Source organism: Peromyscus maniculatus, chromosome X (assembly GCF_049852395.1).
Source record: "Peromyscus maniculatus bairdii isolate BWxNUB_F1_BW_parent chromosome X, HU_Pman_BW_mat_3.1, whole genome shotgun sequence".
NCBI classification, from domain to species: Eukaryota; Metazoa; Chordata; class Mammalia; order Rodentia; family Cricetidae; genus Peromyscus; species Peromyscus maniculatus.
In genome coordinates, this window is record NC_134875.1 from 134,415,440 (window position 1) to 134,485,182 (window position 69,743).

Here is a 69,743-nt window from a genome sequence, read left to right on the forward strand (position 1 = left end):
TTGACCCCACAGACCCTTGTTATGCTCTGTCTGCCTAAAGCCAGGCTTCAGGCTTTCACTGTACAGTTGGGGAAATGTCTTTTTGAGGAGGTGCATTTCAAGAGGAAGCAGGTACGGCAGCAACAAGAACCCCACCAGCGGTCAAGAAATGTCTGTCCAGGCAAATGTTAAGCCCAAAGTCCTGCACAATCTCACTTCAGTTCTTCCATTTCATACGCTGCTGCCACGCAGTCCCTTGCACGATTTAAGGGCATGCTGACTTGGCTCTGCCGCCCACCCTAGGCACAGCCTCACTTTCTGACCACTGTACCACCTACTCTTTGTGGTACTTTGCCTTCTGACCTTGAACTTGTTTCTCCACAGCCTTTAATACTAACACTCACTTCTCACTGGTGAGTGATACGTAAATTACTATTAGTAACATCCACCTCATTGAGTTTTGAATACAGGTAAATGCATTGATATATGAAGTCTGTCTAGCACATATACTTTGTATTTGTTGACTAGAAGATGAATAAACAAATGAAAGGAAAGATTCTCCTCACAACAGTAACAAGGGCCTCCTGTTTTATCTCCTTGCTTCCAGTATCTTTCTGTCTAAGCCCTCTGCACACTGGAGGCATCTTACCCTGTCAAAAGGGTGCACCAATACTGGCCTTCAGTGCTAATGGGTTGGTCATTCCACTCTAACGTAACTGACATGAGAGGCAGACTGTCAAATTCTTTCCCAGCAGAAAAATCCAGTAGTCATCTGGGCGGTGGTGGCACACGCCTTTAATCCCAGCACTCAGGAGGCAGAGGCAGGCAGATGTGAGTTCAAGCCCAGCCTGGTCTACAGAGGGAGTTCCAGGACTGCCAGGGCTACACAGAGAAACCTTGTCTTAAAAAACCAAAGAGAAAAGGAGAGAGAGGGGGAGAGAGAGAGAAGAAAAATCCAGTAGTACATGTAGAGCAGGAGAGACATACCCTAGCTGGCTTCCAAAGAAAAGTCCCTGTTATTTATAGCTTCTGAAAAGTGGGATATATTTTGAATGTATAATGCCAAGGCAACACATTATTTTAAAGTATACCAAATTGAAATTGCAAACTTGTCTAGAGAAGTTAACCGGGAATATAAATCAGAATCAGTGACAGAGTGATGGCTAGGATCAGAAGCTCAAGGTTTTCTCCAGCTACAGGGCAAGTTCAAGGCCAGCTTGGGCTACATGAGGCCAGCTCAAAAAAAAAAAAAAGTTAAGGCCCCATGAGACGGCTCCCTGGGTAAAAGTGCTTGCTGCCAGGCCTGATGACCTGAGTTTGATCCACAGTATCGACACGGTGGAAGGAGAGAACTGACTCCTGAAAGTTGGTCTCTGACTATCTCATGCATGCTGTGGCACATGCACACACACAATAAAGTGTAATACAACTGTTTAACTTTTCTACTGCACACAGGGCTACACACCTTTAATCTCAGCACTCAGGATGTAAGAGACAGGTATCCAGGCCAGTTTGGTCTACATGGAGAGTCTCAGGATAGCCAGGGCTGCACAGTGAGAACCTATCTTATTTTTTTTTCTCAAAAGAGCCTAAAATGCCAGGAGGTGGTGGCACCTGCCTTTAATCCCAACACTCGGGAGTCAGGGACTGGTGGATCTCTGAGTTCCAGGCCAGCCTGGTCTACAGAGTGAGTTCCAGGACTGCCAGGACTACTCAGATAAAGCCTGTTTCGAAAAACCAAGGAAGAAAAGTGCCTAAGATGAGTTTAACCATCTAACCCATATTTAATAGACACATAGTTTATTGTGATTGCAGTCTTGTGGGTCTCCTGTATGCTAGACATATGCTCTACCAATGAGGTAAACCCCAGACAGACAAGAGTTTTTAACAGGGCTAACCTCAACAAGTTGTAAGGACTAAATCAAATAAAGACAATGTAGGGCCAGCAATTTCAGAATGGAGCCTGAAGGGTCAGGACAGCCTGGGCTACATTAAAATGTCTCAAAAATGAAATAAAACCTGGGGAAAAAAACTTTTGGAGAAAAGTAGGACCTCCAGAAAGCATAATATGTCTACTTTTGGTAAATTACTTAATGAAGTATAGCAAGAGTTCAGAGTGTGTAAAACTCTTTATGTACAATTCCTTGAGTTATTGTTTTGTTTTCAAGACAGGATTTCTCTGTGTAGCCCTGGCTGGCCTTGACCTCGGAGTTGCCTGCCTCTGTCTCCCATTTGCTTGTATTAAAGACATGCCAGTTCCTTGAATTTAAGTGTAATTTATTTATTAAGAGATTCTGGGTCAGGTGGTGGTGACACATGCCTTTAATCCCAGCACTCAGGAGGCAGAAGCAGGCGGATCTCTGTGAGTTCGAGGCCAGCCTGGTCTACAGAACTAGTTCCAGGACACCTAGGACTACACAGAGAAACCCTGTATCGAAAAACAACGCCCCCCCCCAAAAAAAAAGAGAAAAAGAGAGAGATTTTGGAAGGTGGGCACGGGGAAGACGGTTCACATCTGTAAGCCCTTGGAAATCTGAGGTTAAAACAAAACACCCTGAAGTTCGAATTAAGCAGGTAAAATTAGCGGGATTCTGTAAAAACAAACAGAAAAACTAAATACAAAAATCTTTGAAGAATTTTTTTTGCCCCTTCAGGGGATTCATTTGAAGGGAAGTATTTGAAACCGATGACATCATCTGTCACCCGAGGCACGTGGCAATTCCGACCGGGTCCTGGAACGTTGATGTCACCACGCTGTGGCTTCCTCTCCGCCCTCTTTTCCTTCTTGAACCCGTCGTCAGTTTAACACGCCGGTTCATGAATCCGGAAGTAGACTGCCAAAACAACCGCGCCACGGGACCAGGACAGGCGGGACCAAAGCGGGCACTCGCACATAGGCAATAAAAAGCAAAATCCATGTCTTTGGGGGGCGGGGTTCCTGGCACCAGCACTCTAGGCGCATGCTCAGAGGCGACCTCCAGGCCAGGTGGGAGGGGCAGGGTCGCAGGGTATCCTGTGCGCCTGCGCAAGGTGGGGCCGCGGGCGCCTGCACTGTGTAGAGTGTTCGTTAGGGTAGGGGGCAACTGTCCGCTGTCACCAGGACAGCGCGGACAGTAGCGGCGGGATGGCAACAACCTCCCCGGCTTCGGACATGGCAGGCTCTGCAGCGCCCCCACCCGTCGGGGGTGCCCAGGCGGCAGCGGCGGCTGAGGAGGAGGAGCGAGAGGTGGTACGGGTCCGAGTCAAGGTGAGGCTGGCGGCTGGTGGGCCAGCCTGCCCGGGCACCCAGTGGACGAAAAGATGGTGGCTGTCATAGGATAGAGGGCAGGACCTGAAATTTGGAGCGTTACTTGGAGATGGGGCCGAGGTTTGAGAGCAGAATGATGGGAGAATGAAGACATGGGTCTTGGGGACATATACTTGGGTGTATAACGAAATAGAGGGGAAGGGGACTGATGGAGTGGAGGGATGGAGCCTGGGGGGTAGAGAGATAGGTTGTAGGGTTAGAGGAGGGGCCTCTGGAGTCCAGAGGAATGAGGGAGGTGCTGTTGCTGTCAGAAGGGGGAGTCCTAAAGTCAGTCAACATTTGGGAGAGTGAATGTCCCCACCCCTGAGCCCACGTGCTTGTGGGAGGGGGGACAAAAACAGTTAAATGATATGTTTTGGACACCAGTGAGCATCATGAGAAAATAATAGGAAAGGTTAGGATCATTACCCAAAGTCGTATGGGAAAATCCCCCAATGAGAATTGAAGTCACAGAGACCCGAATAAAGCGTCAGCTATGTGCATTTAAGGTGGGAGAAGAGTTCTAGGTAGAAGGAACAGCAAGAGTTCAAGGCTGGGAGGTGGAGATGAGCTTGGTATGTTTCTGTAGGTTCCCATAATGTTGGAGAAGGAAGACTGAGGGTAAAAGCGGTAGGACAATCGGAGAGAGAAGGGCAGGTGGGCATCCTGTGATGCATAGTCTGAGGAAGGAACTTGTTGCAATAATTCGAGCAAGCTCAGCCTGGAGTGGTGGCATTGGCAGTGATGAAGAGGTCAACAGATCACTTCAGTGTAGTAGCACTCTAAGGCAAAGATTTAGTGAGTGAGCCGGATGAAGTGGGAAGGATGTTCAGACCAAGGGTGATCAGCAGACACAAACGATTGCAGGAAGGATGTAGTCAAGGTAACTCCCAACAGTTTGGTACTACTAGAACATACAGTTCAAAATAAATCTGAGTGGAGAGAGGGCTAGCTTGGGACCCTCGGTTTGCTGTTGAAAAGATTTAAGCGTTGGAGTGTTACAGGTAGATTTGCTTGATTGATTGCAGTATGGGGGACCGATTTTATTGTGGTCAGACTGGACATGGTGATTCTGGCAACCATATTTAAGGGAATCTAGAGAGACTGGCCATCTGGACTATTGCAGTAGCCTTCGTTCCTGCTTGGCTGTTTTGCAGAGCAGACATACAGACTCTGTAAAATTCTAAGGACATCCATTCTTTCTTTGCCCAGAAGCTGCCTGTGCCTTCCCCTCACAGAGAACAAAAGCCCAGAGCATCCCATCTAAATCTTGGTCCTTGCCACCTCTTTGACCCTGCCTTCGACTGCTCTGTACCTCACCCACTCTTCCGAATGGGAATGGTGATGTGGCCCCTCGTGGCCTATCCCTTGTCTTCTTTCTCTAGAAATGTGAGAACTTCTTGTCACCTGAGTTCCGCTCTTTCGCTGTGGATCCTCAGATCACCTCACTGGACGTGTTACAGCACATCCTCATCCGAGCCTTTGACTTGAATGGGTGAGTGGGAGGATAAAGCAGGCCATTCATCTCAACAGCATCTGCCTGGCATTTGTGCTTTGGTTTTGTTGTTCATTTGTTTTTCTTCAAATAATTCAAATAATACAAATGAATATATGTATCTTGCTTGGAGTATTTGGGTAATGTCATAAGATAAACTAGCAGAAGTACTTTGGGCTACAGGGTGTATGTTTTTCAAACTTTCACCAAATGTTTCCAAAATGGCTCTCCAGACAAGTTTTACCAATACAGCCTCAACAGCAGCATAGAAAATGTTTTGCTGGATGTGGTGGTCCACACCCTTAGTCCTAGCACTCTGGAGGCAAAGACAGGCAGATCTCTGACAGTTCAAGGCCAGCCTACTCTACATGGTGAGTTCCAAGACAGCTAGGGATACACAAACCCTCTTTCAAAAAACAAAATAAAATAAAAGGTTTGTTTCACCAAGCATGGTGATGCATAACTGTGATCTCAGTACTCTGGAGACTGAGACAGGAGGTGCATGACTACCCTAGGCTACATAATGAAACTGTCTCAAAAGGAAGAAAGAAAATAATACAATTGTTCCGTCCTCACAAACAGTGCTTTCTATAAGACAGTGCAAAATTTGTCAGTCTGATAGCTGAGAGTTGATATCTCTTGGGGGCAGATGTTATGGTTATCTTGTGGTGGTACATTTTTCTGGAGGAATATATGACTGTGGTAACAAATTTTTTAAATTTATTTAATGTATATATTTTATGTGCATTGGGGTAAAGGTGTTAGATCCCCTGGAACTGGAGTTACAGACAGTTGTGAGCTGCCATGTGAGTGCTGGGAATTGAACCTAGGTCCTCTGGAAGAGCAGCCAATGCTTAACCACTGTGACATCTCTCCAGCCCTGTGGTAATAAATTTAAATAGTATGAAATTAAGCACTCAGGAGGCAGAGTCAGGCAGATCTCTGTGAGTTTGAAGCTAGCCTGATCTACAAATCAAGTTCCAGGACAGACAGGGCTGTTACACAGAGAAACCCTGTTTGGGGGGGGGGGAACAAGACAAAAGTATGAAGTTGATGGATTTTTAGGATGATCCTTGGTTTACAGTGATCATCACACAAAAGACTTCTTTCTATAGTTGCACAAGTGAAGAAGAAAGTCTTAGTTGCTATTGTACATTTGTGCATTAACATTCTGTTGTGAAAAATAACAAACGTACAGACTGCTCTTTTTTTTAATGTAGTAAGAAGGCTGCTTTCTTCCCACTTCTGTCCCTCAACTACACTGTTACCATCCCCAGAGGGACCAACATTTTACCAGTTTTCAGTGTGCCCTCCAGATATCAGCAGGTGTGTATCTGTTTCTGTGTTTGTGTAACCAAGTGGATATTCATGACCTAACCTCAGGCTACCCATAATCCTTAGCATAGTCCCCAGCAAATAGAAGGGAGTTGTTTTCGGTACCTTTCACATTTCCTTCCTTGTTTTGTAAACTGTTCCTGAAGCAGCTGGGGAACTGGGGATCCCAAGAGCTCCCTCATATCCTTTGTCCAGGAAGAAGAACTTTGGCATCAGCTACCTGGCGCGAGACCGGCTAGGACAGGAAGTTTTCCTCTCCCTCCTTTCTGACTGGGACCTCAGCACGGCTTTCGCCACTGCGTCCAAACCTTACCTGCAGTTGCGTGTAGACATTCGGCCCTCAGAGGACAGTGAGTACCCGGTGCCCGAGGGCTACTGCTTTGAGATCCAGCTTTCCCCATAGATGATAATGCAGCCCCTTACAGGACACTCCTGGTAAGCCACAGGCACTCGATTGTTTAAAAACTGTATCTGAAGATGTGGGTTCAATCATCAGTAATGCCCCCAAAAGTTTTTTTTATCATAATGGTAGTTAGATATTTTAAACTCAAGTTCAAGGCTAGCCTTAGCTATAAAAGCAACCCTGTCTCAAAACAAAACTACAAAATAATTCAAGTTTGGGGTTTTGAATTTTCAAATTAGGAATATTCAACCTATATTATCACATTGGCAATTAATTTGAAAACATAGCAGTATAGTAATGTTTTCAGGGCTGTTGAAGGAACATATCCATGCTCTGGGGGAAAACACATTTAAGTATGAAGGGGTAAAATTCACGGTGTTTCCAAATAATTTTATGAAAACATGTTCACATGCAGAAGGAGCAAGAGAAAGCAAATGTGACAGAAAAGCGTTCTGGATGACGGCTGCAGACACAGGGTGTTCAGTCTTTTACAATGCTAGACCTGAAAGCCAGGCTCCACTCGCTCGCTCGCTCGCTCGCTCGCTCACATGAGGCAAACTCTGTGTCCTGGAGCTACACATCAGCTCCAGTGCATTCTGGTAGTGTTTTGGTGGTGGTAGTGGGTTGGTTTTTGTCTCTTTTTGTTTCTGTGTTTTTACATGTAGGATGCTTTGCCTGCATGTGTGTCTGTGTACTACATGCATGCTTGGTACCTGAGGAGGACGCAAGAGAGCATAAGGTACCCTGAACTGAAATTACAGGTGCGTGCTGGGAACCAAACCCTGGTGCTCTAGAAAAGCAGCCCAGTTTCTTCTGCGCTCTCTCCAGCGCCACCCAGTGAATTCTGTTCTGAACATTATGAGTTTGAATTTGGCTTTGGTTTTGGCATTTTTTTGAAGCAGTTGTGGAAGCTAGCCCTGGTTGGCATCAAACTTACAGTGATCCTCCTGTCTATGTTTCCTAAGTGCTGCGATAGGCAGGACCCACCTATATTGTTGGTTTGTTTTGTTTTGTTACGAAGAATCGGCTGCCAGGCCGTATGTTTGCTAGGCGAGTGTTATACACTGAACTGCACTTTGCCCCTTTTTATTTTAAGATAGGTCTCACTAAGTTTCCTAGGCTGACCTAAAACATAACAGTCTTTCCCCCTCAGCCTTATGAATACCTGGGAATACAAGTGTGTGCCACCACACCCAGCAGTGTTCCACACTCAGCAAGTATTTTTTTGGGGGGGGGTTTTCGAGACAGGGTTTCTCTATGTAGCTTTGGAGCCTGTCCTGGATCTCACTCTGTAGACCAGGCTGGCCTGGAACTCACAGAGATCTGCCTGGCTCTGCCTCCCGAGTGCTAGAATTAAAGGCGTGCTTTGGTGTGTGTGTGTGTGTGTGTGTGTGTGTGTGTGTGTGTGTGTGTATGTGTGTATGCATGTGCACTTGCACATGTATGCCGTGATACATATGTGGAGATTAGAGAACAACTTGTCGTCAGTCAGTTCTCCACTATCATGTGAATCCTGGGGATCACACTCAGGTCATCAGGCTTAGCAGCAAGTATCTTTACCCACTGACCCATCTTGCCAACTCGGCAAGTTTTTTGTTTTGTTTTGTACTAAAATGTCATGGAGTCATATAGTTCTCAGCCTTAGAGAGCTATTGTACACATTTGGATGACTGAGGCATTTTATTGACATCATGGTCATCGTAAATAGCTAAATGGAATACCTGGGCCATTTAATGAATATAGTTAATTGTCAAGATAATCTACAGAGCTGAGATGATGCACACCTTTAATCCCAGCACTCAGGAGGCAGAGGCAGGCAGATCTCTGTGAGTTCGAGGCCAGCCTGGTCTACAGAGTGAATTCCAGGACAGCCAGGGATGTTACACAGAGAAACCCTGTTAATCCCAATGATTAAGAATAAGCCCACTGTCACAGTTTAAAACCAAATATGAAGCAAGCTTTAATTAAATACTGGCCAGGTGGATGGGCTCTGGCCAGGTCCATACCTAGGTTCCTGGGAAAATGGCCCAGAATCACAGTTTGCAGTGGCTTAAGAAGAAAAACCTCTAATTCGTTGCATTTCCTATCAGGTCCAAGTGTACATCCTGATGTATTTTCTGCCTGTGAACCTCCCGCCCACATGTGATCAGGCACAGCCAGTGCAGATAAGGCAAACAGACTTGTTTAGGGGAGTGAAAAACACGGGGCCTGTTATCTCCCATAAACAATAGCCTCCAGCATTTCGGGAGCTGTCTGTCCTTGGGCAAGGGGCTTGCAGATCAGAGGCATTTTTGTTTCATGGATCTCTTAGGGATAGTGATTAAAACTTAAAATGTAACTTTGGCTCTCACAACCCTGTCTCAAAAAGCCAAACAAAAAATTATTTTTTCAAGCTGGGTGGTGGTGGTGGTGCACGCCTTTAATCCCAGCACTTGAGTGGTAGAGGCAGGTGGATCTCCTGGTTCTAAGCCAGCCTGGTCTACAGAGCAAGTTCCAGGACAATAAGGGCTACACAGAGAAACTGTCTCGAAGGGAAAAAAAAAGTTTTCCATGGGCTGAAGAGATGGCTCAGCAGTTAAGAGTACTGGCTATTCTTCCATAGAACCTGGGTTCAGTTCTCAGGACTCACTTGGCAGTTCAGAAGGCTGTAACTCCAGTCCCAGGGGATCCTGACATTTATCTTCTGGTCTCCAAGGGTACTGAATGCATGTGGTGCACAGACATAAGTGCAGATAAGCCACTCAAAATAATTTTTAAAAAATTAACTCTTAGCCGGGCGTTGGTGGCGCACGCCTTTAATCTCAGCACTCAGGAGGCAGAGCCAGGCGGATCTCTGTGAGTTCGAGGCCAGCCTGGGCTACCAAGCGAGCTCCAGGAAAGGCGCAAAGCTACACAGAGAAACCCTGTCTCGAAAAACCAAAAAAAAAAAAAAAAAAATTAACTCTTGCCAGGCGGTGGTGGCGCGTGCCTTTAATCCCAGTACTCAGGAGACAGAGCCAGGCGATCTCTGAGTTCAAGGCCAGCCTGGTTTACAAAGTGAGTTCCAGGACAGGCACCAAAACAGCATAGAGAAATCCTGTCTCGAAAATCCAAAAAAAAAAAAAAAAATTAACTCTTGAGCTGGAGAGATAGTGAAGGGGTTAATAGTTCTTGCTACTCTTGCAGAGGACTCAGGTTCGATTCCCAGCACCCATATGGAGGCTAACTATAACTCCAGTTTCAGGGAATCATATCCCCTCTTCTGCATGTAAGCAAAACATAAAAAAAGAATAAAATAACTGTTCAGGAATGAACTCTCCAGTTATTGCTGAATCACTTCTTTTCTGTCCTCATTGTTTCCAGGTTCCTGTGTGTGTGCATGGTCTGTTTCTGGATTCTTGAGTTTCTTTCTCTGATCTCTTTATTTACAAACATTTTTAAAAGGACTAGCAAGCAAAGTTTATTGAGAAAGAAACGGCTCCCTGAAGCCACGAGAGGAATCAAAAATGAGTTGCCTTAAATTTGCATTGTATTTTATTTATTTTTTGTGTGTGTTTATATGTATGTATGTGTGCTCACAAACACACCACAGAGTACATGTGGAAGTCAGGACAACTTCCAGAAGTCAGTTCTCTCCTTCTATCATTGTGAGTCTTGGGGATTGAATTTAGGTAACCAACCTGCTGAGCCATCTTCCGTGAACGAGCACACACATGCACGCCATGGCATTCATGGTACATAGAGGACAACTTGTGGGACTCTGTCTTTCTACTATGTGGGTTCTGGGGATTGAAGCAGGTCCCCAGACTTGGTGACAAGCACCTTTGCCTCTTGACCCATCTCACTGGCTGTATGTTGGACTTTGTGTGTGTGTGTGTGTGTGTGTGTGTGTGTGTGTGTGTATTTCTTTTTGTTTCTTTGAGACAGGTTCTCACTGTGTAGCTCAGGCTGGCCTTAAACTAAGATCTTCCTGCCTCAGCTTCCAAGTGCTAAGGTTACAGGTATAGACCACCACCACATTCAGGTTATGATAGATTTTGTGTTTTCTTTCGTAAAAATGTTATTTTCTGGGTGTTGTTTTTTTTTTCAGTGCTGGGAATGGAACCCAGGGCCTTGTACATGGTAGACAAGCACTGTTCCACTGAGGCATCTTCCCAGCCCTAAACATTTTTCATGAAGATCTTATAAATGTACTCTTCTTGTATATGTTCATGTGTGTATTTGTGTAGATACGTGCATGCTCGTGTGCATGTGTTTGGAGGCCAGAGGTCAATGTTGCTTGTTTTCCTCAATCACTTCCCCACCTTACTTTTTCAGACAGGGTCTCTTAATAAACCTGGTGCTCACTGATAGGCTACGAGGCAAGCCAGCAAGCCCTGTGGATACTTCTGGTTTTGTTTGTCCAGTGTTGTGATTACCTAGCTCTGTTTGTGTGTGTGTGTGTGTGTGTGTGTGTGTGTGTGTGTGTGTGTGTGTGTGTGTGTGTGTGTGTGTGTACCAGGACACACACGGGAACGTCACAGGACAGTTTTTTAAGAGAAGGTCTCTCCTTCCACTTCATTGAGGCAGGGTCCCTTTCCTCTTGCTGTGCTGCATACCCCAGGCCAGCTGGCCCAGGACCTTCCAGGCAGTTCTCCTTTTTTCTACCATCCATCTAGTCCTAGGAGTGCTGGGATTACAGATGTGTACCACAGCATCTGGCTTTTTGAGGCTAAAACTCAGGTCATCCGACTGTACTGAGCCACCTCCCTAGCCTAGCCCTGGCTTATGCCAGTGGCAGAGATCCAAACTTGTCCAGCCCTCCACCAGTTAACTGAGCCATCTTCCCAGCCCCAGTCCTTATTTAACGGAATGAACTTGTCATGCCATTAAAGTGCCGAGGAGAGGACTAGGTGCAGTAGCACACGCCTCTCATTCAAGCTCGGGGGAGGCGGAGGCAGGAGGATCTCTGTGAGCTGGAAGCCAGCCTTGGTCTACATACCAGTTTATTTTGTTGTTGTTTTTTGAGACAAGGTTTCTCTGTGTAGCTTTGATGCCTTTCCTGGAACTCGCTCTGTAGACCAGGCTGGGATTAAAGGCGTGGGTCACCATTGCTGCCCAGTGTCTACATACTAGTTTTACACCAGCTGTGGCTACATAATGAGACTTTGTTTCAAAAAAAAAAAAAATCCGCCGGGGCGGTGTTGGCACACGCCTTTAATCCCAACACTTGGGAGGCAGAGCCAGGCAGATCTCTGTGAGTTCGAGGCCAGCCTGGTCTACAGAGCGAGATCCAGGAAAGGTGCCAAAACTACACAGAGAAACCCTGTCTCGGAAAACCATTTTTAAAAAATTAAATTTTAAAAGAGAAATGAATGGGATGCAGCAAAGAAACCCAAATAACTACTCTGTGGGTGAAAAGGGAAAGTTTTTCTTCCAGACTGCCAAGGCTGTCTGGGAAAAGCAGAGAGAAGCAACTGTGGTAGGGTGGAGGGTTCTCCGGGTTAAATGTGACTAAGGGAGCCTGGGAGCTGGGGTGTGGGCTTGGGAGTAGGGACTGGGGGGGCCTAGCGGAATAGGCACCACAGTCGTATGTTAATGGAGGAGCCTGAATGATTTCCTTTAGGCTGTAGGAGCTCTCTTCAAGCCCCTGAGGAACTGACTTGGAGGACCGACAAGAAACTGTTTAGTAAACACATTCACCTTATTAAAAATAAAAATGAGGCTCAGAAGGCTTAAGGTTTGCTACATCAGACCTTCCTGGGCCATAGATGAGTTCAAGGCCTGCCTGAGCAAGTAAAAAGTGGGGGTGGGGGTGGGGGTGTTGGGTTTAGGATGTAGCTTAATGGTTGAGCATTTGCCTAGCATTCGCTAGCCCCTGAATTCAATGCCTAGGACTAAATAATAATAAAAAGTGAGCATGAAGGCCATTGATATAGCTTAGTGGTAGAGTAGCCTAGCATGCTTGAGATCCTGGGTTTGATTCTCATTCTCAGTATCACATAAATGAAAATGTTTTTTAAAAATGCTAAAGTCAGCTGGGCAGTGGTGACATGTGCCTTTAATCCCAGCACTTGGGAGGCCAAAGCAGGTGGGTCTCTGTGAGTTCAAGGCCAGCCTGGTCTACAAAGTGAGTTCCAGGACAGCCTGGGATACACAGAGAAACCCTGTCAGGGGTGGAGGGAGGGACACACACACACACACACACACACACACACACACACACACACACACAAAAAAAAAAAAAAACGTGGGGAACAAAAGTTTCTAGCTAGCCAGGGTCACAGAAAAATATTTGGTTCTGTGACCCCGAGAAGGGGCCTTGAACATCCTTTTATAGAGAAGGACCAGTGCAGGGGGTACAGGATTTTGAGCCTCTGGGAGTATGGCGCCTCGAGTTGGGGTTTACGACCTAGGGAAAGAACAATTCCCAGGAGAGTGCAGTTCTTTAGATTTACGACCCCTTGGGGAGTGCATTCCAAGGGCTGGTGTTTACAACCTCTGATTACAGGGTGTTAATTCAAGATGTTTACCTAGGGTAGATTCCTTTAAATTTCTTTCTCCTTACCTGGGAGAAAGCAGGGCAAAGGGTCAAAGAGATTCCCAGTCCTACAACACTCAGAAATATATGTCTAGGTTATAAGCGTACAATGTTCATATTTCTGGGCTCTTCATTTACAAACAAATGTACAAATTTATTCATATGTAGGAACATGACAGTATATTCACATTTATATCCAACTGGTTTATGCTCTACGTGTTATACTATTAATTCTGTCCAGTATATGGACCTTGTAGTATAAATGTTAATGTCATTCTTGAGATTGTTTTCTTTTCTTTCTTATTTATTTTCTGTGTATGAGTTTTTGCCTGCGTGTATATATGTGCACCATGTGCATGTCCAGTGCCCAGGGAGGACAGCAGAAATTGGATCCTTTGGGACTGGAGTTATAGCTGGCTTTGAGCTGCCATGTGGGTGCTGGGAATTGAACTCAGATCCTCTGGGAGCATCGCTAGTGCTCAGAACAGCTGAGCCATCTCTCCAGCGCCCTGATCATTTTCATGGCCCTAAAAGTACCAAGCATGTTGTGAGCACGTGGGAGGCCGAGTCTCTCTGAGAAGCCCATTTTGGTCACCTCTACATCATGGTAGATTATCAAGCTAAGACCCCGAACCAGTTTGGACATTTGTGATAGCAATTTTGTCTGCATTATAATTACAGGGCTTCTTTGTGTAACAGTCCTGACTGTCCTGGAACTCACTCTGTAGACCAGGCTGGCCTCAAACTCACAGAGATCCGCCTGCCTCTGCCTCCCGAGTGCTGAGATTAAAGGCGTGCGCCACCACCGCCCGCATGTGTGTTTTTAATTTTTTTTTTGTGTGTGTGTGTATAGGATGGGGGTTTTGCTTGTGTATGTATATCTGTGTACCATGTACATGCCTGGTGTTCTTGGAGGCCAGAAAAGGACATCTGATCCCCTAGAACTGGAGTTACAGATGATTGTGAGCCACCATGTGGTCACTGGGAATAGAACCCAGGACCTCTGGAAGAAGAAGCAAGTGGACTTAACCCACTGAGCCATCTCTTTAGCCAAATATATGTATTTGAGATGGGGTCTCACTGTGTAGCCATAGCTGGCCTCAAACTCGGAGGTTCGCCAGCTTCTTCCTCCCAAGAGCTGGAATTTAAGGCATGCACTACCACACAGGGCTAACAGTATTATTTTTAATAGCAATGATTTTGGTTGGTTTTAATAAAAAAAAAAGCCTTTGCCATGTTCCTGCTGTTCTTTTTCTTAGCTAGTCTTAAACATGAATTTGTTTTTGTAAACCTTAAAATAATTTCACCCAGTTTCGGGGGGAAAACATTAGAATTCTGGTTGGTATTTCACTGGATGTATATATTAGTTTAAGGTTTGGCAAGTTTAACAACTTTATGATGAAGAATGTAGTATGTATCATATATATTACGTAATATCGCAAACAGGATCTGGGCCAGAAGCCCATAATGAAATGCTTGGATGTGTCTGTAGGAAATGTGTGCACGTTCACTCAGAGTTGGTTATGTAAAAGCTATTTATAGCCTCATGTTGGTCCATGTCAGGTTTTGCCACTAGACAGGTTTGTGCTTGCAGAAATCCTATGCTATTTCTAAACATGTTTTCAATTTTCCTATTGTGTATCAGTATATAATAGAATACTTCTCTTTTCCTGTTAACTGCTTTTGGCCTTCAATAGCTCTTATGTTCCCCTCCCCCTCCCTGCCTCCTTTCTCTCTCCCCTTCCCTGCCCCCTCTTTTGGTCTCATAGAGCCTAAGCTGCCTCCGAATCTCTGGTCCTCCTTTCTCTACCTACCCAGTACCAGGATTATAGGTATGTGCCACAACACTGGGCTGAGTGGTTCTCTTTGTGACATTCATGTTGTTGCTGTGGCTGTCATTTATGTTTGTCAGGTATACCTTAAAATTTCTTTAATTTTATTTATTTCTTTTTTTTTCAGAGCTGAGGACCGAACCCAAGCACTCTACCACTGAACTAAATCCCAAACCCCCAAGTTTCTTTAATTTTCACCACCACCACTACCTATCCTCTCAATTTTTGAGGCAGGTTCTCACTATATATCCTATGCCAGCTTTGGATTCGTTATGTAGCCCCTGCTGGCCTCAAACTTGTGATGGTCTTCCTAACTTCATCATGCCAAGTACTGGGATCACAAGCATGAGCCACTACACCCAGCTTCATTTTTATATGAATTTATTTATTTATTTGCTTTACATCCCGGCTGCAGTTTTCCCCCCTCCCTTCCTCTCAGTCCCTCCCCTCTGACCCCCTTCTGTTCCCACCCTCACCCCTCCACACACACCCCCATCTACTACTCCTCTGTTTCTGTTCAGAAAAGCGCAGGCCTCCCATGAGTATCAACAAAACATGGCATACCAAGTTGCAGTAAGACTAAATACCTCCTGTGTATTAAGGATGGACAAGGCAATCCAGTATGAGGAGTAGGGTCCCAAAAGCCTGTAAGAGTCAGAGACAGCCCCTGTTAGGAGTCCCACAAGAAGACAAAGCTACACAACTGTCACATATAGAAAGAGCTTAGGTTGGTCCCATGCAGGCTCCCTGGTTGTCGGTTCGGTCTCTGTGAGCCCAGGTTGTTTCTGTGGGTTTTCTTGTGATGTCCTTGACCCCTCTGGCTCCTACAATCCTTTATGCCCCTCTTCTGCAGGATTCCCTGAACTCTAATGTTTGGCTGTGGTTCTGCATCTGTTTCCATCCGTTGCTGGATGAAGTCTCTCTGATGGCAATTGGACCAGGCACTAATCTGATCACAGGAGATGCCCAGTTCAGGCTGTATCCGCTATTGCTAGGACTCTTAGCTCATCCTTGTAGGTTCATGGGAGATTCCCTTGCACCAGGTTTTTACCTGACCCTGAAATGCCCCCTCCTTCCCAGTAGTCTCTTTCAGTACTCTCCCCCTCCATCTGCCCTCACCTGATCACTCCTGTTCCCATCCCCACCTGCCCTAAGTCCACTCATGAAATCTCTTCTATCTCCTCTTCCCAGGGAGATCGGGGTGTCCCCCATGAACCCTTCTTGTTACCTAATCTCTCTGGGTCTATGGATTGTAGCATAGTTATCCTTTATTTTACAGCCAATATTCACTTATGAGTGAGTACATACCATGTTTGTCTTTCTGGGTCTGGGTTACCTCACTCAGGATGATTTTTCCTAGTTCCATCCATTTGCCTGCAAATTTATTGATATCATTATTTTTAACAGCTGAATAATACTCCATGGTGTAAATTACTACACTTTCTTTATCCATTTCTTGGTTGAGGGACATCTAGGTTGTTTCCAGGTTCTGGCTATTATGAATAATGCTGCTATGAACATAGTTGAGCATGTGTCCTTGTGGTATGATTGAGCATCCATTGGGTATATGCCCGAGAGTGGTGTAGCTGGGTCTTGAGGTAGATGATTCCCAGCTTTCTGAGAAACCATAACACTGATTTCCAAAATGGCTGTACAAGTTTGACTCCCACCAGCAATGGAGGAGTGTTCCCCTTGCTCCAAATCCTCTCCAGCATAAGGTGTCTTCAGTGTTTTTGATCTTAGCCATTCTGACAATAGTAAGATAGAATCTCAGGGTCATTTTGATTTGCATTTCCCTGATGGCTAAGGATGTTGAACATCTTAAGTGTTTCTGGGACATTTGAGATTCTTCTGTTGAGAATTCTCTGTTTAGCTCTGTAGCCCATTTTAAAAATTGGATTATTTGGTATTTTGATGTCTAGTTTCTTGAGTTCTTTTTTTTTTTTTTTTTTGGTTTTTCGAGACAGGGTTTCTTTGTGTAGCTTTGCGCCTTTCCTGGAACTCACTTGGTAGACCAGGCTGGCCTCGAACTCACAGAGATCCGCCTGCCTCTGCCTCCCAAGTGCTGGGATTAAAGGCGTGCGCCACCACCGCCCGGCTAAGTGTTTTTTTAAAATGAGATAGAGTCTCATATAGCCCAGGCACTGGTCTTGAACTCTCCCTCTTCCTACCTCAGCCTCCAGAGTAACTGAGATCACAGGCCTGTACTACCAGGCTCAATGGATATTATTTCTTAAGGTTAATCTCTTGCTTCAGTGCTTTGCAATAAATATTATTTAAATCATTAAAATAGTAAAGGCTTCCCTGCCATTTTTGTGAAACATCTCCCACGTAAGAACTATTCATGGCTGATTTTTTTTTTTTTTTTTTTTTTTTTTTTTTTTTACATTATTGGGATGATACAGGGAAGCGGGAATGACCTCGTTTCTGCCCTGCGGGCAGCTGGGCTTTAGAAAAGGAACCCAGCCCTGTGACCGGGGTTCACATCCCTGTTCTTACAGTGCTTCACTCTGTGTGCTCAGGCCCACTGCTGGAAGACTGGGATATAATTAGCCCCAAAGATGTCATTGGATCCGATGTGCTACTGGCTGAGAAGCGTTCCTCACTGACGACAGCTGCCTTGCCTTTTACACAATCCATCCTCTCTCAGGTGATTTCAGGAGACTGGGGGGCTCCAGCCGTGCTTGGAGGGAAGGGCCTATCTAGAACTCCCATTCCAGAGCTTGCTGATGGCCTCTGCCCTATCCTGCACAGGGAGCTGCAGCTGCTGCTGCTGCTGCTGCTGCTTTGTTGTTGTTGTTGTTCTGTTTTGTTTTTGTTTTTGTTTTATTTTATTTTCTTTTTGACCTGTAGCTCCTTTTCCTCCTTCCTTCCCAGGTGGGCCGTACATTGTCTAAGGTCCAACAGGTGCTGAGTTGGTCATATGGAGAAGATATCAAGCCTTTCAAACCACCTCTGAGTGATGCTGAGTTTCACACATACCTGAATCATGAAGGCCAGCTCTCCCGTCCTGAGGAGTTGCGGTTGCGGATCTATCATGGCGGTGTGGAGCCTTCGCTTAGAAAAGTGAGCCCCTCAGTCACTCACTGTACCCATCACTCTGTGGTCACTGGTAGCCCGTGAGATACATTCAGCGGAACACACTGTCATAGGTAGGGTAGAGAGATTCCAAGGAAGAAGATTCTATTTTAGGTAGTTCAGTGGCAGGAAGGCCGACTATCACAAGGAGGACAGAGGCCCCAAGAGACAGGGTGGGGGGTGACTAATCGACATGGGTATGAAGCGCAGCCTCATTTCCTATTTATTGTCTCTGGCCAGGTGGTGTGGCGGTACCTCCTGAACGTGTACCCAGATGGGCTGACAGGCCGTGAGCGGATGGACTACATGAAACGGAAGAGCCGAGAGTATGAGCAGCTCAAGAGCGAGTGGGCCCAGCGAGTGAACCCTGAGGACCTGGAATTCATCCGCAGCACAGTCCTCAAGGATGTGCTTCGTACAGACCGAGCCCATCCCTACTACGCGGGGCCCGAGGATGGCCCACACCTGCGGGCCCTACATGACCTGCTCACCACCTATGCCGTTACCCATCCACAGGTATCATACTGTCAGGGCATGAGTGACCTGGCGTCGCCCATCCTTGCTGTCATGGACCATGAGGGCCATGCCTTTGTGTGCTTTTGTGGCATCATGAAGCGCCTGGCTGCCAACTTCCATCCTGATGGTCGTGCCATGGCCACCAAGTTTGCCCACCTCAAGCTGCTGTTGAGACATGCCGACCCAGACTTCTACCAGTATCTGCAAGAAGCAGGCGCCGATGACCTCTTTTTCTGTTACCGCTGGCTGCTGCTGGAGCTTAAGCGCGAGTTTGCCTTTGATGATGCTCTCCGAATGCTAGAGGTCACCTGGAGTTCACTGCCCCCTGACCCTCCTGAACATGAAGTGGAGCTTGTTGGACCTCCCAGCCAGGTGGCAGACACTGGCTTTGGTGGCCACAGGGGACGGCCAGTACGTCAGAGGCACATGCTAAGGCCAGCTGGTGGAGGAGGCGGTGCCTTTGAAGATGCTGTTGTCCACTTGGCTACATCCAGCCAGGGACCCAGTGGTGGGGGACGTCTCCTGAGACAAGCCAGCCTGGATGGTCTCCAGCACCTCAGGGATAACCTGGGCCCCAGGAAGGACTTTTTGGTCCAACTAGCCCACCCAGCTACCCTCATCAGCTCTAAATCCCTCTCTGAGCCCTTGCTCAACTCCCCAGATCCACTCCTCTCCTCCTCGTCTCGGCCCGATTCCCCATCTTCCTCATCTCCTCCCTCCACCCAGGAGGCTTCTCCTTCTGGTGACGTAGCTGTAGGATCCCCCTTGATGCAAGATACGGGGTCTCCCCGAGAGCCAGGGAAGTCCCTACCACCGCCCCCTCCAATGAGCCTTCCCCCACCCCAGGAGTTTGGCCGAGGGAACCCATTCATGCTCTTCCTCTGCCTGGCTATCCTCCTGGAACACCGTGACCACATCATGCGCAATGGGCTGGATTACAATGAGCTAGCCATGCATTTTGACCGCCTGGTGCGGAAACACCATCTAGGGCGTGTCTTGCGCAGGGCCAAGGCCCTCTTTGCTGATTATCTGCAGTCGGAAGTGTGGGACTCTGAGGAGGGGGCTGAGGCCACAGCTCCATCTTGACCGTAACCCTTCCAGCTTTCCGACCCCAGTGGTACCCTATTCTTTGCATTGAGGGCCTACACACAAGACATTACTCCCTGCCTGCCATCCCTAGACATGTTGGAGCCTGGGGCCCTCTCTCCCTGGGTTTGAGTGTGTGTGACTCACTGGCGGCACTGCCCACAGAGGCGTGGCCTCTTTTCTGGTTTGGTTTTGTTTCTAAACTATTCTTTGCACACACAAAGGTCACCGTGGCATGTCTATTTCTTTACTTCCTGGATGTTGTAGAAGTTACTGTGGGCTCTCTAGTGGATGGGACTGAAATAACTCAGTTGGTTTAGGGTGGCGCCTGCTTTCTCTACAAGCCACAAGGAGAGTAGCTGTTGAAAAGCAGTTATTGGTGAACCCGGCCCAGGGACTGCTCTAGAAAAGGCTAAATCTGTTTGTTTGGTTGCTTGGTTGGTTTTTGGGGTATATCTGTCTACCTGGAATATAAAGGTCTATTTGATAGCTGTGAATGTTATTTCAGGACAGGTACAAAAAGATGAGGAAGAGAGCATTTCTAGCTCAAAAAAAGGCAAGATTTGTGCCAGATGTGGCGCACGCCTCTAATCCCAGCACTCAGAAAGCAGAGGCAGGAGAATCTCTGAGTTTGAGGCCAGCCTGGTCTACAGAGTGAGTTCCAAGTCAGCCAGGGATGTTATACAGAGAAACTCTGTCTCAAAAAAAAAAAAAATAGAAAAAGAAAAGAGCATTTAATCCCAGCACTCGGGAGGTAGAGCCAGGCAGATCTCTGTAAGTTCGGGACCAGCCTGGTCTACAGAGCAAGATCCAGAACAGGCACAAAGCTACACAGAGAAACCCTGTCTCAAAAAGAAAGAGAGAGAGAGAGAGAGAGAGAGAGAGAGAGAGAGAGAGAGAGAGAGATTGATTTACTACAAAAACTGGGAGTTTATGGCCTAAAGAGAGAAACATTTAGGCCACTCATCATTTCTAGGATCTAGACTCTTTGTGGACCTTCCAGTGCATGATGCTGGCAGCCCTGAGCAGGGGTCTAAGGTTTCTTGCTTTCCACATACTTCGGAACCAGCTTATGGGACTATGCCCTAAGCTAGGTTTCCAGCTGATGGACGCCTGTCTTAACCATTTCAGCATATTGCCACTAATATTGATAAGAAAAATCAAGCACCGATAAAACTTGAACCCTACAAGAATTTGCCTAAGTATTGCAAGATAATGATAAAAATGAGGTCCCTGGGGCTGAGTGGTGGCTCAGTGGTGAACAATATTCATTGTTCTTGCAGAGGACCTGCATTCAGTTCCCAGCACCAACATGGTGGCTCAGAACCATCCATGACTCCAGTTCCAGAGGATCCAACTCTCTTCTGACCTCTGTGGCCACTAAGCATGCACATGGCATACATATATGCATGCAAGAAAAACACTCATTCATATAAAATAAAATAAAACTAAAAAAAAAATCAGGTCCTTGATCAGGCTGCAGTGGTATGCACATAATTCCCAGCTACTTGGGAGATTAAAGGAGAATCACAAGTTCAAGTCTAGCCTGGGCTACGGAGGGAAAAATCTGTCTCTAAAAAAGGCAATCCCTCTTCCCTACTTAGCTAATCAGAATGTGGAGGAGCTTTCTCACAAGGAAACTGCCCTGTGCTAAGGATATGATAGATAGTAGATGAGCTAACTGGGGTCCCCGAGTCATGACCTAGCTGTGCAGGGTCTGACTAGATGTTATGCTGCCAGAGATGATGGGACATCAATCAAGGAAAGGATCTTTTTTTTTTTTTTTTTTTTTGGTTTTTTTTTTTTGGTTTTTCAAGACAGGGTTTCTCTGTGTAGCTTTGCGCCTTTCCTGGAACTCACTTTGGAGACCAGGCTGGCCTCGAACTCACAGAGATCCGCCTGGCTCTGCCTCCCGAGTGCTGGGATTAAAGGCGTGCGCCACCACTGCCCAGCTAGAAAAGATCTTATCTGTTCCCCCCCACACACACACACATTACCACGTAAAGCTGAGGGTGACCCTTAAAAGGTTCTTATCACCCCCAATGTTGGTGGAGAAGGATTAGTCACTTAAAGAGCAGGACAAAGGTATCTTTTTGTGTCCAGGGTATTCAAACACTGTGGATCTACCAAGTGCACACTGTAATAAGGGGTTTGGACTCCATAGAAGCCAAACATAAGAGTGTAAGGGCTTTCTGGGGACTTTATGTATTCCTTTCATCAGTAACTAGCTGACACCCTATGGGGTATGTCCTATTGTTAATGAATTCTGATTTTATTATTTAAAGCTGTCCTGGAACTTGCTTATGTAGACTGGCTGGCCCCAAACTCAGAGATCCGCCCGCCTCTGCCTCCTGAGTGCTGGGATGAAAGGCGGGCGCCACCATGATTGGCTTTCATGTTAATTGTATGTGTATGGCTGTTTTGCCTACATGTATGCCTATGTACCACTATGTGCAAGATGCTTGCAGAGGCCAGAGAACGGCATCAGATCCCCTGGAACTGGAGTTACAGAGAGTTGTGAGCTCCTATTAGGGGGCTGGGAACCAAACCTGGCTCTTAAAACAATGAGCCATCTCTCCAGCTCCAAGTACTGATACTTAAGGGGTCATACAAGTCAGTTCTGTGTATGGACCTTTAGAATGCCAATGAATCCATTCTGTGAACAGGAGGCTTGGGCTCTGAAAGGCAGAAACCTTTACTTTTTCTCTAGGATACTTGGACCTTCTGGTCCATTCCAAGATGGCAAGAGATATAAGCTGCTGAACCCGCTGGGAGAAACTCCAGAGGAAAACACAGGTTCCAGGGCTGACAAGAGGGCTCAGTGGATAAAGGCGCTTGCCACCAAGCCTGAGAAGCTGCATTTGAGCCCTAGGCCCCACATGGTAGAAAGAGAGAACTGACTCCTGTAAAGTTTCCTCTGACCTCCACATGTACTCGCCACCCCCTCCCTGATACACACAATGAATAGTGTAATAACAAATAGGTTTTTTTAGAGCCAGGCAGTCGTGGCGCATACTCAGGAGGCAGAGGCAGGTGGATCTCTGAGTTTGAGGCTACCTTGGTCTACAGAGCGAGTTCCAGAACAGCCAGGATTACACAGAGAAACCTTATCTCAGAAAACCAAAAGTGTGTGTGTGTGTGTATTTATATATTATATATGTATATAAATGTATCAAATATATAAATACATATACATATATTCACCCCCATAGACCAGGCTGGCCTCAAACTCACAGAGATCTGCCTGTCTCCTGAGTGCTGGGATTAAAGGCGTGTGCTGCCACAATTTATTTTATATATATATATATATATATATATATATAATTTTTTCCTAAAGAAAACATGGGTTCCAGAAATTGTAGCACCTCATGTAGACCCATGAGGGCATAGAAAGCCATCTTTTTTTTTCTTTTTAATATTAGCCTTTTTCTTTTATTCAGCTTAAAAAATGTATTTGCTTTTAATGCATTGGTGTTTTGCCTACATGCATGTCTGTGTGAGAGTGTGGGATCCTCTGGAACTGGAGTTACAGACAGTTGTGAGTTGTCATGTGGGTGCTGAGAATTGAGGTCCTCTGGGAAGAGCAGCCCGTGCTCTAACCACTGAGCCCTCTCTAGCTCCATAGGAACTGGTATGTTTTGAGAGACAGATAGCTGGAGGCAGCAAATACAATCTAGACTAGGGGGATATGCAGGTTGTTAGGGCTCTGTCCTTTTCTCTGCATTGCTTTGGAAGTTTTTGCCTGCTCTCTTACGGAGGAAATCATCCAGACCCAAGCAAGTACAGGTGTCTAGATGGCTAGTGTGAAGGCAGCAGCTATCCTAGGGGAAGAAACGGGCAGCCAGTGGCCATCAGTCTCCCAGATGCCAGGACTGCTGGATACTCTGAGGGAGACCACTTCCTTCCCCCGTCCCCTCCGGGACAGGGTGTCTCTGTGTGTAGCCCTGGCTGGCCTCGAACGCAGAGATCTATCTGCCTGCCACTGCCTTCCAAGTGCTGGGATGAAAGGCATGCGCCACCACTGCCCAGCCGAGACTATCTCCTTTTAAAGTGATTTTTCCTCTGAGGGTTTGATGACTCCTTACTAGAACATTTGCAGATGTTAGGAAAGCAAGTGGGAGTGAAAACTAATTCTGTGGTGCTAGGAGCCATACAGTCTGACTCATCCCTCACACTTCTCTTCGCCCCTCAAAGTCCAGGTAAGTGAACAGGTAGGGTTTGGTCTCTGCTTTCCTCACTGTATTTGGCCAGCTAAAGCAGCAAGTAACTTCAGTTCAGTATGAGTTCCAAACTTAGAAGCCCCAAACAACAAGGATTTATTTATTGGTCTTGCCGTTTCCAAGGGTCAGGAATCTGGAAGTCGCTTAACTGGTGGCTTTGTCCCAGGGTTCTTTCTGAGGTTTCAGTTGACTTGTCAACCAGGACGCCTGACTTAGCTAATGGCTTCACTTGCATCATAGGGCTATTGGCAAATGGTTTCAGTTCTTAGTACCTGAGCCTTTTGGTGAGGTTCCTCACAACGTGGGACTCACGCAAGCAGATGAAATCGTGACCAAGACCCACGTTACAGGTTACAATGCCTGTTCAACTCTGAGAAACCAAAGAATGTGCAGACACACATGCACACACAGAGTCTTCACCTCATCATGTGCAGGCAAGCTGCTGGGATTACAGGTCTGGACCACCACACCCAGCATTTCGTAGTGCTAGGGATTGAACACACAATTTTATGGATGATATGCAGACATTCTCCCAACCGAGTTCACTCCCAGCCCTCCAATTATATATTGTAAGTACAGAAAATGAAATGTTAGGACTAAGTCCTGATGTAATAGTAGTTACCAAAAAGATTTAAAACAGATTCTCAGAGCTGGAGAGATAGCTTAATGGTTTAAAACACCGGCTGCTCTTCTAGAAGACCTGGGTTCAATTCCCAGCACCCACATGGTAGCTCACAACCATCTGTAACTGTAGTCCCAGGGAATCTGACCCCCTCTTCTGGCCTCCTGGGACACTAGGCAAACACATTATACACAGACATACACACAGGCAAAACACCCAAACACTTAAATTTAAAAAAGAAGCAGACCCTAACTGCCATTTTTTAAAGTCCAAGTGAGGCATGGTGGCGTACACTTGTAATCCTAGCACTTAAGCAACACAATCAGATCCTGTCTACAAAATCAGTGGGGGTGAGTCGGGGTGAGATGGTTCAGTGGATAAAGGCACTTGCTGCCAAGCCTGAGGGCCAGCGTTCGATCCCCAGGACCCACATGGTAGGAGAGAACGTCCTTCCTGAAAGTTGTCCTCTGATCTCAACGTGTGGGCTCGCTCTCTTTCACCCTCCACCCCCATTACACACAAGATTACAAAAGATAGAGAAGATTCACACAGATGGATAAGGAAGATATGTCTACCACAAATACAGTTTAAGCTTGGGATAGATAGATCTATAGATGTTGGTATACTATATGTATCATTTCTATCTTAATTTGCTTTCTATTGCTATTGATAAAGACCATGGCCAAAAGCAACTTGGGGAGGAAAGGGTGTATTTCACCTTACAGCTTACGTCATGAAGGAAAATCAAAGCAGGAACTTGGAGGGAAGAACTGAAGTAGACTTCGTGGAGGAATGCTGCTGTATTAGTCAGGGTTCTCTGGAGTGAGAGAACTTACAGAATGACAATATATATATATTTATATATATATATATATATATATGAAGGGGATTAGAATGACTTCCAGGCTGCAGTCCAGCTCCTCCAACAATGGCTGGCTGTGAACAGGAAGTTCAAGAATCCAGAAGTTGCTCAGTCCAACAGGCTGGAAGTCTCAGCCGGTCTTCATTCAGTACATGCTGGAATCCTGAGGAAGCAGGTTCTAATGCTAGTGAAGGAATGGACTTGCCAGCAGGGAGAAGGCAGACAGGCAAAGGACAAAAACTTCCTTCTTCCATGTCCTTAGATAGATAGGCTTCCAGCAGAAGACTAGAGGTGTGTCTTCCCACCTCAAGACCCAGATTAAAAGCATGTTTCTTCCAGCCTCAAGATCTAGATTAGAAGTGGATCGTCCTAAAAAAAAAAAAAAAGAAGAAGAAGAAGAAGAAGGAAGTGGATCTTCCTACTTCAAATTAAGCAAAAATTCCCCTATTGGTGTGCCCTCCATTTTTGGATTTTAGTTAATTCCAGATGTGGTCAATTTGTCAACCAAGAATAGCCATCACAGCTGTTTACTGGCTTGCTCTCTGTGACTTGTTCAGCCTGCTTATACAACCTAGAACCATCTTCCCAGGGATGGCACTGCCCGAAGTGGGCTGGGCCCTCTTACATCAACCATTTTTCAAGAAAATGCCCCACAGGCATGCCTACAGGCCAAGCTAATGGAAGCATTTTCTCATCTGGGGGCTCCCTCTGCCCAGATGACTTTAACTTGTGTCAAGTTGACAAAAAACAACAACAACAACAAAAAACCCAACACAATATCTATGTAACCTTCTACTTAAATGGGAAAAAGTGCCTTTTATATTAGCAGTTAAGAACTTAAGTACTGTTAGGGCACAAAGAGGGTCTCAGTAAACCCAAGAGCATAAATAGTAAAGGCTGTAGGCTTAGCTAAGTGTTACAGTATTTGCCTAGAATGTACAAGGCCCTGGTTAGAGCCTCAACACTACAAAAAGGGGGAGTGTGTGTGTGTGTGTGTGTGTTCTCTGACCATATGTAATAAAACTAGCAATAACAGGAAGCTAGAAAAAAAATCACTCCCAGTTTTGCGACACTAATCCTTAGATGAAAGACAAAATAAATATTTAAAATAATAAAGTATTACATGCAAAATTTGTGGAAAAAATTTTGATTAATAGAAGAAAATATATAGCTTTAAACACATTCATCAAGAAAGAAAGGAGGGGCTGGAGAGATTGTTCATTGGTTAAGAGCACTGGCTGCTCTTCCAAAGTTCAATTCCCAGCACCCACATGATGGTTCCAGCTTCTGTAACTCCAGTCTAGGAAATCCAGTGCCCTCTCCCGGCCTCTACAGATACCAGATGCATATGATGCACAGATATACATGCAAACAAAACACCCACACACATAAAAATAAATTTTTAATTTAATTTTTAAAGAAAGGAGCCAGCTATGGAGCCTGCACGGGACTGGACTAGGCCCTCTACATAGCAAGACAGTTGTGTAGCTTGATCAGTTTAAGAGGCCCCCTGGCAGTAGGATCAGGATCCATCCCTGGTGCATGAGGGGGCTTTTTAGAGCCCATTACCTATGCTGGGACACCTCGGGCAGCCTTGAGGCAGGGGAAGGGACTTGGACCTGCCTCTACTAACTAAATGTACCTCCCCATGGGAGGCCTTCCCTTCTTGTAGGAGGGAATGGGGGGTGGGTTGGGAGGGGGAGGCTGGAGGGGCGGGAGGAGAGGGATCTGTGATTGGTATGTAAAATAAAATTTTTTTCTTTTTTTTTTTTTTTTGGTTTTTCGAGACAGGGTTTCTCTGTGTAGCTTTGCGCCTTTCCTGGAACTCACTTGGTAGCCCAGGCTGGCCTCGAACTCACAGAGATCCGCCTGGCTCTGCCTCCCGAGTGCTGGGATTAAAGGCGTGCGCCACCACCGCCCGGCTAAAATTTTTTTCTTAATTAAAAAAAAGGAAGGAGCCTGGCACGGCAGGGGTAGGAGGACCTCACAGTCACAGTTGTGACTTAAATTAAGGACAACTTGAGCTAGATAGTGAATTATAGACCAGCCACCGTTACAGAGCAACACGCGAGGGAGGAAGAGAGGAAGCAAAATGATCTAAGCATTCAACCCAAGAAGTCAGGGGAAGCTCGGTGGCTTCGGCCTGGAATTCAGCACTTAGAAGGCAGGGGGATTACCTGGCTACATGAGACCCTGTCTTAAAGAACAACCAACCAAAAGCTGGGTATGGTAGCACATGTCTTTCCTCTTAGCACTTGGGAGGCAGAGGCAGGCAGATCTCTAAGTCTGAGGCCAGCCTGGTCTATATAGCAAATTCCTGGCCAGACAGGGTTACATAGTAAGACGCTGCCTCAAAATAAAATCCGCAGTGATCTCCAGTGTCACTCCAGAGGCTGAAGCAGGAGGTTGACTTGAGCCCAGGAGTTTAAGGCCCCCTTAGGAAACTTAGCAAGATCCCATTTTCAAATATAAATAGAGTTGGTCATGCACATCTGTAGTACTAGGGAGGAGAACCGAGAGTGTAAAGCTATCCAGGGCTATGTAGTGAGTCCCAGGCCAACCTGGAATACATAAAAGAGACCCTGTCTTTAAATAAAAGAAACATTTATTTCATCTTCTTTGCTGGGAAGATTCTGGTGATGTATTAGCTATCAATTGACATCAAACTACCACAAAGGTGACCAGACTACATCGGCCATAATGCTGAGTGCAGGTAGTTCTAGTGATGCCCAACAGGCAAGGGAACTAGGCCCAGTTCACAAGTGGAGCTACATAGTGAGACCTTGTCTGTCTCAAGACAAAACAAAGAAAGAAACATCCCCATGGTTTGGGAAGGTCAGGATTCTGGGAGTGGCTTAGTGAGATGGCTCTGCTTCATATGCTCATAGGGGTGTGGGTCCACTTCTCAGACAGTTGTTGGTTTGTCAAGAGTAGCCCTCCATGCCACTTTAGCCCCCTCTGGAGGGCTACTCTTGACAAACCAACAACCATTTCACAGAATGCTCAGCCTGCACGAGGGAACAGAAAACCAAACTGCCTTTTTATGGGCCTGGCTTGAAAATGACATACTAGCACTTCAGCCTCGCTTATTCTGTTCATTACAACTGATCCACTAAGTCCAGTCCACACTCAAGAGGCAAAGGAACTAGGCTCCAATTCTTTCGTTAGGCATTTTTCTTGGAAGGGTGTGTGTGTGTGTGTGTGTGTGTGTGTGTGTGTGTGTGTGTGGCTGATTAGGTAGCCTAGGGTGGCCTTGAATGAAAGATCCTACTGCCTCAGCCTCCCCAAGTGCTAGGATCACTGTTTGAAGTCATCACACCCAACTAACATGCCAAATCTTAATGGGAGCAACATCAGTGTGCACATACCTTAAAACCACAGGTAACATCATGATGTTATTCCCCGAATCTTTACATAAAATGCAGTTCCAAAAAACATCCATTTTTTAAAAAAATTCTTTATTTTTCTATTATCAGCTTGATACAGTATAAATTCTTATCTTAAGAGTGAAATGTTTCATTGAGGCTTGCCCAGTAATTGAGTAAAACCAAAACTTAAAAGCCACAGTCATCCTAGGTCCCCCCTTCTATATATGTATATGTATATAGAACCCATGGTTCTGTGGGTTGCAGCCTGATTGTTCTTTGCTTTATATCTAGAATCCACTTATGAGTGAGTACATACCATGTTTGTCCTTCTGGGTTTGGGAAACATCCATTTTTAAAAAATAATTTATTTAACTTTATTTTATGTACATTGGTGTGAAGGTGTCAGATCCCCTGGAACTGGAGTTACAGACAGTTGTGAGCTGCTATATGGGTGCTGGGAATTGAACTCAGGTCCTCTGGAAGAGCAGCCAGTGCTCTTAACCACTGAGCCATCTCTCCAGTCCCCAAACGTCCGATTTTTGTTCACTGTTCCAATACTGGGTTGCACCATGTAGCTAAAGTTAGCCTGGAACCTGTTAAAAGCCTCAACTTTACAATTCTGCTTCAGTTTCCTGGTAGATGATGGTGAGACATCTGGCCCAAAGGCACAGTAAAACCAGACACAGCTCTCCCCTCTGCTGGGATATAAGTCAAGGGACTTGCACATCCTAGGAGAGCACTCTAAAAGCAAAACTATAGAGCTAACAGAATAAGTTGTAGAAGAGTATCTCTGCGACTTGGGGGGGAGGAGTTCTTTAAAAATACAGACAAGGTGGTGTGACCCCAGCACTGGAGAGGCTGAACCAAGAGGTTTATGAGTTTCAGGCTATCTTGAGCACAGTGAGGTATAGATCATAGAGTGAGAAATGATTAAATAAAAAATAAATGTACTTAAGTAAAGATATTACTTACAAATTTAATAACACTCAAATCCCCGAAAAAATCACTGAGAAATATGGGACCATAGATGAATAGCATCTGAAGCTTAACAAATCTACCAGTGTTGGGGTTGGTGGTGGAGTAGGGGACAGGCCTTTACAAAGTTGAACAAATTCATTCTATGAGTGAAAAATGTAGAGTCCGTGAAGGCAAACAAGTTGTTATTAGACACTGAAGGCTGGGAAAGACCAAATTGTCAGGCTGTAGACTCAAACAGTGCTTGCTTTGGATTTCACTATGTATTGCAAAAGTCAATCCTTTGGATCAAGAGCTATTCTGATTAGAGAGCAAAATTCACTCTGTGGGTTGGCTTTGCATCCTTTGAGGATAAGGTACCTGTTTTTGCTGAAGAAGGCATATCAGGCTTAAAGAGACTGTCAGATAAAGATGAGAGCTGACGTCAGAACTGAGGAGACACCAAGAGAAAGGGTCCCATAACTCGGCTAGGTGTTGGGCAGAGATGATAAAGGGGTAGGGGTTAAGCCCTCAAAACATGTGGGGTCTGACATCAAGAACTCTGAAGGTGATGACTTTAGGGACATGAGGTTAAAGGACTAGAAAGTAATTAAGATTGATTGCTGAGGATGGTAGTTCATTGGCACTGACCTACTGTCAGTCAGGACTTCCTATCTATCGAAGGGGGAAAATGATGTCAAAAGCAGTGAAAATGACGTCAGGGAGGAAAAGGCTATATGAATCAAACCATCTGTAGATGGAAAGGGGGGTGCAATCTCTAAGCTAGTAGAGAGATGCTTATAGTAGGATGCACTGAACTCATAAAGTTCGCCTCTATTCCCGGAAGCAGCAAGGCAAATTGCTTCCTCCGCCTTCCTCTCCCACCACCCAACCCCCGCTGGCCTTAACCAATGAGCACGCACGCCGGGCCGCGCTGGGGGACGTTCTGTGACGTAGCTGCTACGCACGCTTTATCAGGCGTCTTCCCGCGCGGCAGCCTCTCTGTTCTCCCGGTCCCGTAGAGCTCGCCGTGTCTCCAGCCCTTGTGACTTTTCATTTTTTCCAGGTAAGCAGCGTTGGGCCTGCGCAGGGGTCGGCCCTCGCCCACTGCCCGGCCCGCCGGGGGCGGGGGCCGAGAGTAGGAAGAGTAGCGGCCGCTGACACGTAGGCTCGAGCTTCTCCGAGGAGGCCGAGGCCCAGGCTCGAAGGCAAAGCCCCCCAATCGTGCGACTGGCGTGCTGCGTGCGAACGGGAGGAAGGCCGGAAGGGACGGGCTGGGTCGGGAGCGGCGGTGAGCACGCGACCACCGAGACCGGCTGTCTCCTCCCACGTGACGGCCGCCATCTTGTTCTGCGGGGAAAAGAGGAAATGCAAGGCGCTTGTGGGCCTGCGCGGCCGTACAAAATGACGGGTGGGGCGGTGTGGGCATGCGCGGCAGCGCTCGTCAAATGGCGGCCGGGCTCGCTCTGGCTTGCCGGTTCCCGCCTTTTCTGTTGGGGGTGTCCTGCCTGCCGTTTGATTTCTTTCTGTGAACCCACTTTCTGTGTTCCCTGTAACTCTCGGTCTCCAGCAGGTGTTTGACATCTCGCCCCTTCCCCGCCTTTACTATTTCCCCCAATGTCCCACATGCTCGCCCCGTAGGATTTGCATTCTGCCATGTCTTCTGAGGAAGGAAAGCTCTTCGTGGGAGGGCTCAACTTCAACACCGATGAGCAGGCACTCGAAGACCACTTCAGCAGCTTTGGGCCTATCTCTGAGGGTGAGCTATGGAGCAGCCCGCGGGTGGAGGAAGGTTGTTGGATACAAGCTAGTTTTCAGTCTGGGACTTACAACCGGAAATTCTCCTTAACTTCCTGTGTTTCTAAGATGCAGTCAGGCTACAGGATTGGGGGTGGGAGGTGTCCGTTCTCTTTGCCACTGCAATGTTAGGGTGCTAACATTTACATTTCTGTCCCTCCCAGTGGTTGTTGTCAAGGACCGGGAGACTCAAAGATCCCGGGGTTTTGGCTTCATCACCTTCACCAACCCAGAGCATGCCTCCGATGCCATGAGAGCCATGAATGGCGAGGTGAGGCCTCCTGCCTCCAGAGGAGCCTTCTCCCTGTCTGCCACTTTCTCCGTCCTTTCTGTTTTCCCTCTATGTCTGCCAGGGGCAGCGTGGCCACCAAGCCCCGCAGTGTCCACTCACAGGAGCATGACTGCCTTCTGTTCTAGGGGGTGGAGGGCAGCGGCAGACAGAGCCGGGCTGCCTGGGAGGCGACGACTGGTCCTGCATGAGGCCGAGAAGCCACCTGTGGATGGTTGACCTGCTCTGGGCTTAGGTAGTAGAGTCTGCAGACCTGTGGGCCTGGCCCGGAGAGGACCTCGTGAGTCTTCTGGGATGGACTCGGAAGCCTCAAAGCAAGAGAGGTGTCTAGCCCTAATAGGCGGGCAGCTTAGAGTGGGGAGGAGCACTCGGCCTGAGTTCAGTCGAGATGTAAGTAGTGGATTCAGCTCATGTGTGGGATTCTAGAGCTCCTGCTGAAGCCATTCTGGTCCGAGGAGCTTGTTCTGGAACGTGGCACCCAGAATTTGGTGCCCAGCAGGAATTTCTGGGCTCTTGTCCACTTGCCTGTGCCCATTCTTCTTCGTCACTGCTCTGACTGACAGACAACCCTTCCTTGTGTCTGTCTCCTTCCCACACCTAGTCCCTGGATGGGCGCCAGATCCGTGTGGACCATGCAGGCAAGTCTGCCCGGGGAAGCAGAGGGGGTGCCTTTGGGGCCCATGGGCGTGGTCGCAGCTACTCTAGAGGTAAGTGCAGTGGTGGTTTGATTATGAGATGAGGCAGAGAGCTATTTGTTAGAAGCCCATGTCTGAACAACTGCTATTTTTAAATACGTCTCTGTAGGTGGTGGAGACCAGGGCTATGGAGGCGGAAGATACGACAGCCGGCCTGGAGGATATGGCTATGGATATGGACGGTCTAGAGACTACAGTGGCAGGTGGGTGCTGAGAGGTTGGGATAACTCTGGTATTGGTGTTCTCAATAATGCAGTAGCCTAATATTTATATCTAGCTTATGCTAAAGATGGTAATTTTTACATAGTGTTCATATGCTTCATGTATTTTGCTTACACTTTTTAAGTTTTGTATTGTGTGGCTTGGATATATCATAAATTGCTCAACACGTGCCAGGCCGTGGGTTTAATCTGCATCAGCATGAAGAAGTAGTAAAGTTTGTATTGTAAATCCACTATTATGAGATTGACGTGTCTAGTTTTTAATGTTACTGTCTGCCATGTAGAATGTATTCCTGTAAACCAATTCCGCTTTTTCCCAGAAGCCAGGGTGGTTATGACCGCTACTCAGGAGGGAATTACAGAGACAATTATGACAACTGAAATGGGGCATGCACACGATATGTAGGTGAGCCCCAAATATTGGCCCTGCGTCAAACTCTTCATCAGACCCTCCTGGCCTGGCCCTTTGCTTTTCTTCTGGCCACACTACCCTTTATCTCTGCTGCATTGGTATCCTGCCCAGCCAATCTATGAGCACCATTTGGCTACTCTCGCTGTTAGGTGCATGCCAGAACTAGTAGGGGGGCGGGGGTTGGGGGTGTCCGAAAAGCAATCTTCTGCTCTGTGGAGCATGGTAGAAATAAAGAGGTGGTGTGCAGCATCTTTATCAACTCTGGGAGGTGAGCATGTTATCAGCCTGTTTCTTCCTGACATCAAAATTCTACCCCTTCTTACTATTCTCAGATACACAAGGAATAACACTTCTGATCCAGGATCGTCCTTCCAAATTGCTGTATTTATAAAGATTTTTGGAGCTGCGCTGAAACATCTGTTTTAGTACATCAAGTTCTATTTTTGAATTGAGCTCCCAAGGTAGTTTGTTAAAGACCTTTTAGAAAGCTCCATGTATTCTTGAAACATTTTTTCCCTTGTAAAGACAACTTTTAAGACATTGGTTATGGTACCAATATTTTTTCTTTTGTTAGTTTTTGTTTAGGTTCAGGATTGTTTCTGGCCAAAAAAAAGTGGCCAGGCTAATGTTTTTAAAATTAATGTGTATTTAGGGACATATGAAAAAACTTGTATACAATGTTTATCATGGCCAGAAAGTGATTTCTGAATGTACCTATGAGCAATCTGAATCAAGATCATGATTACCTAGAGATGTTTTTTATTCAAGATTATTGTCCTGATTATATAGAAGAGCTTCTTGAAAATGTTTGTGAATGTCATTTTTTTAATACTGGAAGAAAAGATATTCTGTTGTGTCTGATGTGTTTAGGATGTCCTTTATGGAGCTAATTAAAAGATGAAACCTGAACACAAATCAATACTGATAATGCTTTTTCCTTGTTCAACCCAGTTTACTCTGTAGAAAGAACTACAGGCAAGTCAGGAGGCTGGAAGCTTGCAAGTGTAGTGGGATGGCCAGGAACTGCGGGAGGGTTGAGCCTTGAAGTAGAAATTAGGAAGGTTTAGATTGCTTTGTGGGTGTGTGGTGAGACAAGCTTGAACACAATTCCCTTAGGGCTAGAATTGGGGTTTCTGACGTAATTTCTTGGTCCTTTTCACAACTATTATTTCCTTTTCTGAGCACAAGGTGGATACCCTCCCTACTTGTATGATTGTCCTGAGAGCATGACCACCTTAATCTCCTGACATGGGATGCACAGAATAGTGCATTCTCCTTTCCTTAAATGATGGGGGTTGTGGGGGTAGAGATGTACTGAGTGACTTTATGTCAGGCCTAAGGGAAATGTGGTTGGAAAGGGGGGATTAAAGAAAGTTCAGACTGGATTCCGAGTTCTGATCTCACATGTGGGCTCTACTTCTCCCTGCTCTTTGACCTTCGGGGAGTCCTTTGACTCATGCTTCTCATAGCGTAGTGGTCCACATCTGGGGAGGTAAGTCAAATGGCTAAGTGTATAAGGCCACTGAGTAGAATCACGGAGGTTGTCTTGAGTGAGAAGCCAGTCATGGCCCTTGTGGAGGGGAGGAGTCTATCTGTAGTTGCGCACGAACCTTGAGTGAAGATTCTAGGGGGATGGCTTTGAGTCCTGTGGGCATTAGTCCTCCATTAGTTCTAGTTAGAATGGAAAAATAAGTTCTGTCCATGGTTGTCACCTGGCTAATGCTTGGCCAAATATACCACCAGGTTGCAGACTCCAGAACATTAAACAGTTTGCTTCATCCTTGGGGCATGGAGGTGTCTCTGGTCTCCCCCAGCTAACAGGGACAGGCCCCAAGGGTCCTCCTTTCTCCCACCCAAATGGTCATGAATTTGCTTTGGCAGGTGGACGAAGACTCAGGAACTTCCCAGACTTCTGCCTCACCCACTGAGCCAGGCCCAGATTATGGGGCATTGTGGCTAACCCCACCAGGTGGGTACTTGGTCTGAGGAAGCATTCTATGCTGGGCCTTTGGGGAAGTAAGGTGGTGGGAGATGGCAGAACCACTTCCTGCCTTGAAGCTGGGGGGTGGGGAGGACATACATTGTCACCCGAGGTAGTGTTTCATAATCAACCATAAAGTGACTACAGCTGGATGATTTTCCTCAGGGAATGTGTGTCTAGATATGTAATGTGTATTATATATAGATACACACATAGGTAAATAGATAGTCAACAAGAACCATGAAATAGTCTCTGATTTCTATAACAGTTGCTCCACCTTCCGGACAACTGAAGCTGTATTGTAATAATTTAGCTGTGCAAAGTCTGTCTCTGTTTATTGTGAGACAAAGGACCCAGAAGACCCACTGCAGAACTTTGGTCCCACAGACCTTGGTAGAACTCAAATTTGAGGTTCAAAGCCCCTCAAATTGCCAGTGGAAGGGATTGGACCTAGAGCCAAAATAGCAGATGCCATAGTCAAAGCATCTTGTTTCTAGAATTACAGGAGTGTGATACATTCTGGGAACTGAACCAGGGCTTCCTGCATGCTAGGCTAGCAGCATTTTAGCAGCTGAGCTATCTCCAGCCTCCAAAAATATTTTGAGGCCCTGCTTCCTCAGTTTCAGCATTTAAAATGGAAACTACTTATCTCAGTAGGCTGGGTTTTCAATGGAACATGTCTAAAATGGACCAAATTCCTGAGGAATGCTGCCACACCCCTTGGCCACATTCTGCATTGAAGGCATGTAGGATGTGTACTATGCTTTTTCCAGAGGTATTGGATGAAAGTAATTTCTGTGCTTACTTAAGGCATGTGAAAACATTTGGTGACAATTGGCCGATATCCTGGTTTTGCCCACGTAGCAGAATGAAGCCTCCTAGTCCCTTCTCAGCTGCCTTCCTCCCCTTCCTCAGCTCAGGCTCTATCCCTTATTTTCAATTCCTGGTTCACAATGATGTAAAATTTACTATTCTGGGGGTTAGACCTGACAAAGGTTTTAGAACCATTACCCAATTAGCATGATTATGGTAAGGCTCTTACTGTGGGTTTTTGAGGAACTGCCCTAGGTCCTGTAGATTAGAAGGTGGGACTTGTAAGTAATTTATCTTGTTAAATCATGGCATTCCAAATAAATCTTTCTTAATATGCTGGTGTTTTTTATTTGGGGAATGGTTTTGCTGGGGATTGAATCCAGGGCAAGCAAGGTCTTGGTATGTGTGAAGCCCATCATTTTACTGATCTTGTGCTACAAATAGAAAAGCATCGTAATTTAACAGTAAAAATTAGCACGCCTATGAGAAACTATTTGGTAAAAGAAGAATACAACATTAATGCGCATTGGAATTGAAAATTTGTGAGCTGTAGTTGCTTTGGTTTAGACTGATACCCTTTTGGAATTTCTTGCAATAGTTCCGGCTCTCATGAAACTATAAACCAGGCTGGCCTTGAACTCACAGAGATCCACCTGCCTCTGCCTCCCGAGTGCTTGGTTTTTTTTATTATTTATTTATTTATTTTCTTTTGGTTTTTTTGAGACAGGGTTTCTCTGCGTAGCTTTGCGCCTTTCCTGGAGCTCACTTGGTAGTCCAGGCTGGCCTCGAACTCACAGAGATCCACCTGGCTCTGCCTCCCGAGTGCTGGGATTAAAGGCGTGCGCCGCCACCGCCCGGCTGGTTTTTTATTTTTTAAGATGGAACTTTTGTAAGCCATGCTGGCCTCATTTAGCTTCTACTTCCCAAGTGCTAGGATTGCAGGCACATTTCCTTTTCAGAAAGCTTGAGTCCATTATTATTCCTGTAGACATTTTAACTTATTGCCAAGATGGTATACATTTAAGGCGTAGGACATCGTTTGGTAAGTAAGCATAGTTACTATCAAAATAATTGCCATATTTACTGCCTTGGTATAATAGAAATGTGATTTAGTCCACATATTTTAAGTGTATGCTGCAGTTTACTGTGCTGGTGCTGTCTTCAGGATGAAAACAGGACTTCAAACATTAGGTGCGTATGCTACCCCTGAGCTATCTCCTCAGCTAATCCTTAACTGCCTTTATTTAAAGGTTGACTACTACCCTTTATTATGCTTCTGTTGGGTCCATATCTTGGCTTTTGTGAATTTTATAAACAAGTGCAGATTTTTGTTATATAGATATCTTTATTTCCCAAAATGATTGTTTTAATTTAGGTCTGTATGTTGGTTCTCCTGGATATCAAAGGCCTCAGATTGCCCTGGGGCTGAGCCACCAAATGGTGTTGTGAGCTAAACTCAAGTCATCTTGGAGAGCAACAAGGACTGTTAAGATCCTGGGCCAGTTTTCCAGACCTCTAGAGAAACTGGTTTCTCTCTCTCTTTTTGTTTTTGCTTTATTGTAACACTGGTTGACCTCAACTTGTAAGGGCTGGTGAGATGACTCTGGGCCTGTTCCCAGGTCTGACTTGACCTTCAGATCCCACAATGTGCTAGGAGAGAATAATTAATATGAGAGAGACACAGGCTGTATGTGTTATGACATACACCTACACATAGAATTTTTTTTCACATAAAATTTTATACTTTATTCTTTTATAAAGAATGTGATATTTGATACATATAGTAAACAGCAACTGAGACTTTCTAATGCTCCAACAATTTTACAATCTTAGCTCCAAATTCAGCTTGTTTACATTCTAACTCCATCGTCTTCAGATTTGGCTATTTTCAGTCACTGACCACATGTGCCAAGAATTTTGTTTTTGTTTCGCTAAATATATGGCCAAATGCACTACAGTTAGTTATATGTCACTTAGGAAGGAAATACATACTCAGATGTGTTCAGTGATTTCAAGGTGTGTAAGTATTGAATGTCCTTCAAAAACCAAATATTGGGGTTGGGGATTTAGCCCTGGGTTCGATCTTCAGCTCAAATAAATAAATAAATAAATATCGTTGGCTAGTATAATCTTTTTTGGTTTTTTGAGACATGGTTTCTCTGTGTAACAGCCCGGGCTGGCCTTGAACTAAGATCTGCCTGCCTCTGCTGGGATTAAAAGTGTGCACTGCTGCATTTTGTATTGTATTTTCTGTTTGTCTAAGTTTTAAGTGTCCTTTTGTTTTCTTTGACCCATTGGTGATTTAAAAGTAATGTCTTAGGGCTTCTACTGCTGTGATACAACATCATGGCCATAGATAACTTGGAGAAAAAGTTTGTTTTGCTTATGCAGTGCATTAAAGGAAGTCTGGGCGAGAATCTAGAGGCAGGAACTGGTGCCAGTGGAAGAGTCCTTACTCACCTGCTCTTCGTGACTTACTCAGCATGCTTTCTTAGAGGATTCAGGACCACAAGTCTGGGGTGCTACTGTCCAGAGTGGAGCAGGAAGACCTCAAGAGCTCCTATCACTAGCTGAAGACTTGATGGCCATTTTTAAGGGCAGTCCCTGGTCTGTAGACCATGGGCACTGTAGCACATGTTTCTAATCTAGAAAGCAGAAGCAGGCCCATCTCTAAACTCAAGGCCAGCCTGTTCTCGGGAGTTCCAGGACAGGGAGGATAGTGCTACACAGAGAAACTCTGTCTCAAGAAAAAGCAACAACAAAACCATTGTATTTCTTGATGTTCTTGATGGGGGAGGCCCAGGCCCAAGCTGGAGTTGACTGGCTTGAGCGAGTGCAGGGAACCACAGCTGCTGTGAGTTGATGAGTGTAGTGGGCCTAGAATGTCTAGAAGGTACTAAGTCCAGGCCTAACAGTTTTGGCTCTTAAAATCTTTTTACCCACCAGGCAATGGTGGCACATGCCTTGAATCCCAGCACTTGGGAGGCAGAGCAAGTGGATCTCCGTTTGAGGCCAGCCTGGGCTACAGAGTGAGTTCAGGATAGGCTCCAAACCTACACAAAGAAACCCTGTCTCGGGAAATAAAAAACATCTTTTCACCCACTCTTTGGGGAGGGCCCCTTAGCCTTGGAAAATATGTGATAATGTCCCTTCAGTTTCCTAATCTCTACACAGATACTTACCTCTGTGCTTTGACCAGTTTCTGTGTTAGCCGTTATTCTCTGCCCATTCTCTGTTCATGAGGGCTGCACTAATCTGAATAATTTGGAGGGCAGATAAATACAGTGTCTATTTAGCAAAATAATATCTTGGCTCTTGGGATCTGCAAGCTCTGTACAAAGGGCTCCTGGCCATATTTACAGGCCCAGTCCTGCATTATCACTTAGGAAGTGGACCTTAAATCCAGTCACACTTTAGGGGCTGAAGCAGGAAAATCCTGTATTCTAAAACAGTCTGGGCCAACCTAAGTTAAACTCGAGAAGCTATTTTAAAAATATGTGAAAAGTATTAGGGGAGTTGTTCATTTCTCCACCACCCTGGAATGTGATGGACAACTCATTTCTGCCATCCTTTCTCATGTGTGGCCTCCAAGGCCTTCTAGGGGATGGGAAGGAGGATGGCTCAGTCTGTGAAGTGTTTACTGTGCAAGCTCAGCATCTGAGTTTGGGTCACATAAGCAAGCCAGAGCAGGGCACACCTCTAATGCTAGCGCTGGGGAGTTAGAGACAGCTCCTGCTTTCTGCCTAGATGAGCAAGCTCCCAAATTCAATGAGAGCACTGGTCTCCGGTACAGGAGTTGTGTGGTCAGCCATAAAATACATACATATGAGTACATATGACTGTAGGTTTGGGAAGGGGAAAATGTATTTTAGTTTCAAAAAAAAATTTAAAGATAGAGTGTGATTGAGGAAACTAGACATCTGGCCTCTGTACACAAACAATTATGCATATGTTCACATACACAGAAGCTCCATAGCCTGGCTTCTCATCTGGTTACTTCAGGCAAAGGAAGTCCTTCCATCCTTCCAGCCCAGCATGGTAGCCTTTAATCCTAGCACTCTGGGCAAAGGCAAGGGGGTTTCTGAGTTGTCTACAGAGCAAGTTCCAGGACCTTTAGGGTTAACACAGAGAAACCTGGGGGGCGGGGCGGGGGTGGGCAGCGATGATGACACACTATATAATGTAACATTTAGGAGTGAAAGCCTGAAGGATGGGACAGGAGGCCAGGATAAGTAAGAACACTTAAGTGACAAGTGTGAAGAAGAGGTTCCTAGGACACGAATTTGTCACAAAATTGGGGACTTCTGAGTAAACATACTCCCGGAATGGATTTCTCAGCTCAGAGGAGACAGATGTGAAAACAGGCTGGGGACTTAATATTGGAGATATACAGAGGGAGAAGAGAAATAAAGCACGATTGTCAGCACTATTAGCTGGCTACCAGAGGTTGGCGATTTCTGCAGTCCAGAATAAGGAACTGTCTGCGTTGACGTCTGTCTGTCTCAATACCAATTCATGCTGGGCGGTGGTGGTGCATGCCTTTAATCCCAGCACTTGGGAGGCAGAGCCAGATGGATCTCTGTGAGTTCGAGGCCAGCCTGGGCTACCAAGTGAGTTCCAGGAAAGGCGCAAAGCTACACAGAGAAACCCTGTCTCGAAAAACAAAAACAAAAAACAATTCATTGTTTTCTGCATCTGTGGCTATGGGTAGGAAACCCCTGTGGGGGTTCAGTTTTCTCATCAAATTCGAACACAGCTGGGTGTCACGATGCATATCTGTAGTTTCAGCTACTAGAGAGACTAAGGCAGGAGGACCATTTGAGCTAGGTGTTTGGGACCAGCTTGGGCTATGTAGCAAGATTCTGTCTCACAACAAAATGGGGAGGGAACTGGAGACATGATTCAGTAGTTAAAAGCACTTGTTACTCTGGCAAAAGACCTGGGTTCGGTTCCTAATGCCCTCTATTTTCAGGAGATTTTCACACCCACTTCTGGACTCCGGAGGCACCGGTCATGCATAGAGTGCACATACATGCAAGCAAAACACCGAACATAAGTCCACAAAATAATTTTAATGAGTTTAAATGTCATGCTTATCTTCTTAAGGCTGCAACAGTCGCATAAGGTAAATGTAATGAGGGCTCAAGCTGGCCAGGTAGTTAGTTCTGTTGTGCTCTTTTAATTCCAGCATGGGGTGGGGGTGGGTGCTGCAGAGCAGACGGATCTCTGAGTTCGAGGCCAGCCAGGGCTACAGAGAATCCCAGTCTTAAAAAAAAAAAAAAAAACGCCAGGTGGCAGTGGTGGCACACGCCTTTATTCCCAGCACTTGGGAGGCAGAGGCAGGCGGATCTCTGTGAGTTTGAGGCCAGCCTGGCCTACCAAGTGAGTTCCAGGAAAGGCGCAAAGCTACACAGAGAAACCCTGTCTCGAAAAAAAAAAAAAAAAAAATAGCTTGGGCTGTGAGGACGACTGGGTGGGGCCTATCCTAGGAAATCAAAGACTGACACTTGAAGAGCATGGGTGAGCTCAGCATGAGCTGCAGGCCTATAACACAATTTGAGAAGCTGCAACAGGAAATTTTCAGCAAGTCTGAAGCCAGCCTGATACACACATCAAGTTCTAGGCCAGCTAAGGTTACATAATGGGGCTCTTTAAAAAACAAACAAAACCCACACAGGTGTAGCAGGGGAGAAAAGTCAGAAGCTGTACCCACTTCGGCTATAATGGCTGACAGGTAACCCAGGGCACCAGAATTGAGGCTTTAATTCCTGGCTCCTGAACTCAGGACGTTGATTGTTTTTAATTAAGTTTTCTACTAAACCTACATACCACCCACAGATCTCACCTCCCACCCCTAGCCCTCCCTCCCAAGCCACCACCCATCCCCACATCCTCCAAATCAAGGTGTCCCGTGGGGAGTCAGCAGAGACCAGCACACTGAGCTCAGGCAGGTCCAAGCCCCTTCCCACTGCACCAAGGCTGTGCAAGGTGCCACACTGCAGGCACCAGCTCCCCAAAGCCTGCCCATGCACCCGGGATGGATCCCGAACACACCCACCCCACCCCCGTGCAGGACATCTTCTTTAGCTGACATGTTCACCCCTAACTCAACACTAACCAGTCTGACTAGTGATTTCTGCAATTGTTTGTATTTGGCAGCTGGAACAACAGCTTGGTGAGAGCAGGGACCATTTTGGCTGGGTTGCTGCTGTTTTTTCTAGGGCCTGGCACCCAAGGAGGATGAGAAATACTTTTGCAGAAAGCTAGCTCGCTCTTTGTTCCAGGAGACCAGGAGGCTTTCCTAACTGTGAAGGAATCTTGTTTCTGAATCAGGCCCTTTCTGACTTGTCCCTATGAAGACTCAGGTTTGTGAAAACTCTGGTTTTAGAGACAGGTAGTTTGCCCATCAGGAAATGGTGAATACCTGCCCCCGCTCACCCCAACCCGTTTCTCTGTGCAGTCCTGGCTGTCCTGAAATTCACTCTCTAGACCTAGCTGGCTTCAAACTCAGAGTCACCTGCCTCTGTCTCCTGAGCTCTGGGACTAAATATGTGTGCCATCACCACCCAGCAGGAAATTTAACTTGTGATTTTATGCCTCAATCCTCACTTGCCCCATTTGGAGGAAAAAGTCAGGGAGGAAAACTGTGAGCTGGGCTGTAGTGGTACACACCTTTACTCCCAGCATTTGGGAGGCAGAAGCAGGTGAATCTTGAGTTTGAGGCTAGCCTGGTCTACAGAGCAAGTTCCAGAACAGCCAGGGCTACACAGAAACCCTATCTCAAAACAAAGAATTCAATGTCTCCTTCTAATTGCACCTCAGCTCTACCGCTCCTCCCATTTCAGTACCTTGCCATGGTTCTTAGTACACCTCAAGCCACCTAGACTTTCCTTCAAATAATGTTCCACTCTGTCCCCTGAAGTTAGATTTCAGCAGGTGGTAGTCATGAGAAGTACACAGCCCCCCCCCCCATGTAGTCCTGTGCTTTTCTTTGCATTTTTAGGCTTTGCAGGTCAGATAGGCAGGAAACACGAGGGGAGGATGAATGTGGAAGATAAATAACCTGCACTGGCCCAGTTGCTATTGTCCTGAGCGTCATCTTCAGAGTCGTGGCTTACCTGTCTTCAATCTTCTTTTCTTGGGCTGTGACCTTAACTCATCCGACAGTAAAACTGCCCTGGATCCTGTTAAAGTCAATGGGGCATGAAAGCCCCAGGGGGCTGGAGCTTTTCGAAGTCACCATTGTAACTGGTCACTCAACCTCCAGGAGCTCCTTCTCATGACTTGATACACACAAGACTGAGACTCTCCCTCCCTGGCCATTAAAGCAGAGTTAAATCGGCCTTTCTCAGCTACCAGCTAACTGCCTGATCATCAGCTTGTTCAAACTAGTATATAATATCATGAGAGCAAGTAAATGATTTCAAAATTGAAAAGATGCTGGGTGGTTAAGAGCACTGACTGCTCTTCCCGAGGACCTGGGTTCAATTCCCAGCATCCACATGGCACTTCAAAACTGTCTGCAACTCCAGTTCCAGGAAATCTAACACCTTCACACGGACAATGCACCTAAAGTAAAGTTGATTTTTAAAAAAAGGAAAAGAAGCTGGGTGTTATGGAGCACAGCTTTAATTCCAGCACTCGGGAGGCAGAGACAGACGGATCTCTGTGGAGGCCAGCCTGGTCTACAATGAGTTCCAGGACAGCAAGGGCTACATAATAGACCCTGTCTAAAAATAAGTAAATAAAAAATAGAAATTGAAAAGAAAATTGTCCTGTTTGTGTGTGTGCCTGCAGAAGCCAGAAGAGGGCATCAGATCCCCTGGAGCTGGAGCAGGTAGTTAATGAGCTGCCTGGCATGGTCTCAGGAGCTGACATTGGGCCCTCTGGAAAAGCAGCAAACCCCTCTGAGTTTTCAATAAATGTTGAGCCATCTCTCTAACCCCTAAACATTGAAAGTTGCCGAGTAAGTGCAAGAGGTGCCTGTAGTTCTAATTAATATGACCTCTGCACCTGAAATACCTTGACAGATGGGTCCACTAAGTTTTATTAAAAACAGTAAATGTGGGCCGGGCGGTGGTGGCGCACGCCTTTAATCCCAGCACTCGGGAGGCAGAGGCAGGCGGATCTCTGTGAGTTCGAGGCCAGCCTGGGCTACCAAGTGAGATCCAGGAAAGGCGCAAAGCTACACAAGAGAAACCCTGTTTCGGAAAACCAAAAAAAAAAAAAAAAAAAAAAACAGTAAATGTGAATGTAGGTCACGAAGCTGAAAGGGGACCATGAGAGGGGGCAAAAAGTTGCTAAAGAAGAAAAGGGGGTTACTGGGCAAGGAAGGGTACAGAAGTTGGGGAGATGCCAAAATGGGGGAGTCAAGAAAAATTGTATTTTAATTTTTGTGTGTGAATGGCACGTGTGTGCAGGTGCCCATGGAGACCAGAAGTGGGCAGTGGATCCTTTGGAAATGGAGTTACAGGCAATTCTGAGCCACATAATGTGGGTGCTGGGCTGTGGGATCTGAACTCAGGTCCTCTACAACAGCAATGGTGCTCCTAACCACTGAGCCATCTTCTCAGCCCCCAAGAAAAGATATATTTGAAAGTACTATAATAAAACTTAAATATTGCATGCTCATTTTTTTTTGAGACAGGGTTTCTCTGTGTAGCTTTGCGCCTTTCCTGGAACTCACTCTGTAGCCCAGGCTGGCCTCGAACTCACAGAGATCCGCCTGCCTCTGCCTCCCGAGTGCTGGGACTAAAGGCGTGCGCCACCACCGCCCGGCCCTGTATGCTCATTTTTAAAAATAAAAATTTAGTATCTATTCCAGGTGCTAGCCAAAGCTCTATATGTATTAACTAGTCTAACCTGTACCTGTGACACAGGTTTTTTCACATGGAGAGACTGAGTCACAAACAGGTTCTATGACTTGCCTGAGATCAGCAGAGCCTCTCCTAGTGGCCAAATTATAGTCTTTTCAAAAAGTTCACTGCTTCTTGAAATAATAGCAAATATTCTCGAAAAAGCTAGCACAAACCTTTTGTATTGATGTCTGATTCACACTGAGTCCTGTCATTAGATTGTGGTATCTAATCTGGACTTTCCTGAGAAAGACTCTCAAAAAGAGAAGGGTCAACAAGGTGGCTCAGTGGGGACAAGCCCTTGCTGCCAAAGCTGAGGATATGAGCTTGATCCCTGGAACTCAGAAGTGACACCTGTGTGTCATCCAGTGACTTCCACACATGCACTGTGGTATAGGTGTCCCCTCCCAAGTAAATAAAGGTAGTACATTTTAAGACACACTGACCACACCATTCTTTGTGATAAATAAAAAAGGACATAAAAATATAGTATGGATCACAGATGAGGGGCAGTTAAACAGAATGTCACCCTCTAATTCTCTGGTGCTTCATATTTTCTCTCTAAACTAGGGATGGTAACAGGATTCACCACATTCCTATTAAGATTTAATTGGCTGGATGTGGTGATGAATAATGTAATCTTGCCTACTTGGAAGTATTACAATATCCAGGCCAGCCTGAGAAATTTAGCAAGACTGAGTCAAAAAAAAAAAATTAGATCTGGGGCTTGGTGGCACATGTCTTTAATCCCAGCAGTGGGAAAGTTAAAAAAAAAAAAGAGGATCAGAAGTTCAAGGCTACCTTTCCAGTTGAAGGCCAGACTGGACTACTTTGGTTGGTTTGTTAATTTTTTTTTTCAACAGAGTTTCTCAATGTAGCCATGATTGTCCTGAAACTCGCTCTGTACAAACAACTCAGGCTGGCCTCAGACTTACAGAGACCCACCTGCCTCTGACTCCCGAGTGCTGTGACTAAAGGTGCGCAATACCACTGCCTGGCTCAGCCTGGACTACTTTGTCTCAAAAAACTAATAAAGGAGTGGAAGCCAGTTGTGATAACCCAATACTTGGGAAGTGGAGACAGAGGATCAGTTCAAGGTTATCCTCAGCTATGTAATGAGTTGGAGGCCAGCCTGGGTTACATGAGATCTTGTTTTTAAAATGAAAGGTACTTGCTTAGCATATCTGAAGCCCTGGATCCTATCTATCTCCTGTACCATATATAAGCTACTTAAACAGTGTCCAACACTTTGTCCAGTGAGTATTTACAGTCTTGTTAAAGCTATATTTCTTTGTGCCAAGAAATATAGCTCATTCTTTAGCAATTGTTACAGAGGATATTTTACAACAGTGATACAGTGACAAAGGAGAAACCATCAACAGGATTCACCTATTTTTATATTCCTCGCGTCAGGCAACCTAAAAACATTAGTTAGTTGATTTTTTTTTTTGTCAGCTTGACACAAGTTAGAGTCATTTGGAAAGATGGAACCTCAACTGAGAAAATGCTCCCATCAGATTGGCCTGTAGGGATGGCTGTAGTGATTCTTGATTAGTGATTGATGTGGGCGGTGCCACCTGTGGGCAAGTGGGCATGGGTTGTATAAAGAAGCAGGCTACAGCAAGCAGTGGGGAGCAGGCCAGTACGCAGTGTTCCTCCATGATCACTGAGTCAGTGCCTGCCTTGATTTTTAGCCCTGACTTCCCTTAGTGATGGGTTGTGACCTGGGGATTCTAAGGGGAAATAAACCTTTTCCTCCCCCAAATTGCTTTTGGTCGGTGTTTTATCACAGCCATAGAAAGCCAAATTAAGGGGGCTGGAGAGATGGCTCAGTGGTTAAGAGCATCAACTGCTCTTCCAGTAGGCCTGGGGTTCAATTCCCAGCACCCACGTGGCAGCTCACAACTGTCTAACTCCAAGATCTGATATCCTCACATAGGCAGGCAAAACACCAATGTACATGAAATAAGAATATATTTTTGAAAAAGCCAAATTAAGACAGTTGATTATATTTATTGTAAAAGTCAGTTTTGAAAATTGGGTCAGCTGATGTTAAGGTACAGTAGAAAACTATATTATACCTTGAGTTTCTGTGCCTGCTTGCTTTAAGAAAGCTTTTATTATTTGTTGGGGGTTGTGAGCCACAGCACACCTGTGGACGTCATAAGACAACTAGGGACTGGGTTCTCTCCTTCCACCTTTACATGGGATCTAGCGATTTAAAAACAAAGTCTTAGGCAACAAATTACCCAGTGAGCCATCTCCACCCTTCTTGCTTGCTTTTTGAGATAGACTCTCACTATGTAGCCCCGGGTGGCCTGGAATTGACTAGACCAGGCTGGATTCAAATTCATGATCCTCCTGTCACTCCCCGCCCCCACTTCACTCCCTTTATAGGATTACCATTAGGCTAGACTTATATCTTGAATTTCAGCCTTGTAAATTCTGTTTATCTTTATGGCTCTGAGATAAATATCTGAGATACAGATTCTAGTTTAAAGTGAATAGCAGACAATTGGGAAAGATTCCTTGGGTCAAACCCCCAAAGCTGTTTTTCCTAATTGCATCTTGTTATTTAAAACACTCAAGTCTCAATCAAATTTACGAGGGGCAACCATCCAAGTCCAGTTACTCCCAGTGAAGACACATGGGTTCTCATTACATAGGTGTCCAGAGAGTCATCACTGCTCTAAGAGCTAGAGAATGTTTTAGGAGTCAGTCTCTGTATGTATGGTCAGTCTCTGTATATACTTTATTCGAGTTTTGCCTGGGGCCAAATTTGTGCTGCTGAGAAGAGCCTAAGCCACTTTCACAAGAAAGTCATTATTTCTCATTTTTAGCAAGTGGTTGACATATTCACCCTGTCCCTCTAACCCCAGTCCTTTATCCCTTTGTATACAAAAGGTGTCAAGGGGAAAATGAATAGAACTCAAGGGGTGGAGCTTCTGTCCTTGTACGGGAAACTACAATCCTTTAATGCGCCTGCGAGGCTCCCACGCCCTGGGAAAGGTTCCTATCGATTTGCTCTGTGCTCCGCAGCTCTTTCTGGTTGCAAGCAGCCATCTTGCCTGGAGCTTGAGACAGGGAGGAGAGAAGGAACCGGTGACACCGGGCTCAGGGCCGCCCCGGGGGCCTCAAGAACCAGGGGCAGCCCCGGAGGTGGTCCTGGGTCCTGGGCTATGCTCTAGGACTAGAAAAGGGAAGGCAGAGGGCTTGATGGGCGGGGAATGTCAAACAAGACCGGCTGGGTGGGGGAGGGGCGTTGCTAAGGCAACTGGGGAGGGCGGGGTCATGTCTGAATTGCTGCTGTGAGTCACCGGAGTGCTGCCCAGGAAAGGCAGGGCTGGAGTGATGACCATGCTAGCGACCCAGTGGGATTTCGCGACATCACCTGTGTGGAGGGACTTCGTGTCTATGGCAACTGTCACCTGGTGGAAGGGGCGGAACTAGATTTCCTCTGTCTGGGACGCCGGCATTCCAAGCCCTTGTCCTGCAGCCTCCCGCAGGCAGACGCGCCATAGAAGGAAGCCAGGGAATGGCCGCGGTGTGGCAGCAAGTCTTAGCAGTGGACGCGAGGTGAGGCGTGGGGTTGGAGCCCATGGGAGCGGAACTTACTGTGGTGCATGAGCAATGGCGATAAGTGAGGCTGGGCGGAGAACTTGGCTGGTGCGGCTGCGTGAGCATGCGCAGTTAGCTTGGTGTGGGATATTCCCGCGGTGAAGTGGCCCGGCTAGAGAAGGGTCTAAAGAGCATGCTGGGAAAATGCGGTTAGATATGGACATGCGCAAAGAGACTGTCTTCGGGGTGGGAAGTGGAAGTCTGGCTGGTGACTTCCTACCTAGCTCCTTATTGCCTGTCCTCTTCCCCAACTTTTCTTGATACCACTACCCTACTACTATTACCCAATTGCTACCCCATACTAACCTTTATCACTACCTGACCCTAACCTCCATTGCCATACACTGCCAATCTGACATTTGTCATCATGCTAGACTGATAATATAGATGGCCAAGACTGACCCCCAACAGAGCTGCAGATTGACAATATTGTCTCCAGACTGACCTTTTCATCATACCTGTTATTAATGCAGAATTACCCCCGTCACAGTACCAGGAAGAATCCCCCTTTACCACTGTTGATCACTCTCACCATCCCAATCACTGCCAAACACCTCATGGCACAACCCTATGCCTCGAGCTGATTTATTCCCTCTGTCCTGTGCCTGCTGCCTGCCCTGCCTCCTGGACCCCACAGGTACAACGCCTACCGCACACCAACGTTCCCACAGTTTCGGACCCAGTATATCCGCCGGCGCAGCCAGCTGCTGCGGGAGAATGCCAAGGCTGGCCACCCCCCAGCCTTGCGTCGGCAGTACCTGAGGCTACGGGGCCAGCTATTGGGTCAGCGCTACGGGCCACTCTCTGAGCCAGGCAGTGCTCGTGCCTATAGCAACAGCATTGTCCGCAGCAGCCGCACCACCCTTGACCGAATGGAGGTGAGCTCCTGGCTGTACCACCTGCCGTCCGTCTCTCTCCCCTACCTCCATAGTCATCATGGCCTTTTGTCAAACACGGGTGATGTACAAAAGTACTGTTCTAGTGTCAGTAGAGGACTAAAAAGTAATATAGCGGCCGGGCGGTGGCGGCGCACTCCCTTAACCCCAGCACTCGGGAGGCAGAGGCAGGCGGATCTCTGTGAGTTTGAGGCCAGCCTGGACTACCAAGTGAGAGATCCAGGAAAGGCACAGAGCTACACAGAGAAACCCTGTCTCAAGTGAATTAGATAAACACGGAGCGAGTCAGATGAATGAGTTGATATTACCACGGTATAGTAGAATGCTCCGATAGTAATATAAAATGAACCTAGGAGACAAAAAGGAATGAGAGTTCCATGCAGGGATGTAGGGCAGTGACAGAGTGCTTGCCTGGTATGCGTGAGGCTGATGGTTCTGTTCCCAACACAGCAAGAAGAATGAAAAGGACCTACTTTGGGGGAGGCGGCAGGGGGGGGGGTTGGGGGTGGAGTTTGAGACAGGGTTTCTGCGTGTACTTTTGGTGCGAGATCCGCCTGGCTCTGCCTCCTGAGCGCTGGGATTAAAGGTGTGCGCCACTGCCGCCCGGCTAAAAAGGCACTCGCTACTTTGAGCTAATGGAGGAAGCTATGTAATAGGGAAGACTTCTCTGAGGAGATAACAATGAAACCTGGCTGAAGTGAGAGGCTGGTTTGAGTGGATTTTTTGGGGGCGGGGGTGGGGGGAGGGGAATAGTTATTCTTGGTGAGGAAAACATGTTTGTACTGAGGATATGTTGAGCAGGGCAAGGGCAGAAACAGAGGCACTAGTGAAGAAGCTACTGAAGAGGGCCAGTGAGCAGTGACAGTGGTGGCAGGTGCCACGTGTGGTGACAAGGGATCAGGTCTGGTCCTATTTTGAAGTCTCCAGACTTCAGTGCTTCTCAAAGACTCCTTTCTTGTCCTTTTGAGACAGGATCTTACCATGTAGCCCAGGCTGGCCTCAAATTCACTATATAGCCAAGGCAGGCCTTGAGCTCAGTGATCTTCCTGCCTCAGTTTCCCAAGTGCTGGAATTAGAGGCATGCACCGTCCCTGACCCTCTCTTGTTTGCAGGACTTTGAAGATGATCCTCGAACCCTGGGGGCCCGAGGGCACCGCCGTTCTGTCAGCCGAGGCTCCTACCAGCTCCAGGCACAAATGAACCGAGCAGTCTATGAGGACAGGTACATACCAGAGGCAGGCAGAGGGTGGAGGTTCCCCAGGAGGAGAGAGGCCCTGGGATATGGCAGTCTGAACACCCACACCTACCTCCTATCGCCCCTACTTCCTGTTGGGGCTCAGGCCTCCTGGCAGTGTGGTACCCACATCGGTGGCAGAGGCAAGTCGTGCCATGGCCGGGGACACATCGCTGAGTGAAAACTATGCCTTTGCAGGCATGTACCATGTTTTTGACCAGCACGTGGATGAGGCAGGTAAGAGAACGGGTGGTGGGACCCATCACCAAACATTTGTTCAAACAACTACCCAAGGCCTCATTTTTCCAGAATGCAAGGTCTCTGGCACCACACCTCAGCAGGAGAAATTACCACTCATAAAACTGTTAGCAAATGCAAAAGCCCTCTGCAAAGTTTGTGTTACTTTAGGTACTGTAAAGAGCCGCAGAAACTCAAGAGAGCCTTTTTTTAGCGGGCTGTCTGAGTTCCTGAGTCACTTGGAAGAGTTCAAAGCCGTTGCTGGTAACTTCCTTGCAGAGGGTCGAGTGGGCCACACTGTGTGGAGGCTTTGGCAGACTCCTGAGAGCTTGATTGTTGTAAAGTACGCAGTAGAACAGTGCCAGCTTTTTTGCGTTGCAGAAGCCCTTGGCGGTCCTCAGAGTGCCTGCTAGATTTAGAGAGCACGTTGTCAGTGGACCTTCTAAGGTTTACAGCTGCCTTTGTCAGCCAAGGAAAGCCCGTTGTTGAGGTGACCATTCCTTTGCTCAGTGAATGTGTTGACTCCCCCAAATGACTCCTTGGCATTTGCAGTCCCAAGGGTACACTTCGCCAATGACGACCGGCACCGCCTGGCCTGCTGCTCACTGGACGGCAGCATCTCCCTGTGCCAGCTGGTGCCTGCCCCACCCACTGTGCTCCATGTGCTACGTGGCCACACGCGTGGCGTCTCCGACTTCGCCTGGTCCCTCTCCAATGACATCCTCGTGTCCACCTCCCTCGATGCCACCATGCGCATCTGGGCCTCCGAGGACGGCCGCTGCATCCGTGAGATCCCTGACCCTGATGGCGCTGAACTGCTGTGCTGTACCTTCCAGCCCGTCAACAACAACCTCACTGTGGTCAGGCTCCAGGACACCTGCTCACCCTGGGCGGGCATGCTGGGTCTGGAGGCTTGTCTTGGGGCACCAGAGTATAAAGGTTTAATCCCTGCAAGTCCTATCACAGCAGTCCTGTGGGCAGACTCAAAGAGAAACAGACCAACAAAAAGCACAGTTCAGCCGGGCGGTGGTGGCACACGCCTTTAATCCCAGCACTGGGGAGGCAGAGGCAGGCGGATCTCTGTGAGTTGGAGGCCAGCCTGGGCTACAGAGCGAGCTCCAGGACAGGCACCAAAGCTACACAGAGAAACCCTGTCTCAAAAAAACAAAACAAAAAAGCACAGTTCATGATCTGAGAAGGCCTTGCTGTGGTAGACTTCTGGGCTGGGCTAGGCAGGGGGGTCATGGCCCTGGGGTTCCTCTGGTCGCATCACAGTCTTACAGTTTTCTGTCTCCAGAGGCTGCTGCTAGGGAGCAGGAGGATGAGGCGGAAAGCTCATGTAGTCTATCAGTGGCAGCCCCACTGTGGTCAGACTCCAGGACAGACTGGTGATCAGAGGGCAGAGGAAGACATGGAAAGTCTGGCGTGGCCTGGGGGTAGGGCGTTGAAATGTAGGGGAACAACAGGCCATGAGCGAGCTAGTCCTTGGGGCCCTGTCTCATTTCCGTGCTAGCAGCTCTTGGGCTTCGAGAGGGGGCAGACCAGGGTGCAAGGGAAAGCTATAAGGGTATTTTAAGGTCAAGTTTTCAGACTGGCCAAGGGGCAGCAGCCTTTTGGCTCTGGGACTGCCTTTGTCTCACGAGCAACTGGCCTATTGTAAGCATATGGAGGGGATAGCTAGGGAGTAGGAATGATGCCTGGGTCACCTTCCGGGGAACCTGGCACAGTCCTAACGTGTGAAACTCAAGGACGGACTGGATGAGTCGGAATGATAGTGTGTGTATTCCACCCACAGGTGGGGAATGCCAAGCACAATGTGCATGTCATGAACATCTCCACAGGCAAGAAAGTGAAGGGTGGCTCCAGCAAGCTGACAGGCCGCGTCCTCGCCCTGTCTTTTGACGCCCCTGGCCGCCTTCTCTGGGCAGGTGATGACCGTGGCAGTATCTTCTCCTTTCTCTTTGACATGGCCACAGGTAGGCAGGCCACAGGCCTCGGTTTAGGTGCCCTCTCCTTTTGATTCTGCCAGGACTCAGTCCTTGTCCTCTCCTTTGCCTCCGCTGATTCAGGGAAGCTGACCAAAGCCAAGCGACTGGTAGTGCAGGAGGGCAGCCCTGTAACCAGCATCTCCGCCCGCTCCTGGGTCAGCCGAGAAGCACGGGACCCCTCCCTGCTCATCAACGCCTGCCTCAACAAGCTGCTGCTCTACAGGTGGGTTCCTCCCCTACCGGGGCCATCGGGGCCAGCAGAGGGGAACAAGACCTGTCGCCATCACATTCATTGCACCAAGGACGGGTCTGACCTCACAGGATGATGAGGGTGGGGTTGGGGATGTAGCTTAGTGGCAGAGTGCTTGTCTAGCAAGTGTAAAGCCCTGGGTTCCATCCCCAGAAACACACACACACACACACACACACACACTACATAGTGTGGGGATACATGGCCTACAGTGTACACAGTGTACACAGTGTACAGTATGACAATAGCAATAGCAACATAAATAAGAAAAGCAGTAATGAGCCTCTCCGTGAGCATTGCGATGGCCAGGCCCTGTTCAAAGCACATCATACATACCACCTTCTTCCATCCCCACAGCAGCCTGGAAAGTAGATACTGTTATTATCTCAGATGGTATAGGTAAGCAAACTAAGGCCAGATACATAAAGGGCTGAGAAAGTAGCTCAGTGGTAGAGAGAGCACTTGCCCAGCACACATGAGGCTGTGGGTTCCACTCCCAATACTATGATTAAAGGGAAAATATCAGCACATGTTTCCCTTTGGTTTGATTTTTTTCACATTTATTTCTGTGTGTGTGTGTGTGTGTGTGTGTGTGTGTGTGTGTGTGTGTGTATGCACATATGTAGAAGTTTATTCTGTCCTTCCATGCAGGTCCCAGGACTCGAACTCGAGTTGTTGGGCCTGGCAGCAAGTGTCTTTACCTACTTGAGTCATCTCTCCAGTTCCCTTTCTTTTTCCTTATTTGGTGCTGGGAATTGAACCCAGAGCCTTGGACATGCTAATAACACTCTACCACTGAGATTCACCCATAGCCTATATTATTTTGTTCTTTTGATTTGAGGTCAAAATTCATTCTTCCCACCCATCGCTGTCATGTTACAGTTCTCTAGCTAGGGTGCAAAACCTAATGACCAGAATCACTTCAAAAAAATTTATGCTTTTTAAAGCTGGACATAAGCTCATGCCCTGCTAGGCAGTGGTGACACACGCCTTTAATCCCAGCACTCAGGAGGCAGAGGCAGGAGGATCTCTGTGAGTTCGAGGTCAGCCTGGTCTACAGAGTGAGTTCCAGGACAGCCAGGGCTACACAGAGAAACCCTGTCTCGGGGGTAGGAGGGACCTCATGTCCTAAATCACAGCACTTGGGAGGTAGGGGCAGGTTGAGACTAGACTGATCTACATAGCAAGTTCCAGTACACAGTAAGATCCTATCTTTAAAACAAACAAACAAACAAACAAAAACCCAAAAAACTTACTTGTTGCTCTTACAGATGAGTGAGGTTCAGTTCCCAGCCCCAACATGGCGGCTCACAACTCTGTAATTCCCGCCCAAGGGCTCCAGCGCCCTCTTGTGGCCTCCTCCAGTACTATACACTCATGGTGCACAGACACACATGCAGGCGGAACACCCATACACATACAACGAAAATAAGGAAATTGAAAAAAAATGCTAGGGGTGATGATAGATACCTGTGATGCCAGCACTCTAGGGCTGGAGCAGGGGGACCACTTGAATGCCTGAGTTCAAACTCAGCTTGTACAACGTAGTAGGCCTGTCTGCAGATGAAAATGAATCTGAATTTCATGAGCACTGTGAATGCCTCAGATACAGGATGCAGAACGTAGACCGCCGCTGGCCTCCTGAGGCTGAGGCTCTGCCGCCCTGACCCCTTTCCTTTGCCTTCTCTTCAGGGTGGTGGACAATGAAGGGACCCTGCAGCTGAAGAGGAGCTTTCCCATTGAGCAGAGCTCCCACCCTGTGCGCAGTATCTTCTGCCCTCTCATGTCCTTCCGCCAGGGGGCCTGTGTGGGTGAGTGCTCGGGGGCAGCGGCCCGGGGAACTGGGAAGAGGCACACACCACTACTGCTGCCGGCCTGGCTCCATCACCGTGCCAGCCTGATGCCATGACTTCCTGGGCCTTGTGCTCTCTTGTGCCCTAACGGCCTCATGCCTAAACACTTTCCACATGGAGCCACGCACAGCTTGGGAAGTTCACAGCTGAGACACAGACCCCACGCTTGCCTAAAACCTCCCCTACTGCCCACAGGACCAAAGGGGGCAGATGAACTCCCATCTAGGGAGGGTTCCTTTTAAACTACCCCAAGCTCCGTGAGGCCCTCCCACCTCCCACAACCTCAAGGACTCCCCACCAGGCTCCTGATCCTCTCTCCCTCTTATCCGGACAGTGACAGGCAGTGAGGATATGTGTGTTCACTTCTTCGACGTGGAGCGGGCGGCCAAGGCTGCTGTGAACAAGCTGCAGGGCCACAGTGCACCTGTGCTCGACGTCAGCTTCAACTGCGACGAGAGTCTGCTGGCCTCCAGCGACGCCAGTGGCATGGTCATCGTCTGGAGACGAGAGCAAAAGTAGGGTTCCGCCAGCCCTGCACTGCCCGCCGCCGCCGTCGCCGCCGCAGTTCCCTCCTCTCCCTCCGGGCTTGTGTTGTAAATAAAATTTCCGTGGTTGTGTTGAGGGGCAACTCCCAGGTCTCCCACAAGGGGGCACTAGGGAGCACTGAGCCCTCCGGTGAAAGGGAGATGGCTTCCTCGGTTGTGCAGTCTTGTGTTCATCCATGCAACAAGCACTGAGTAGCTGCTGTGATGTGTCACGTAGTTGTGAGTCAGTAGACAGGAGTGAGCACCAACTGTGTTGTCAGGAACTGTTCTGAAAAGGAGGGATCCTGCTGTGGCCTCAACCAATGCAAACTCCTGCCCTTGTGGCCTTGCATCCTAGGGGATGCAAGCACGCGGTATACAAAGTACAGCCATTCCTTGGAGTATAATTTGCTTTATAATTTTTCAACTTTTTGACCGTACAGTGCTACAGAACCACACACATACACCTGGTCTTGTTTTTCTACTTTCAGTATGGTGTTCAGTAAATTACATGAGCTAGTCAACATTTTGTTATAAAATAGACTTTGCATTAGGTGAGTTTGCCTACCTGTAGAATAATGTCACTGTTCTGAGCCCATTTGAGGTTGGTGGGGCTAAGCTAGGGTGTTTGGTAGGTTAGGTATATTAATGCATTTTTGACATACACTAGTTCAAGTTCAGGCAGATTGGTTGAGGTCTAACCCTATTGAGTGGAGAAGCAAGCATCTGTATATAATAGGCTAGTTCAAGATGGGCGGTGTGGAGATGAAGAAAGGAAGAAAGGGGGTGAGGCCGCAGGGACGGGAGCGGGGAGCTTCTTTTGGCGATGTCATTTGAAGATCTGAATGAAATGAGGGAGGCCATCGTGGGGGGCGGGGGTAGAAGAACATCCTCAACAGAAAGAAAGGCTAGCGCAGAGCCACCGAGACGGGAGTGTGCCAGAGTATGACCCGGCTGAGTGTGACACATGACATTAGATCTGGAGGGCTTTGTGGGCCATGCTGAGGAGCTTGCCTTTTCCTGGGTGAGGGAGGTTGGGGTGCAGGATCTGACAGCAATAGAGAACTTAGGAGAGGAATGGTGAGTTCAACCCCAAGGGTTTCATCAGATTAGATTGCAAAAGTTCCCAACCTGACAGCTTCTGGCTAGGTGCACCCCACTCTTATCTGTGCATTGACTTAGGGCCCCCAACCAGGGAGCAGAAGTGGTGTGTTGAGGTCTTGGAGTTCTAGATTGGCATGCTCCTCCCATGCCCGTCCAGGGCCCTAATTTAAGCCCTTGACCAGCTCAGAGACCAAATACTAAATTAGTTCATGATTGGCTATTGGCAAGGAAATAAGTTCCAAAGTCATTGTCAATGGTTAGAATCATGAAGAAATTTCAGTGTGAAGCATCACCAGGGCCTCTTAAAGCTAATTCTCCCAGATCCATGTGCTGCTACATTTGCATCAGTTGCATCCTTGGCTAACGTCTTGGGACTTCAGAGTCACCAACCTGGTAGCACAGTATTGCTGAGCTATGGAACTAACAGCAGCTCTTTGAGGGAAGAAGATAATTCCCTGTTTATTTAATCTGTCATTTAATAGTGTGATCACTTGTAGCCAAAGCATTTCTGGCTCCATCAGATAGATCTTAGGCAAATGGTTATGAGATAATGATACCAGTGAGCTGGACTGGTCATGTTGTCAAAATTATGTGTGTGTGCCAACATTCCTAACCCAGCTTGGGGGTCAGTGATTTCCTATGAAGACAGACAATACAGCTGATGGATACAGTGAAGGGTACCACACACCAATTAAATACTAATCTTCCAAGAGGCCCTCCCAAGGATAACAGTTCAGACCTGTGTGTTAACTCTCTGCTGCACCAAATAGATACGGTTTCAATCAAGGTCTAGAGGGAGCAAGATAATTTGGGGAAATACCAGTTTTCTCGAACTTCCTTTTCTTCACACTCTCCATTTTCTTTAGTGAGTCTGGTTTCAGGATGGTTGATGAATATTGTTTGCATGATTCGGGGGGTTTCCTCCTTGTAAAATTTTTGAGGTGGCAGAATTGACGTTCTACTTTAATTTCATCTTGGTGACACTTTTGACTCACAACCTAAAGGAACCTAAACACTGAGTAAACAAGAAAGAATAAAAAATAATGCTATTGGTCAACCTTGGGCCTCTCTTACTTTGTCATCACTGTGCCTCTGGCTTGACATCAGAATTTTCGTCATTCCATCAGATCTAGTCCTGGTCTACGCCCTTTGTCTATTTTGACCCTGGGTGCTAGTCACGTGCTGCACTATCAAGAGCAGCTCGGGGCTAAGCCTGGAGCTGAGCATTTCTTTAATTATTCCCCCACCAGTGTGTACCACTAGTCAAGCCTAAAACCCGACCTCCCACCAACACTTGTCTACTCATCTGACTTTGAACTTGAATGTGGACTTCTGTGATTTTTGCTGTGATGAGTCTTGATCTTAACCTTACATCTGGAATTCTATTATTTTACCATCAGTTCCCCTAATGTTACTAGTTCCGACCTCTATCCGGGCAGGAAATGCCCATGTGATCCAAACTTAAGCCCAGGCCTCTGTCAACTATTCTACCATTACTGGCTCTTTGCTCTGGCCTCAGATCTGGGCATTTGTTTGGTTTTGTTCCTAGGGATGGAGCCCAGACCTGTGTGTGTGTGCTGAGTAAAAGTTCTGCCACTGAACTATAAACCTGTTCCTGGGTATTTCTTACTGTTTCCTTCACTGATGCCTATCTACTACGGCCTCAGACTCAAACACTGTTTTGAGACAGAGTCTCTCTGTGTAGCCCAGGCTAGCCTCTGTCTTCCTGCTTCAGCCTCCCAAATGCTGGATTACAGGGATTCACCACCAAGCCTAGCCAGATACTTTAGAGTAATTTTTGTTTCAATTTAAAGTAATTTTTACTTTATGTGTATGGGTGTTTTGCCTGTATGTATGTCTGTGTGCCATCAATACCTGTGGTATCCGCAGAGGCCAGAACGGTGTCAGGTCTCCTGGAACTGGAGTTACAGACACATTTGTAGGCCACCATATTGGTGCTGGGAACCAAACCCGGGTCCTCTGAAAGAAGAATAAGTGCTGCTCACAGCCACTGAGCCGTTTCTCCGGCCACCAGGTACTCGCAGGTCTACTGTTGTCGGTGTCCGTATGGCCTACTCTGAAGCCTGGATCTCTGTAGATGCCTCCACCATCAGGACCACTACCTTTACTCTTAGCTTCAGTCTCCTTAAGCCTTCCATCAGTGTCATGGCGTCCTACCTCCAACGTGGGACTCTGGCTCCACTCTCAATCCATCTTTCCAAGACCAGTGAATCCAGATCTGGGGTAACTCATGAGCAATGCTCTTCAGCTCCAAAACCTGAAAACTTAAGCCTCTGTTAGTTTTCCCATACTTAGTGCTTCTGGGACCTCAGTACAGTAGTCCCCTGTTGATACTTTTCAGATCTTCCCTCAAATGCTGGCCTCTCTTTCTCTTTTCCCTGCTGGCCTATAGTTTCTATTCCTCTATAACTACTCTGATCTTGAACCTTAGGAACATCAGTTCCTCTTGGCATCCTTACGCTTTTGTGTCTGTTAACTATTCTATGACCTTTGCTACTTGGTTCTAATCCTAAACGCCCCCAAACTGTTTCACCACGAACGCCCTTTTAGTATTTAGTATTTCGTATTGAAATGCTGGATGAATATTCTTTGGCTCAACCTTGAATCTGGGTCTCTTGGTTAATATCCCACCACCACAAACCCTGTCCTCCAGCTGGGCGTTTGTGAACTCTAGCACTATCAAGACATGTCGGGTCTGACCTTGACTCCATAAAAGCCTCCTGTGGCCGGGAGGTGGTGGCACACGCCTTTAATCCCAGCATTCGGGAGGCAGAGGCAGGCAGATCTCTGTGAGTTCAAGGCCAGCCTGGTCTACAGAGTGGGTTCCAGGAAATGTGCCAAAACTACACAGAGAAACCCTGTCTCAAAAAACAAAAAACAAAACACAAAACAAAACAAACAAACAAACAAAAAACCAAAAAACCTCCTGTGGAGGCTGGAGAGATGGCTCAGAGGTTAAAAGCACCCACATCAGTTAGCTCATAACCACCTTTAACTGCAGCTCCAGGGGATCCCAGTCCTTCTGGCTTGTGCAGATACACACACATGGCACACACATACATAGACATACACACATATACAAAAGTAAAATCTTTTTATTTTGTTTGGTTTTGCTTTTCTGAGACATGATTTCTCCATGCAGCCCTCATTGTCCTGGAACTCACTCTGTAGACCAGGCTGGCCTCAAACTTAGAGATCTGCCTGCCTCTGCCTCCCGAGTGCTGGGTCTCAGGGCATGCACTACCACTGCCCAGCTCATACAATCTTTTTAAAGTAGAAGTCTTTTTAAATTTTTGTTTATATTTTTCATTTTTATTTTATGTATATGAATGTTTTGTCTGCACATGGGTGCCTGGTGCCTATGAAGGTCACAAGAGAGCACAGATTCCCTGGAATCACAGTTGCAGATGAGTGTGAACCACCATGTGGACTCTGGGACTCCAGCTTGGGTCCTTCGCAAGAGCAACAAGTGCTTTTAGCTTGCTGGGCCTCTTAAGCAGAGGTCTTGTTAACTATACAACCACTGCTGCTCTGTCATAGCCTTGAACTCAGGCTTCCATGAAATCATCTAGTTTAATCAGGGGAGACGGGTTGTCTCTGCAAACACCAGGCTTGACAGAGTCAAAACACTTGTGAGGCAAGAAGAAAATCTCGGGCCAGAGAGATGGCGCAGTGGTTAAGAGCACAGGCTGCTCTTCCCAGAGGACCCAGGTCCAATTCTCAGCACGCACAAGACAACTCACAACTGTCTGTAACTCCAGTTCCAAGGAATCCGACACAATCACACAGACATGCATGCAGGGAAAAATGCCAATGCACAGAAAATAAAAATAAATAATTCATGTTTAAAATATTACAGCAGCTACTGTTCCTATGGCTACAAATATCCGGTAGTGACTGACCAGGTGATTTCTTCAGTCTTCTCACCTATCTCCACACAGGACCTTACACAGAACATCTACAGAATACAGACATTTATTGAGGAGGTGATATGTGTCAGGTACTGGACCTAAGCATTACATGGCTTTGCAGAGATGATTGACGTTCCTCACGTGATCAATACCACCAACGGTCAGTTGGGTCACAAGGCGGATTTTTTAGGGGAGTTCTCAAAGTGTTGGGTCCCTTAAAAGGCAGTTTACTGTGGTTTTGAGAACTGCGGGTTCACGCAAGGGGGCGGTTTTAACCGGTTCTGAGAGTCTTGGGTCCGTGGAAGTGGATCTAGATACATTGTAAGCCCTGACTTCCGGAGTCGTTACCATACGTCACAGCAGCTTCATAAGTCCGTTTAGGCAGGTTCTGCAAACGCCTGAGAGTAGCCTTGGGGCACCGTACTGGGATACAGTGTCTAAGTCCTCGGGTTCAACTCCCCCTTCCCCTTTCCCTTTTTCATGAGCCCCGCGCTCTCCTGATCTTTTCTTTCCCTCACATTTCACTCCTCTGACCTCAGTATTTGGCTCTCTGAGCCACGTGAGAGGGATGGGAGGAAACTGAGGAGAAAAAGCCATGCTTTTAGTCCTTACAAGTTTTATCTCATGTCACTTTTTTTTGGTTTTGCTTTGGTTTGTGGTTTTTGGCGGTCTCACACTCATAGAGATCCTCCTGCCTCTGCCTCCCTAGCGCTCAGATTAGAATCCCGCCCCACCACTGCCCATGCACGATACTGGCACTTTTAAAACAAGTTTGGTAGATGGGCAGATTATGAGTTACAGCCAAGATTGATTTAAAAAACATAACCAGTGGTTTGGAGAGGCCATGAGTATCCAATGATTGAGCAGGAAGTCAGAACGGAGACCTAGAAACTGTGAAGGTGAGGAGTGAAGTGAGGAAGGACGGGGGCTGGAGATATTGTGTGTCCTGAACCTGTCAGATCAGCACATTTAAGCCTCTTTCTTCCATTTTTAGATAAACAGTTCATTGCTAACTATTTGTACCCTAGTGACCTTTAGCTAGAAGTACAGGCTTCTGAGTCTTAGGTCTGTGGAAATGGGTTTAACTAGGTTATCAGTCTGGACTTCACTAGTCCTCTTTAGCCTGGGTCATAGTCTTTTTTATGCCATTTGAGAGGCCGCGATGCCCCCTGGGAATGTAGCCTAGGGGCAGAGTTCTGGGTTTCCATGTAGAAGACTTAGGTTCGATTCCCAGAGTTCGATTCCCTTCACCGCCCGATTTCCCTGTTTCTCAAGTTATTTTGAGCTTTTTTGTTCCCAAACCCAATGAATCTTATTTATCATTAGCCAATGAACCAAAGTATGTCCCTCATCCCATATATATGCAAATATGTCAACCAAAAATAAGATTAATAAAGGATGTGTGAGATTACAGCAGCTAGGGCTGGAGAGATGACTCAGTGGTTAAGAGCACGGGCTGCTCTTCCCAGAGGACCTCAATTCCCAGCACCCACATGACAACTCACAACTGTCTGTAACTCCAGTTCCGGAGGATCTGACACCCCACACAGACATGCATGCAGGCAAAAATACCAATGCACAGAAAATAAAAATAAATAAATCATGTTTAAAATATTACAGCAGCTACTGTTCCTATGGCTACAAATATCCGGTAGTGACTGACCGGGTGATTTCTTCAGTCTTCTCACCTATCTCCACACAGGACCTCACACAGAACATCTACAGAAAACAGACATTTATTGAGGAGGTGATATGTGTCAGGTACTGGACCTAAGCATTACATGGCTTTGCAGAGATGATTGACGTTCCTCACGTGATCCACACCACCAACGGTCAGTTGGGTCACAGGAGGATTTTTAGGGGAGTTCTCAAAGTGTTGGGTCCCTTAAAAGGCAGTTTACTGTGATTTAGAGAACTGTAGGTTCACACAAGGGGGCGGTTTTAACCGGTTCTGAGAGTCTTGGATCCGTGGAAGTGGATCTAGCTACATTCTAAGCCCTGACTTCCGGAGTCGTTACCATACGTCACAGCGGCTTCATAAGCCCGTTTAGGCAGATCCTGTTATTGCTTGAATATGGTCTGGTGGCAAAGTACTGGGATACTATGCCAAGGGCCTCAGGTTCAATTCCCCCTTCCCCTTTCCCTTTTTCCATGCGCTCTGCTGATCTTTTCTTTCCCTCATACATTTCACTCCTCTGGTTCTCTGAGCCATGTGAGAGGGATGGGAGGAAACTGAGGAGAAAAAGCCATACTTTTAGTCCTTACAAGTTTTATCTCATGTCACCGTTTTTTGTTTTGTTTTTGGTTTTTGGATTTTTGGTTTTTCAAGACAGGGTTTCTCTGTGCAGCCCTGGCTGTCCTGGAACTCGCTTTGTAGATCAGGCTGGTCTCACACTCATAGAGATCCTCCTGCCTCTGCCTCCCTAGCGCTCAGATTAGAATCGCGCCCCACCACTGCCCATGCACGATACTGGCACTTTTAAAACAAGTTTGGTAGATGGAGAGATTATGAGTTACAGCCAAGACTGATTAAAAAAAAAATTTCACCAGTGGTTTGGAGAGGTCATGAGTATCCAATGAATGAGCGGGAAGTCAGAATGGAGACCTAGAAACTGTGAAGGTGAGGAGTGAAGTGAGGAAGGACGGGGACTGGAGAAATTGTGTGTCCTGAACCTGTCAGATCAGCACATTTAAGTCTCTTTCTTCTGTTTTTAGATAAACAGTTCATTGCTAACTATTTGTACCCTAGTGACCTTTAGCTAGAAGTACAGGGTTCTGAGTCTTAGGTCTGTGGAAATGGGTTTAACTAGGTTATCAGTCTGGACTTCACTAGTACTCTTTAGCCTGGGTCATAGTCTTTTTTTATGTCATTTGAGAGGTTGCAACGCCCCCTGGGAATGTAGCCTGGGGGTAGAGTTCTGGGTTTCCGTGTAGGAGACCTTAGATTCAATTCCCAGAGTTCGATTCCCTTCACCGCCCGATTTCCCTGCTTTTCTTAAGTTGTTTTTGAGCTTTTTTTTGTTCCCAAACCCAATGAATCTTGTGTATCATTAGCCAATGAACCAAAATACGTCCCTCATCCCATATATATGCAAATATGTCAACCAAAAATAAAATTAATAAAGGATGTGTGAGATTACAGCAGCTAGGGCTGGAGAGACGACTCAGTGGTTAAGAGCACGGGCTGCTCTTCCCAGAGGACCTCAATTCCCAGCACCCACATGACAACTCACAACTGTCTGTAACTCCAGTTCCAGAGGATTCCATACCCTCACACAGACATGCATGCAGGCAAAAATACTATTGCACAGAAAATAAAAATAAATATTTAAAAATCCGGTTCAGGCCAGGTGGTGGTGGGGCATGCCTTTAATCCCAGCACTTGGGAGGCAGAGCCAGGCGGATCGAGGCCAGCCTGGGCTAGAGAGCGAGTTCCAGGACAGACTCCAAAGCTATACAGAGGAACACTGTCTCAAAAATCAAAAAAAAATCTGGTTCAGCACAACTCAATGTCTGGTGTTGGTTCAAACCTCTAGTCTGACACTAGGCAGTTTATTATAGCAAGCATATTTGAGTACAGTATAATTTGGAAAGAAGTTGCCTAGTATAACACAAAGAGGCATAATTACATTGAAACTCTTCCTAAAGTACATGTCACTTCTTCCATGAAGATGTGCTCTCGAGATAGGCTACATGTGTTATCCTAAGGGCCTAGGGAAGGATCTAGTGTGGTCTCTGTCATACAGATAGCATGGAGGTCATCAGGGCTATTAGTTACCTCCGGCTCTTGCTGGGGGAGCTTGGGGGAGCCTCTGGCCATGCAAATAACACAAAGGTCACCTCGACTATGAAGTATCTGTGGTCCTGGTTGAGGGAGCTTTTGTATGGCCTGGCCCTCCAGATAGGGAAAGGATCACCTAGGCTATTAGTCACCTCCAGTCCCAGCTTTCTGGGTGGGAAATCGATTGTAGACATCTTTGGTCTGGAGAGACAACCCTGTGTGGTCCTCATTTCCCCTTGTACTCTCAGCAGTTTAAAGGCCTCTTCTGGTTTTAGAACAAACCCAAATCTCTTTTGTTGTGGTGGTGGTTTTTGTTTCGTTTTTGAGGCAGGGTGTTACTACATAGCCCCAATAAATTTGGACCTCTAACTCAAAAAGGTCCACCAGCCTCTGCCTCCTTTAGAACACACCCCCCCCATTTGGTTTTAGAGATAGGGTCTCAAGTAGGTGAGGCTGGCCTCAAATACTATGGAGCTGAGGCTGGCCTTAAAGTCATGATCTTCATGACTCCCCATTCTAAGTGCTAGGGGGCACCACCACCTGGCACTCTTTTGAACTATTGAACTTTCAGGTTTCTCTGAACTTACATCATTTTTATTTATTTATTTATTTATTTATTTATTTATTTATTTATTTATTTATTTATTTTTCTATTATCAGCTTGATACATTATAAATTCTTATCTTAATAGTGAAATGTTTCACTGAGGCTTGCCCAGTAATTGAGTAAAACCAAAACTTATTATAAGCCACAGTCCTCCTAGGGTCCCCCCTGCTATGTAGCCTCCCTGGTTCTGTGGGTTGCAGTCTGATTGTTCTTTGCTTTATATCTAGTATCCACTTATGAGTGAGTACATACCATGTTCGTCCTTCTGGGTTTGAGTTACCTCACTCAGGATCTTTTCTAGATCCATCCATTTGCCTGCAAACTTCACGATGTCATTGTTTTTCTCTGCTGAGTAGTATTCCATTGTGTATATGTACCACATTTTATTTATCCATTCTTCAGTTGACGGGCATCTAGGTTGTTTCCAGAACCTACGTCATTTTAATTGTTTGATTTTGAACACAGACCATTTTGCTGGGGGTAGTGGCAAGTATTTTTAATCTCAGGACTTGGGAGGCAGAGACAGGTGGATGGATATCTGTGAGTTAAGAGGCCAGTCTTGTCTACACAGTGAGTTCCAGACCAGCCAGAATTCAATGGTGAGAACCTGCCTCCCCCCCCCCCAAAAAAAGGGGGTCTGGAGAGATGGCTCAGTGGTTAAAAGCACTGACTGCTCTTCCAGATGGCCCAGGTTCAATTCCTAGCACACAAACGGCAGCTCACAAATGCCTGCAACTCCAGTTCCAAGGAATCTGCCCCCCCTTCTGACCTGTATGGGCACTGTGCTTGCACATGGTACACAGACCCATGCGGACAAAACACCCATACACATAAATAAAATTCAAAATTCAAAATTCAAAACAAAACAACTCAGACCTGACCTTGAGGTCTAGTCCATTACAGCATCAATATTCCCAGCCTATTCTCAAACTAAGGCTCTCTTTTAAAGCCACTTCACCATCAATGTATTTTGGTTCCTAATCAAAGCTTTTCTTGCTCTTTCTTCTGATTCTTTTCAAGACAGGGTTTCTCTTTGTAGCTTTGAAGCCTTTCCTGGAACTCTCTCTGTAGCCCAGTTTGGCCTCCAACTCACAGAGATCCGCCTGCCTCTGCCTCCCGAGTGCTGGGATTAAAGACATGCGCCACCACCGCCTGGCTCTTCTGATTCTTAGTCAAGACTTGTTTACCCATCTAGTTGGTCTAGTAAGCTAACACAGCAATTTAACTATTCTAAAATCCTTCCACTCCAGGCTTGTACTTAAACTGGCTCAGCTTTGGACTTTCCAGTGGATTCTCTGATTGCTTCTGAATCAATAGTGCCCTGAAGGCCTGTCTTTAAACTTATGCGGTTATGACTTTTTTTTCTTTTTTGGGGGGCTGGCCTGGGATTTATAGTGGTCTTTCTTCCTCCACATTAATGCTGAGCGCTGGGACTGCAAGTGTGGGCCGCCATGCCTGGCACATGGTTGTTCTCAATCCTCACACCACTGCCCGCTTGGTCTGAATTCAAGACTCCAGGCTCTGTTTTCCTACTCCAGAGTCTACTCCCATTTTGATTAACCGTACTTACACCCAAATGTTTATTCACTTATCCCCACCCCTTCTTCTGTGGTCTGACCCCAAGCCACTCTGGGGTCTGGTTAGGTCTCTGCTAACTACTGTTCCGTGACTGCCCCTTTAGTTTGAATGCCAAGATGTACTAACTAGTCCAACATCAGCACCTGCGTCTCATCTAGCTATTCAAACAGAGCAACTGGTAACGAATCAAAAACCCCGCCCCTGCTGGGCATGGTCATATATGTGTTTTATCCTAGCACTTGGGAGGTAGAGGCAAGCAGATCTCTATGAGTGCAAGGCCAGCCTGGTCATCCGACCTCGAATTGGAGCTTTCTATTGCATTATCACTGTTTGTCTTGTCTGTTAGGGAACCCAGTGTATTAACTTAACTAACGCCTTCTTGTCTGACCTTGAACCATGTTCTTGGTTCATTTCTCCACCATTGTGCCCCTCGTCCTCACTGGTACTGTTGCCTTCTACCTAGGCCTCACTACGAAGGCCCCTTCTCTAAACAAAGAAAATCAAGAGCCCCCTGGGCCGGCCTTAAGTAAGGACTGGGCCACTCAGTTCACCCGCCTGTTTCTTTTGTTGTAGGACTTTGATTTGTTTGTTTGTTTTTCAGAGACAGGGTTTCTCAGTGTAGCTCTGGCTGTCCTGGAACTTGCTGAGTAGTCACATCATAGTACAGTAAAGGGAAATTAAAGGAGAAGAAAAACTATACACCCTCAAACGATCTACTTCAATTACCTTTGAATTCTTTCAAATGTGAAACCTTTGACTTCCCAGACAAACCATGTGCTGGATTTCAAAAATGCCTTCAAAATACAGAAACATAAATATCGATCTAGCAAAAATATCCTTTAAAATAATTATTAAATAAAAAGTTTATGCAAGTAAACATTGGATAACATCAGTTACTAGCAGAAATAATCTGCAAGAAACACCAAAATCTATACTTCTGTCAAAAGAAACGATCCTAGATAGAAATTTGAACTGAATAAGCCAGGCGGTGGTGGAGCATGCCTTTAATCCCAGCACTCGGGAGGCAGAGCCAGGAGGATCTCTGTGAGTTCGAGGCCAGCCTGGTCTACCAAGTGAGTTCCAGGAAAGGCGCAAAGCTACACAAAGAAACTCTGTCTCGAAAAACCAAAAAAAAAAAAAAAAAAAAAAAAAAAAAAAAATTAGAAAAAAAAAGAAAGAAAATGCAACACATCTTTCCATCATTAAACAAATGTTCCACAGCATAAACAAATGTAACACACCCTAAATTAATATTTTACAACAGTGTTAAATCTTTTTTTCTTTTGGTTTTTCAAGACAGGGTTTCTCTGTGTGGCCCTGGCTGTCCTGGAACTCAGTATGTAGACCAGGCTGGCCTCCAACTCACAGAAATCCACCTGCCTCTACCTCCCAAAATGTTGAGATTAAAGTTGTATGATGCCTCTGCCCTATCAATTGTTTTTCCTTTTTGAAACAGGATCTCTCTTTTACCACAGACTAACCTGGAACTCACTTTGTAGCCAAGCATGACCTTGAACTTCTGATTCTCCTTCCACTACCTCCCAAGTGCTGGGATCACTGTGCCACCACATTCAGTTTTATGAGGCGCTGGAGATGGAACCCAGGGCTTCAGTTATGCCAGGCAAGCACTCTACCAACTGAAGCCATATCCCCAGCTGGGCCTCGCTATATACAGCCCAGGTCGGTCTCGTCTTTGTGAAAGCTACCCTCCTGTTGTAGAGCACAGATCCCGTCACAAGTTAACTAGTCCATCATCCATGTCTTCTTTTCTGAGCTTTAATCTGATTTCAAACCTGAGCTTATGGCAAATATTCCAAATGTTAGTAGCCTTCTGATAGGAATTCAAATATGGAGATGAAAGTGTAGAAGGTGGCAAATTAAAAGCTGCTTTCTGGTCAAGTATGTTGCCACACGCCTTTAGTTCCAGCACTTGGGAGGCAAAGGCAGGCAAATCTCTATGAGTTTGAGGCCAGCTTGGTCTACATAGTGAGTTCCAGGCCAACCAGAACTACACAGAGAGACCTTGTCTCAAGAAAAACAAAAACTTTTTAAAAATGTTTTGGGCTGGAGAGATGACTCAGTGGTTAAGAGCACTGGCTGTTCTTCCAGAGGACCTGGGTTCAAGTCCCAGCACATGGTAGCTCACAGCTGTCTGTAACTCCAGCTCCAGGGAATCTGGAACCCTCCCCCCCCCCACATACATGCAGACAAACCACCAATGCACATAAAAACAAATCATTAAATTTCCTTTTTGTTTTTTAACTGACGGTGGTAGCTCACACCTTCAATCCCAGCGATGGTACATACCTTTAATTCTAGCACTCGGGATGCAGAGGCAGGTGGATCTCAGTGAGTTTGAGGCCAGCCTGGTCCACAGAGCTGGAATTTTAAAAGGATTTATTTTTATTATTTTAAGTTGTGTGTATGTGTGTGGGCACACTGTATGCACATGAGTGCTGGTGGCTTTGGAAGCCAAAAGGTGTGAGATTCCCCTGGGAACAGGAGTTATAGGTAGTTGTTAGCTGTCTGATGTAGATTCTGGGAACTGAACTTGGGTCCTCTGTTAGAGCAGTGTGCACTCTTTTTTCTTTATGAGTGCTCTATTTGCATGTATGCCTGCATGACAGAAGAGGCTATCAGATCCTATTGGAGATGGTTTTGAGCCACGATGTGGGTGCTGGGAATTGAACTCAGGACCTCTGGAAGAGCAACCCGTTGCTCTTAACCACTGAGTCATCTCGCCAGCCCTTGCACTCTTAATCCTGCGCCATGTCTCCAGGCTTGCCACCTGAACTTTTGGGTGAACATGCGTCAGGCCTCTCCTCTCTCCATGATTGACTTTCACAGCCGTCCGTGCCCACCCAGGGGCTGTGTGTGACAGGTTGTCTCTCAGGGCTTCTTGTCTTGTGATTGGTCCTTGTTTTCTGGTCCCCAGAGGAACTCAGTCTTAACCAAGGCCCTCTGGGTTACGATAAAGATAGATTGGACCCCCTCTCAAATGCTGACCACCGTATCATGCACGAGCAATCACTACCTCACCAAATCCTCCAACTGGAGGCTTTCAAGGGTGTGGGCTCATGGGCAGGACTACCAGGCTTCTTTTCACCAGAACCCATCCAGCTTGTCTCTTGGCTTAGGCTTTTCTCCCCTTCCATTGCCAGGAGCTACAGCTGGCACTGTGTGCTGCCCCGTCCTTTCCACACTGTTGCTTTATGATTGCCACAGCATTTACAGTCTTGGGGATAGAGTCTATTATTCGTCATTGTGATTCCTTACGTTCACTGCAAAGCAACCTTAAACATGTTTTTTTCAAGATAGGCCCTGGCTGTCCTGGATCTCACTCTGTAGCCCAGGCTGGCCTTGAACTCACAGAGATCCGCCTGTTTCTGCCTCCCGAGTGCTGGGATTAAAGACGTGTGCCACCACTGCCCGGCTTTATTTTTAAGATAATTTTAACATAATTCTTTACCGATTCTTAGGGAATTTCACATCATGCACCCCAGTCCCTGTCACCTTCAGTCCCTCCAGATCCTCCCCTTACCAC

The 69,743-nt window shown here is 46.6% G+C and overlaps 3 protein-coding genes across 8 annotated transcripts; all 3 read left to right on the forward strand.

Moving 5' to 3' along the window:
* Window positions 1–2,864: 2,864 nt before the first annotated feature.
* On the forward strand, window positions 2,865–19,732 carry Tbc1d25 (TBC1 domain family member 25). 2 transcript variants are annotated; one of them, XM_076562665.1, is made up of 7 exons: window positions 2,971–3,226; window positions 4,651–4,760; window positions 5,981–6,086; window positions 6,291–6,445; window positions 17,352–17,479; window positions 17,707–17,895; window positions 18,148–19,732. In XM_076562665.1, the coding sequence occupies exons 2-7, from the start codon at window positions 4,757–4,759 to the stop codon at window positions 19,507–19,509; spliced, it is 1,944 nt and encodes a 647-aa protein (XP_076418780.1). In that variant the 5' UTR covers window positions 2,971–3,226; window positions 4,651–4,756; the 3' UTR covers window positions 19,510–19,732. The 2 variants fall into 2 exon arrangements, with proteins under 2 accessions (XP_006995132.1, XP_076418780.1); XM_006995070.3 differs by lacking the exon at window positions 5,981–6,086 and having other exon boundaries at window positions 2,865–3,226.
* A 10,740-nt stretch (window positions 19,733–30,472) lies between these two features.
* On the forward strand, window positions 30,473–36,077 carry Rbm3 (RNA binding motif protein 3). Of its 2 annotated transcripts, none has more exons than XM_076562107.1 (7): window positions 30,473–30,601; window positions 31,177–31,294; window positions 31,497–31,603; window positions 32,223–32,328; window positions 32,426–32,519; window positions 32,858–32,943; window positions 33,282–36,077. In XM_076562107.1, exons 2-6 carry the CDS (start codon window positions 31,192–31,194, stop codon window positions 32,916–32,918), a joined length of 471 nt encoding a protein of 156 aa, XP_076418222.1. In that variant the 5' UTR covers window positions 30,473–30,601; window positions 31,177–31,191; the 3' UTR covers window positions 32,919–32,943; window positions 33,282–36,077. The 2 variants fall into 2 exon arrangements, with proteins under 2 accessions (XP_076418222.1, XP_076418223.1); XM_076562108.1 differs by having other exon boundaries at window positions 32,861–32,943.
* Window positions 36,078–47,636: 11,559 nt separating this feature from the next.
* On the forward strand, window positions 47,637–57,359 carry Wdr13 (WD repeat domain 13). 4 transcript variants are annotated; one of them, XM_006995067.4, is made up of 9 exons: window positions 47,637–48,174; window positions 48,854–49,094; window positions 50,225–50,334; window positions 50,453–50,583; window positions 51,136–51,443; window positions 52,379–52,559; window positions 52,653–52,794; window positions 54,514–54,632; window positions 55,009–57,359. In XM_006995067.4, the coding sequence occupies exons 1-9, from the start codon at window positions 48,134–48,136 to the stop codon at window positions 55,191–55,193; spliced, it is 1,458 nt and encodes a 485-aa protein (XP_006995129.1). In that variant the 5' UTR covers window positions 47,637–48,133; the 3' UTR covers window positions 55,194–57,359. The 4 variants fall into 4 exon arrangements, with proteins under 4 accessions (XP_006995129.1, XP_015844089.1, XP_076418225.1 ...); XM_015988603.2 differs by having other exon boundaries at window positions 47,676–48,174; window positions 48,591–49,094; XM_076562110.1 differs by having other exon boundaries at window positions 47,676–48,174; window positions 48,690–49,094.
* Window positions 57,360–69,743: the final 12,384 nt, after the last annotated feature.

Bases quoted from the DNA above. Each gene is read 5' to 3' on its own strand.
- Tbc1d25 (XM_006995070.3), top strand. From the start codon at position 3,104: ATGGCAACAACCTCCCCGGCTTCGGACATGGCAGGCTCTGCAGCGCCC. The intron at 4,761-6,290 runs GTGAGTGGGAGG...TCCTTTGTCCAG, and splicing joins CGAGCCTTTGACTTGAATGG to GAAGAAGAACTTTGGCATCA. The intron at 17,896-18,147 runs GTGAGCCCCTCA...GTCTCTGGCCAG, and splicing joins TGGAGCCTTCGCTTAGAAAA to GTGGTGTGGCGGTACCTCCT.
- Rbm3 (XM_076562107.1), top strand. From the start codon at position 31,192: ATGTCTTCTGAGGAAGGAAAGCTCTTCGTGGGAGGGCTCAACTTCAAC. The intron at 32,329-32,425 runs GTAAGTGCAGTG...ACGTCTCTGTAG, and splicing joins TGGTCGCAGCTACTCTAGAG to GTGGTGGAGACCAGGGCTAT. The intron at 32,520-32,857 runs GTGGGTGCTGAG...GCTTTTTCCCAG, and splicing joins TCTAGAGACTACAGTGGCAG to AAGCCAGGGTGGTTATGACC.
- Wdr13 (XM_006995067.4), top strand. From the start codon at position 48,134: ATGGCCGCGGTGTGGCAGCAAGTCTTAGCAGTGGACGCGAG. The intron at 50,335-50,452 runs GTACATACCAGA...GTTGGGGCTCAG, and splicing joins CGAGCAGTCTATGAGGACAG to GCCTCCTGGCAGTGTGGTAC. The intron at 52,560-52,652 runs GTAGGCAGGCCA...CCGCTGATTCAG, and splicing joins TCTCTTTGACATGGCCACAG to GGAAGCTGACCAAAGCCAAG.